Source organism: Struthio camelus, chromosome 4, assembly GCF_040807025.1.
Source record: "Struthio camelus isolate bStrCam1 chromosome 4, bStrCam1.hap1, whole genome shotgun sequence".
NCBI classification, from domain to species: Eukaryota; Metazoa; Chordata; class Aves; order Struthioniformes; family Struthionidae; genus Struthio; species Struthio camelus.
Genome location: NC_090945.1, coordinates 70308099 through 70364130, shown reverse-complemented (window position 1 = coordinate 70364130; position 56032 = coordinate 70308099). Strand labels below are relative to the sequence as shown.

General features: G+C 36.3%; 1 protein-coding gene across 4 annotated transcripts; it reads right to left on the bottom strand.

Annotated features, from left to right (window-relative positions):
• Positions 1-2866: 2866 nt before the first annotated feature.
• On the bottom strand, positions 2867-55463 carry TAPT1 (transmembrane anterior posterior transformation 1). Of its 4 annotated transcripts, none has more exons than XM_009673292.2 (15): positions 55344-55463; positions 49225-49355; positions 44371-44489; positions 39308-39331; positions 29783-29945; positions 26183-26318; positions 23798-23895; positions 23427-23496; positions 16294-16374; positions 15310-15419; positions 13622-13681; positions 12208-12276; positions 10651-10727; positions 7762-7922; positions 2867-4984 (listed from the first exon to the last, which is right to left on the bottom strand). In XM_009673292.2, exons 2-15 carry the CDS (start codon positions 49249-49251, stop codon positions 4755-4757), a joined length of 1425 nt encoding a protein of 474 aa, XP_009671587.1. In that variant the 5' UTR covers positions 49252-49355; positions 55344-55463; the 3' UTR covers positions 2867-4754. The 4 variants fall into 4 exon arrangements, with proteins under 4 accessions (XP_009671587.1, XP_068799426.1, XP_068799427.1 ...); XM_068943325.1 differs by lacking the exon at positions 55344-55463 and adding an exon at positions 54852-55194; XM_068943326.1 differs by lacking the exons at positions 39308-39331; positions 55344-55463 and adding an exon at positions 54852-55194.
• Between the last annotated feature and the right edge of the window lie 569 nt (positions 55464-56032).

Below are 56032 nucleotides of genomic sequence, written 5' to 3'. Positions count from 1 at the left end.
TAGCATCAACTCACATACCTTCCTGTTCCGATTTTGTGTATTGAGACTAAGAATGTGCTGTCCAGAGTTGGGTTCTAAGTTTCATTGTCACACTTCTCAGTGAAACAGTCACCACTTTCCAAGACTATATAAGCAACTTCTGAACTACCTATTTTAAACTGTCAGTATCAGGCAGGATCTAGCAATTCTTGAACAGCTTTGACCCTTACTCATTTTCAGCAGGAACAGAGGATACAAGCATCTGTCAGAACTGGGCATCACAGGAATACATTCTTTTATTATTTGATGTAGCCAATATATAAACAGAAATTTTATTGCTACTTTAACAAACTCAGCACGGGTAGAAAGAATTAACTTCAGCATAAAACCTGAACCTTCCTTGAACACCAAATACTGCTCTATTAAGAAAAATACACACATCTTGCAACACTGCTCTAGTATCATCAATCTCAGATTGACAAAGTAATTTTTTTCTATATAAACATACAAAGTGCAATATAAAACAGTAGTTGCGTATTCAGTAACAGGATTTATTTAGCAGAGATAGCTTACAAGAGAGGAAAACGCACCAGAGTAATCATAAAAGTGCTAGTGCCACCCAAATCTTTGTACTCACAAAGCATCAACTCCTCTCTATCCTGGATGCACAAGTTTCTAGATTTAGGCTGTAAGACAGAAGTGCCTCAAATGAAGAGTGAAAACTTATCTCTGCCTGATGGCATAACACTACTATAAAGTAGTAATGAACGGAAGAAATGACAGTGTACAGAGTCTATTACAGTTATTATTTAGTTAGGGCAAATTTTAAAATTGAGTTTATTTCACTGCAAGCATGATAACAGTATTTTGGGGAAAACTGAGCTATCAATATTTTAAAAAGCTATTACCATTTTGAGGTTTTCTGTCATTAGAACTACAAATCCAAAAGAACAGAAATGATACATCAGGTCTTTCTGAGAACCTTCGGAGTCTAAACGTGTTTTACCACTATATGCAGAAAAACTTTCCTGAGATAAAGACTGTTCTGCTGTACAGCTTTCAACAGTGTTCGTTACAGCCTTCTTCGCTAGCCGCTCAGTATTCACACACAACCATTTGCTTTCTTGGAGTCAAGAAAATAAACATAGCCAAATTATAAGCTAGAGCAATTGCTCTGAAAAAGCTATGAAAATACTCTTTGTTTAATAAGTGTGAAGAACACTTCCAAAGCCCTGGTTACACAAGACTGAAAGCTGGTAACTCCAAGTTTCCTCACAGAGGAGCGGTCTGGCTTGTAAGGCCGAAAAAAAAATTGCAATATTTCAGAAGTTTCACAGAGTTTAATTGTGTGCCATAATTAAGAAGTTTCATTCGCTCTCTTGCCTATCACCACCAAAAAGATTCAGAATTGTACCTCAACAGCTCAGCTGACATTTGAACAGCCACAACTCGGCAAATACTGCCTTACAAACAGTGACCTTAAGAGCTACTCTGACTTACAAAAAGTAACTTCTAAATAAGCATTTAAAATACAGAAAATTCCTCACCAAGAAAAACAAAGTTGAAAAGTTTCAAACTCTGAATTATGATTCATCTAAATTAACAGTGTCCTTGTGATTGTGAAGCTGCTTTTGCTTGAGGGGAAATTCTGCTTTGCTGATGAAAATCTGAAAGGCTTCAAAACCTTTCAAAGAATAATTAAATAACCCTATGGAAAAACATGGTTGTTACTAATGCTCTCATAATCCACTTCATTATGAATATACACTGAATTTAGTGCGTGCTTTTCGAATTAACTTGGCAACCGTGACTTCAGTTGAAATATCACTGCTTCCATCAGGATTGTCCAGATTTTATTTTTGAAGGGATTTACAAATTGAAGAACTTTATTTATTTACTGTTTAACCTCTGATGTTCTCCATAGTTATCTCACGGTTAAGACAGGAACTTTCTAAGAAAAGTCTACAAAAATAAAGCCACATTTACAGATTGTTAAGTTAGGTCTTGCTACCGTGCTTTTTTGCCCAACAAACCGCCTCTAGAGTTCTGAGGGGACTGCCGAGGGTTAGAGACTGAGCTGTGCCTTTCATTAAAGATGCAGAGCTAGATGTCCAAGGAGTCCCTAGTAAGGCATGAGTGAGAACATGAGAACAATTTGAGAGCTTGGAGCACATGAAAAAACAATGAAGTTTCAAGCTCACTAGAGCCTCTACCAAACTTGTACAGAGTTTAAAGGGAAATTGTTGTTTGCAAAGCCTTCTTATCAACGTCTCAAACACCTTTAAATTATTTTGATCTACTAGTGAACAAAATCAAGGTCACCTACACAGCAAATGCCATACCCAAAAGCGCAGCTACAACTACTTCAAACCTAGTTAGCACAATTAAAAAAAAACAATAAAAGCAGCAATGTAGGCTACCAGCTCTTAAAGAACAGGGTGCACCAGGATCTGGGCCAGGACACACGCTATACTTTAACTATTACTGTCACAAGCTAAGAAAAGCGTTTGCCCAAGCACACTAGAATTGCATTTGGCTCTGCTGTGGAAGGTGTAACAAGTCCAATTGTAGTAAACAACTACACAGAGTAGGCCATCCCTTAAGATAATTTTTCATTTGTATTTTTTTTTTTTTTTTTGCTTTTAACCAATAAATTATTAGTAGGTTGGCAGCAACGTGTTTTCTTCCTACAAGAGGCAATAGCCAACTGCTATTAAAAACAGAAATAAATGCAGAAGTAAAGCCAGTAATAAATCACTTCTAATGCACCTTCTTGTCCCACAAATGCAAGAGTGCAAAAATGCACATGGAAACCAGAATTTTATACAGTAAATACATTGCAGGTTTATCAACTATGAATATTAATAAAGAAATGCCAACACTGTACTTTTATTTTTTTAAACAAATATTACAAAATTGATTTATTGAGTTTCACACAAATGCACTTATAAAATTGATACAGAATGTCATTCAACAGAAAAAAAATGAAAGCAATTCCAAGCTTCCTTTAGCAACTGCTAAATAATTCAAAAATAAGATACACCAAATTGACAGATAATTTGAATTTCAATGTGTGAACCTCTCCAATTAGTATAAAATACATCAAAAATTAAATAATTATAGATTTTTCCCCAGTGCAAGTCCTCTTTCTTCTGCTCTCATCCCTGAACAGTATCCATGGATTTTGGCCACTACTCCAACAACTCTTAATGGGAAAGGAGAAGCTGAAAGATTGCAGCAAGAAGGTCCCACCAAAGCAGACCACATTAACTTGTACGGCAAAGCTATCTCATTACCAAATCTGCTCAGATACATAGAATTCTGTGCACTTATCCCACTTGCTGTATTACTGTAGTCCTACAAATTTCAGGGATTATGAATATAAAATGTGACAGTTCAGTGTAAACTAAATCTCTGGCTTTCCCGCTCTGATGAAGTATGAAATTAGTGAAAAGTAACTTTTGTCATCGTTTGTTCAGCACTAAAGCACCTGTAGAGTAAATTTTCCTTGGAAAGTGAACCTGATGCATACTTAGATATGTGAAAGGCATCTGAAGATGTTAGTACTGTGTTTTAACAGTATCTGCAAAATTTATCATTAGCTAAAGGGTGTCTTCTGATGCCGATCTCCAGCCTAAAGTGTTGAGCTGAAATTTATTTCACTCTTGGTTTGAGGATTCCAAGCCATCTTTCATGAATTCTCCCATTATTTCTGGTGTGCAGAGAATCTGAGATGCACTGTAATGCTTAAATACATTTATTAGACCATCTACTTAAGTTTGACTAAAACTCATCTGTCAAAATGGATAATTCCGATCTGATTGTCCGTTTGAGCTACACAGACATTTTCTCAGGCAAGTTAACACAGAGGTGTCATTCCTAAAGAGTTAAACCCAAAATGCAGCGTAATGATTTGTTTCTGTTGTATTAACGCCATACAGTTCCAATGCAACACTACTTTCGCTTGCTGCAATTAACATTGCCTTTCCTCAGTACAGAGAAGCGCCCTTTTATTTTTTCCACAACAACAGCTTTAAAAAATAATTTTATAAATACTTTGCTTGGCAGGACATAACAGAACACAAGAAATTATTATGCTTCATATTTGCCCAGTTAAGCAGAACCTTCACTATATTTTGTATTTATGATTTTTTTTTCCCCTTGGTGTTTAGTATTCAGATGAAATACTGAGCAGTAAATCTTTCATTTAAAGACAATTTTATTCTGAGTAGTTCAGATACATCTTGAACAGATTTTTCTGATGACAAGAATAACTGTCGACTTACTGTTTAATGTATGAGTGCTTTCTTATGTATTCATAGATAAGTACAAGTTTTGAACTCTGTTTGCAGATGTTTAATAAAAAAAACATAACTGGGAAGGCAAGCTTCCTGTAAATCTGTCATACATTTCCAGGAATATCCTTACATTGGAGGAGCCTTCATGAAAAGTAGCATGTTCTGGAAGCATGGTTTCGTAACACAAAACGGGACTACTTTTTTCCCCAGTCTATTTTCCAGAAAAGCGATACTGCAGCTCTGCCACCAGGCTAGAGACTCACGATCCACCACATTTTCCGAGAGGCAAGTTAGAGACTGCTTACTTGACCTGACACCAAGCCAAGTTACTTGTAGAAAGAAATTAATATTCGTTTGCCATTAATAATTTAAGTTTTTAAATAAATATTTGTGTGCCTTTTTTGGCAACTGTCCATTCTGGTAGCATCTGCTGTCCCAACAGCTCAGTATCCTTAGCACATTGATTAAAAAACAAACTTAGTCAATTCTGTTTCCACAGATAGTAAACCTGTCTATCTCCAACAAATCTTTCTTTGAAGACCTGTGTTTTAATTCTGAACTGTCTTGGCTTATATCTTTTTCTTCTCCATCAGGAGTCGTCAGAAATTGATCAGAATTGCTTGTTACAAGTAAAGACGGCATATTCTCTTTCTGATGCACAGGTTGGTTGGTAACTGATGTAGATCCGTTTTCATCTGTGGAAATTCCTGTTGGAAGAAGAGACACATAATTACAAAGATAATCGTTCAGTTTGACACAAGCATACTGATGCATCATCTGATACAAACTGATCTGACATCCAGATTCATCCAAAGTTGTCCGGAAAGCGAGATGCACCAAAGCAGCAGAAGCAACAGAAAATAATCTGTGGAAGCCAGGTAACTTAATAACTACCAAGTCACTACCTCTTCTTAGTTTCACCTGAAGGCAGATTTTCCTTATTAACCACTCTACTTTTCTGAATTGGTAAAAGGATAAAAAGGAACTTTACAGAAGTTCATAGAAGGAGCAAGAGCCTAAGAAGCAGATTACGTAAGATACATAAAAGGATACAATAAAACAAGCAGCCAGAAGTTGCACTCCGCCTTCTTCAGGCTTATGTACTCATTTTTTGTTGGCTCACATAAAGATTTTCTACAGTCACTGTGAAGCACATATTTGCAGCTGGAATGAATAAAAGGAGTTTTTCTAGAAGAAACTAGATGCGTCCAATCTTCTACATAAGTACAATAAACCTGACTGCTCTAGGGACAGCTAGTAAATGACCCAGACAGTGCTACATTTAAGCACTGGATCCTAAAGCAGTTCATTGAAGATGTTTATTTTTATTGCAAGATTCCTACCTTTTACTGCAATAGAATTGAATGCTGGCTCCAGTAACTTCAGATATTTGTGTAAAATCCATGTGTTGTTTCTACATTTTATTAACACACTTTAAAATACTTAAAATGCACAGGAAAGTGATAAGGAAATCACATTTTCTTATTTGCTTGCTTCTCTTAAAAATCTGAATTATTGTTTCTAAAGGAAACTGAAAAAATCTGACTTATGTTGAGAGTACTGCAGACAAGTCCGAGAGAATATTATTTGACAGGAACAGTAGTAACTGGAGCAGCTATTTTCAACAGACATGCATCCACACTATATAAATTCAGCTAGTATCAAAAAGAAACTTTCTTCTTTATAGCATCACTTCACAGTATACCATCTACTACTTCTGGACAAACGGATTATTCTGTACAATTTTATGCAAATCAAAAGGTACTGCATTTGCATCAAGAAAGGAGACATATAATGCTAACTCTAAAGCTCCATTACAGAGAAGCATTTTCTAACCAAGCAGCTTCCAGAGAAGTAACTAGTCAGCTACAAACAGTTACCAGCGATTAGAATTCCCATTCTTCAAGAAGCAGGAAACTTTATCCGTCAAAATTTTAAATTGTTTCTGCAGAAAAGGTGGAAATTCTCAAGAAAATAAATTAACTTACATTACTAGCTCCTGGAAAGTAGACTACAGATTAAATTCCCTTACGCTCCTTGTAGTGAGAGACTGGTAGAGAACTTGTACCGCACAAACCTGATAAGTGGGGCATAGGGATTAATCAATACTGCAGAACCCAGCAGTAATGGAGACACGGAAGCTGGGGAAGCTGAAATCATTTTTTTTATTTACTAGAAACCTCAATTATGTAAAAAAAGACCTATTAAAAGGTATATGTTACTGGAGTAATTGATTAAAGCTCAATTTTTAACACTGATGAAAGTTAACAGTATTCTAAATAAAGTTAGCAAAAGCTTATTGATTGCTACTTCCTAATTAAATTTTTCCATTTGAGGGAATAAAAATCTGTGCTGACTGACCTGGTAAGCTTGCTGCTGCTTCAGCTAAAAAGTGTCTTCAGGATTTATTTACTGTGAGCAGCAGGTTTTTCAAGGGTCAGTCTTTAAGCATAGCCTATTAAGTTCCATATCCAAGTGTAATATTAAACATATTTAATTAAAACATTATGATTATTAGAGTCCTCCACTGAAATGCAAAAGGCATTCAGACCAATACATATTACATTCTCTCATGAAACTAAAGCAACTATGAATTTAAGCTATCAAAAAAGTATGCACTAAGTTTCAGCCTGATGTGATTTAACACAGTTCAAATACAGGGATTTATGACTGATACACTGACAGATTCTTAACTCTGGTATTGCTGGCGAGACACTACGGCTACTAATAAACACCTTAAATTTCAAGCTGTTCAAGTCTTTGGCAAGCAATGGAGTGAACACAATAAAAGCCTTACTGTTAAGCTCTCTAGGGCTCTCACATTGAATTCTTCACAGAGAAGATACACAACCCAACTCAGTTGATTGGAACAATAAAGGTTTGTATTCCTTCTATAACGTATCACAGGAATATAATATAATACCCCACTACATTATTGACAAACAGCGTAACAGTACTTTAACAGCTAACGCTGAGGATCCAAACAAGAAAGCCACAATGCGCAACAGACTTGAAACAAGAAGAACGTTCTCAGAAATCATTTGAAGTTCCTATTCAGATTTCATAAAGCTTTTCATTCCTTCTGTAAATAATTATACCTATTGTGTGCCACACTTGACATTCATTTCCATAAGAAATGCATGGAACACTTCCTCAATCTGCCAGGTGGTGATGCTTAAATATTTACTTATTTGTGTAGTGATATTTTCAAACAAAACATGCTACTGTTCTGATATTTCCATCTCCTCCATATATCAGGGTAGGATCTTACATAGAAGAAAATCTAAATCCAAAGGATGAGACGTCAACCAGAAGTTCTAACATATTTAGAGACTTGTGTTCATAGCTACTATATTGTACAATCAAGGTTCAGCAAGGGGTCTATTGTCAAAAGCAACGTCATACACCTTATTTAATATTAAGTTTAATCTAGAAGCAATTTGTTTCATTACATTTGAAAACAAAACCAAACAGTTAAGTTTACCTTGGGCAGACTTAAATTTGCTTTGAGGTTTATTGACTGGTTTCCCTGGGGTGGCGGTCAGGACAGGATTGAACAATTTCTCCTCCATTTTTGCCTCTTTTACGTACTCACATGATTTCCCCAACAAAACAATACTATTAAGGACTTTTAGAGATATTAACCTGAAAAACAAAAGGATTTATTTGCAATACCAAGCATTCATAATAAAAATAATCGCATATGGTTACTGCCTCTTGGAAGATTTATCTAGTAATTAAATCCCTTCAATAGCAAGATCAAAAATGTAACTTCTTTTTCTCAACAATTTGTTTCAGACTTAATGCTTAAAAAAATCATTTTTTTCCCCAGAAGGCATTTAAAGGAAAATGTCAAGTTTTATACTGCTTATCATTGTTCAACAAACTGACTAAAAGGACAGTTCAGCAGCCATTTAATACATCAAGTATTTCAATATAGAACTAGAAAGGGCCCTTGAAGGAGCAAGTCCACTATTAAACATGCTACTGTTGATATTGTCTTAAGCGCTGCCCAGCCAAGGATCACTAGTAGACTTGAATCACAAGAACAAATACCTAACTTTAATAAACTGCAGGCAAGTTGTAATAAATCCTTTCTCATATTACAAAAGACTCAACAAATCCTAAGAGGCAGCACTGCATTGCCATCATAGCATGGTCCAGTTGGTAACAGATTCTTTTTCTGTTGCCACCAATTTGCATCATGAACTTTAGCAAACTACTTAAGTCCCTTAGACCCATCTTCTCATGTGAGGAGCATTAAGGTTTGTCTACCATCCAGCGCTTTAACATTTATAGCTCAAATAGGTTTTGTAAAATATAAGTTCCATTAATGTTACATGATACGCTAGGCCTGTAGCAGATCCATGTCGGCTCCAAAGGTGGAAGCGCAGAAAGCTCACTACAGAAGAACAGTGAAATAGCTACCTATCCTCTGTAGACTAAATATAAATATTCTCTACACATATCAGCCTATATAACAAAAAAAGGGATCCAAATGTAGAGTCTAAATTCATTCTCCACTCCCGGAAAGTTTTTATTTTAGACATCACTGTAATAGACTAAAAAGATGACTTGGAAATATATGAAGTTTTGCAGATTAAAATCCATGGAGTGGGTCTAACTGCTTAATCATAAAGTGACCCAAGCATACTTCAGCAGTAACTTCACTATCTCTCAGTGCATTAGTGTAGTCAGAACATGTCAAATAGAAAAATGAGGTAGCCAGCATTTCTAAGGGAATTTTATGCAACACATTTACTTTCAGAAATAAGACATTTAAAGTGGAAGAAAAGCAGAGCAGACCATTTTCAGTGTTCAAAAGAAACTGTCATTTTAGTATCCAAGCAACCATAGAGAAGAAACCATTTTATACAAGTGGAAAGTCATGGTTCTCCGCAATATTATTAGGTTATGAGGATAGATTTTGTTTCTGAGTTGACAGCAGCTCTCCTCTACTTTTAATAAGTTTAAGCAATACGTGCTTTTATTTCCCCTGTAAGAGTAGGTGTTTAGGACATGATCCTACTTTGATTTAATGAGATCAGAAGTTGAACAGGCAATAAGTCATACTTCACTGTACCAGTTCTAGGGAGTGAGTTGGTATAAATTATCTATTCACAAAAATATGTAGCGATCCCACTCTTTTGATATGGTACTGTAAAACAGCAGACTCCTCTCTTCCAGTGAGCCTGCAGAACTCTCTGCACCAGATCTGTAAGTCTTCCACTTCTGTCTCATTCCCAAGTCTTGCTGCCTTCAAGTACAAAAAACTTGTAGGGCATTGAGAGGGACAGTTTCTGCAGTTCTGGGCAGGTATGAACAGCCACTGTGAAGTGCTATGTGGATCACTACAGAATATCCTTTGTTCTTTGTGCCCCAGCAATTTGAGTCACTTAACTCTTTACAGGCAGTTTTAGGAGGACTTGACTTTGAGTACTGAGGGACAACAAACGCTCATGCAGTTCAATAAGCAGCTTTCCCAGAAACCGGTAATCACCATACAGTATACAGTCAGTTCCTCAAGACAGGCAAACTGGATTGGATTTAAAGCGCAAACACACATCTCATCTGTCATCGTAACTTCTTCCAATTAGTTTTCCATTAATTATTTGCATTACTGAAGTTATTTGTTGAGGGCTGTAATACCCAAATACTCAAATAAAGTCATGCTACTTAGGGTCCAATTTGAACTCTATTTCAATGCCCGTTTATGAGCCAGAGTGTTCTATATTTACTTGCAATCATTTCTTCCACTGAGGAATAGTTCTGGATGAAAACTTGAATGCCAAAAAACATGCATGCATGACTATCTTAAAAGCAAAGGCATGGCATGCAGATACTACAGGCAGTAGCATACAGCCTCCTGTCAATTTAGAGATTCTATTCAAATCTAGATGAAATGTATGCTAAGATGGGAACTTTCTCAAAGAAATGCCCTTCTATTCACAGTAAGGGCAGTATCTGCTGTTACCAAAATTCAACATAAATCAAGTTTGCCCTTTGCTAAACAAATTTCTACACTGAAATTTAAATAAATTCTGTATTGCACAGAATTCTGAGAGTCCTTACGACAACTATTTGGCTATAACTGCCCTCAAAACAAATTATTACAGTGCAGAATAACTCAAAATTTACCTTAAACACATTTACTAAATCTTCTATATTAAAAACGCATATATAAAATGCTTTTAAATTGAGATGTGCGTAACTGTACAAGGATGACACCTTATATTCTTGCCCACTTTTCTTAAAAGACCTAGATCTTCACCTTTTCTAGGCCACAATACTTGTTTATAGCTAGCAGTATCAACAAAAGTTCTCACATATCTGACCAAATATGGTAAATATACAACTTGTGTAATTTACTTACCCACAATAGAACAGCACCACACAAGCATAAGCTAAGACTCCTTGTACTTTTATTGAGCTTGTTACAACTCGAATGAGCTGTTTTAAAGACAAAAGTTAAACAGTTAAACATACACCACGCAACTAATACAATATTATAAGGGACTTTTCACTTTGGGCACGTTCAAGACAAAAATAGAAACACTGATCGTAATTTACTCTGTTTCCCTTGATAACACCGATTATTCAAGATTTCGGTTTGAATAAATATTATACTAGCATCTGCTATTAATTGACTTTGCAGACCAGTTGTAACTTTGCCAAAACTAGTCTATTAACGTTTACTTCAACATTTTGACCTCTATGTAAAATAAACCCAAGAAAACCCAAGAAAAATAAATAAAGCAGTAAAATGAAATATTGATTATAGTAATTTGAGTATAAAATTATTTTTTAGACGTAGCATAAATCCCAACTTGCAGCAGCAGAACATCTGAAAAATCTCAAGTTTATTGCAGTCTGTGGTGGTTAGGGTTCCAGGCTAGCAGTTAGTGTTAAATCTATTATTATCCAAGATAACATTTAAGAACACAATTAACTTGAGAAAGGCATTTCAATCCAATTCTGATCAGAGGTACTTTGGATTTTTTTTTTTTTTTAAATAAGAAATCATTATTATGATCTTAGGTTTTGTGTGTGTGTGTGTTTTTTTTTAAATCCTAGATAAAAGCTAGACAAAAACCATCAATAGTATCTTTTCCCACCTTCAAGGGAAAACACTGCACAAAAAAACCAAAAAACAAGAAAACAAAAAGCCCAATTCACATTGCTAGTCTTCCAGGAATATTATGAAATAACATCTTTGCTGGCAAAGCAAGGACACATTCCCAGTATCATGACAACTACTGCCTGTCTACATGCGTGTACAGAGAAGAGTCACAGTGGCAATATACAGAAAACATTCTGCAATAGTTAATTCAGAACAGACAGCACATGGACACCATTCCAATAATGGAGTGATTCATTTTATAATAGCATGATATGTAACAGATAGGGTCAAGTATTTCAGAATCGTTAATGCTACCACAGCTCAGAAGCTCAGTTTCCCCGTACAAAAGAAAACGGAGCCCTTGAACATAACATTGCAGGGACAACTACAAGGACCTTTATAAAGATATTAAAAAAAACAGTGCACTACTGCTAACCTTCTGGCAGCCAGCTGCTTTGACTATTCTGAGTGAATGAACAGGATGCTTGCCAAAAGGAATAAATGTTTAATAAGCACAGATGTAGTGCAATTCCACTGCAACAATCCGAGTGCTTGTAAAGTCTGTAATATCAATCTATATTCAGCCTTTTATGCCAGGTTGATAAAGTAACGCATCTATGAAATTACAATTACTATGTGATGTAGGTTATACTGATTACTAACTCAACCTTGTAGCATCCCTTCAGTTATTTAAAAAGGTGATTGTTTCATCCTTACAACATCAAAATAAGCTAGCTAACTCACAAGCTTGTGTTCTCAACAAAATAAGATATTGACAAAAATGGTGGTAGGAAAGAAGATACAACTTACTAAAACAGCCAGTGGAAGAGGAATAAAACCCATTCTTCTGGAAACCGAATCACTGTAATCTGTATATGCCTTAAAAAAAAAGGGAAAAAATCAAGAAGAATAATGAACTATTTATACAAAGGAATGAGCTTATTTTAGCTTGGCACACCCTCTAGATAGATACCAATCTCTGCTAATAAATGTGACAGTAATATAAAGTGTGCCTCTTCAAGTATTGAAATGCAAATGCAGATAACTGTACTTTCACACAAACAAATAATACTAATATGACCGGTAAGATTAGCTACAGTGCTCTCTATCAAGAGCAATTAGGAAACTGAATCCAAACACACTGTATTCCATGTCTAAATAAGCTCGTAATAATGTATAGACTTTTTGGTATGAATTCAACACTGATCCTCCAGCACTACACAAATAAACCCACAATAGGGATAAAAATGCAATTATCCATCACAGTAGTGATTTTAAAATCATTCTGCAAGCATCTATAATTATCCTCAAGATAACTGTCTTAAAAATCATTTTAAAAGTATGTCTACACTTGCACTCAAAACACCGTTGCTCTGCATACAGTATTGAGAACTTCTTGCTAGAATTAGGTAGCTTTGTAAGTGCTCATTTTCCTCAGAAGGTCATTAGAAAAAGTAATACAATTTTCAGAACTATCCAATTGATTTTTTTTTTATTAACAAATTAATTATTTTGTGTGGTAACTGAAGGTGTCAGACTTTATGAGGTATAGCAACTGCATTCCTAGGAATAACTATTGCACATGCCTAGGAAAGCTACATAAGTTATTTATAACAAAGTTCATTAGTAGTTAGAGCAATGCAAGACTCTCACCCAGGAAAAGTGCATTGTAAATAGTCTTCCAAAAACAAGTACTCAATAAAAACAAAGAAAACTCAAAACAAACACTGCTCTGTAAATACCCATACCATAGGAATAACATGTATGGTAAAAACATTTATATCCTAAACATCTGTGCATGCTATGTGTAAAGAAATAGTATAGATTCCTAATGAATACTGTATTTGGATATAATACAGTTAAACAGAAAATGGAAAGAATGGTCACTTAAAATTATCTCAAGAAAAACTTGTTGAGCCTACTTACTTTCCACACATCTCAAAAAACATCAAAGTTATTCACCCTGACTATCAGCGTATTTGCAAGTCTTCTCTCAAAATTAATCAAGTAAAGCCTATTTCAACTGACCTGAACAACAGGATAAGAATGAGAAGAATATAATCACAAGGAAATATTCATGGTATCTCTTACTAAAAAAAATCAGGCAGGGCACAATGTCAATGTTATAGGAGTAAAACAGTTCCAAAAGTATTTTTGTTCTGTTATTTCCCCCATAACAATTATGTTAGTTAATAAAAGAAAACACCTTTATTTTCAGGCTTACATTTTTCTGTCGACTGCTAACAAGGTCAAACGCAAGACTGGCTCTGTACTCACTGTAGACCTGGAAAAAATCCAGCACATCAGATGTGTGATTAATTTTTGTTGTCGCACTTCATAGAAGCAACTGAGTTTTATTAAAGAGATATTTCTGTAATAAGAGTATTACAAATGTTTATGCACTAACTGAAGGAGTTAGACCCAGTTCTCAGGAGGTGTACCTGCATCCTTCACCCACAGATGAGTCTGCATTTCTATGATAAAAATAATTCGAGTAATTTTTAGTATATACATACACCAACACACATGCAAATATAAACAACACTGCAAGGTTTTAGGATTTGAATGAGACTTTACGAAGTATTTCTTAGGGATCTGAGTATAATCAGTAACAGTAGTAATTTTCACCCTTTTCATGCAATTAATTTGTTTTAAGCGACATAAAGACAGCACTGAGATCAAATTAAACACGTGAACAAACTTACTAGTAGACTAAACAAGGGATCCCATAAAAAAAGGAAATTACAATGCGAAGACGAAAGAAGGTTTTCTTCTTTCTTTTTAAAATAGCTTTGCATATTAAGCCAGCAAAATATCTATTTTAAGGATAACTGGCAGGGCAACTTGCACTACAGGTGCTCAAAACTTCTGGGAAAAAAAAAAAGGCCTAACAACTATAAATCTTTAAAACTTCATACTACAAAATAGCAGGTTTGTTAAATAAACCTTGCAAAACCGTCACCCCCCCCACAGCTGTTTCAGCACACTGAAGCATGCTATATTTTTGGCTATCATGACTTCATTATTTCTCTTTTCTGCACTTTCTATATGAAAATAGGGCATGCATAAACACCTCTGGCGTAAGGGAGCTTATTAAGTACATCTATTAAATTTGTTTCTGCACCACACAATACAGTTACTTTAGAGATGCTAAAAATGATAGCACTTCCAAGTTTTGACCTCATTTCCTGAAGAGTGATTTCAACAGTGAAAAAACTCATTCACCTCTTCACAAATTTATCAAGTGCCTTTGAAGTCACATCTCAACATACAAGACAAATGGCCAATATATCATGCCATGTTACTACACAGTAAGTGACCTCATCTACTACCTTAAAAGGAGGACTACATAACATATGCCCTAAGAAATTCCACAAAAAGGAAACAAACAGCTAACCTAATTTTTATTAGTGCTCCAAGGACAGAGGAAAAAGGAAAATATTTGTCTCTAGATTCTACCTTTCACCTACACGCTAAACTAGATTCAGCGGCCTCACAAAATCCATAGTTTTTTTTTTTTTTAAGCCTGTATTTTAACCTACAATCCTTTTTGTTTACAAAAGGTGTAAAATTTAAAAAAAGTAAAATTCTGTAAATTTAACTAGCAATTGCTTCACAAAATGATCTGCCAGTATATCAACTGCAACTATTATGTGAATTGTGACACATCAGTTTTGACTAATTTATGGATCTAGAATTACTAATTTAGAAGAAGAAGTGTTTGTTGCACATTGAAGAACATCCTTAAAAACGTTATACATCAGGAATTATTACCAAGTTTTCCCAAAAGACAACCTATATAAGAAAGTAATAAAATTGTTACATTTTCTGCTCTGGATTCAATCTTAATATTATAAAATATATCAGCGAAACAAACAAAATAGCATTCAGCATTCCAAACAGGATACCTACATCTGCTGTGATGTCATTGAATTTTGTTATAAAGGCATGTTTCACAATATCCACTGCAATTTCTGAAGCAATCACCATGCAAACATCTGGGAATAACACCCAAAGATGATCTGAAGGTTGGAAAAAGCAAGTTACACCATTTAATTTGACACTCATACTCAAAATGACAGTTAAAGCACTTCTGCTCAGCAGATAAAAATGCTCAGAGTCTGAAGCAATATCTGCAACTTCATGCTACCACTCAGCAGTTACTGTGCAAATTCTCTTACCCCATAATTGCTCTAGCAAGTTATCAGTACTATGCAATTACGCCACAACTAGGATTAGATTCTATAGCCTTTACATTGTAAAGTTTTATCTCAACTAGGAAGACAACCCTTACACTTTCTAGATAGTAGTGTTCAGTGCATAGGAAGAATGGACAAAGCACCTGCAGTTTTAGCCTCCTGGATACTTAATGCAAGATTTAGGTTGACTGGTCACATTCAGTCAAAATACATCACACAGATATGGGCTCAAAATTACTAATATTGACCCAATATTTATTCAACACAGTATTAAAAACCAAAAGTATAATTAATATTAAAATACAAGATTCTGTAAAAATTTGTCTGTAAATTTTCATCTAAATAGCCTCACAAAATAAATTTGTCTAGGGAATCCTTCATCCTCAGTGCGCTTTCAGAAAAGAGTAGGGATGGGAGGAAATCACTCGAGATCCTGTTTGAAACATAACTATGCTTGTTTGTAGTGTAACAGCATAGTGATTCCATCCCTTCTGATAGAAGTATATTACAAGAAAGCTAAAGTTTGAAAAATGAGAATCTAAAATATTTGAGAAGACAAGATTCCTCAGTTAAGAGTCCTCATTACCCTCAATCTTTCAGATTGAGGAAGTAAGCAAGAAATATAGTTGTCTTAAAGTGTTACCTATACCACAGGAATTTGTTACTGTGAATTTCATATTTATACTGGTTTACTTACCTGGATTCCATGAGAACTGCTCCATATTTCTTAGACATACAATTAGCAGCAGAACATAATTGGTGAACCTCTCTTTTATATCTAGTTGGAAAAAAAAAAAACCCAACTGTTAACTCCAAAAAAAATTTATCCATTTATTTGCATACACTGATATGTATGCATGCTTATTCTGTATCATTTATTAAATCTTAGCTTGATAATACTTTCCACAGATTATTTGATCAGATTTGGGAGACAACACCTCTGTCTCATTTCAAGTAGTTTTCACAGCAAACACTTTCTGCAGATTTCAGGTATCAAAATTGTTATATACTGGGCCCAGTGGTGGGGAAAAACGTGTCTCAAGTGACCTATTACACCTTATCTACCATATTCCTACTGTTTTTTCCCCACAGCAGCTTTAACAGAGAACAGCAGGATACATCAGTTATCAAAACCATAAAAAAAAGATTTTGCTAAGGCACACGGACTTGAGATGAACTCCTGTGACTTGCCCTCACAAACCAGACAGCTTTGTCCTCTACTTATTTCCAGCAACAATCCATACACAGTGCTTCAGGAATCAGTAAAGTTCTCCACATATCAAAAATACTCCCTGAAATTGTACTACTGAAAAAAAAAAGCTTAACCCAAAATGTAACAGCACAACCAAGTAGAAAGTCTGACCAAATCTTTTTAGAATACAGTTATAATGAGAATCTGTGAAGATACTGTTGTTGTTTGTGACATACGTTAACGTGACAGTATTTCTCTGTGGGTACATCATCTCTGAATCCAAAGATCTCCATGAGCAGCTCAAACAGACTATAACGCTCTACCTACTGATTTTAGCCAAAAATGTAAGAAAAAAAAGGAGAGAAGAAAGAAGTGTTCAAAAGAACACATGAGCACCAAGCCGGACAAAACTCTTCTTGGCATATGCTTAGTAATCATTAAGAGCTTCCATCTTTAATGGATTAGAGGCCAAAAGAACACGCTGACAACAGTAGCTACTATGTTCTAGTAAAATAATAAAATATTAAATATTTTATTTAATATTTAAATATTTAATAAAGGAAACTACTGTTATAAGTCCTCCATAGGAAGTTTTGAAATATTAGCAACCCAGAAGGAAAGAAGCAAAAAAAAGAAAATAAATAAAAATCAATAAAATATGCAATAAAAATCAACACTAGGAAAAAAAAAAAGTACATGTGAAGCACTGACCCTAATTTCCTGGTTTCCTGCAGACAACACCAAAGGTTAAGCAAGGAATGCTCTATTCTGTGCTGCTGAGTTCACCAATACTACCCCAAATTACCAAAAGAACAGAGTACCTTGTGATAAATCTAGTTATGAGGTATCACTAGACACTGTACATTCTATATTGCAATCATTAGCAACATAAGAGTAGTCCCTGAGTTTTCGGCCTTTTGCCCCAAATCCGTACAAAATGTCATCCTGTTTCCCATATTGCATACTTCCACACTGTTATGAAACATAACTGATCAGTATTCCTTAAGACAACACACAGATCCCATCTACAGTTCTTCAGATCACATGGAAGCCGCTACAGGCGTAAACTCCAAAGTATGAAGGAAGGATCTTAATTCAGACCTACACTAGAAGCATGCTTAAGCCAATCTTTCAGACCTTTATTACCTGTTCAGTATATGTTGGCTCACAAGCCCCCAGGATTGACAAGAGAAGGCACAAATCTGAGGGCTTCATTTTCTCTTTATGCCGTAACAATAAGCACTTTTTCCCCCCTCAACTAGTTTCAAGGACTGGATGGCAGGCTGATACCCATTTTCTTCCTCTCCTCATTTTCCTTGCTCCCACTGCCTTCTCTTCTTATCCATTTTATTTCCCAACACAGCTGTTCAAGGCTACTCAAAATGAGAGGAACAAGTGAGGCTGCTCTTCTTTGTCTTAGCATTTCTCATCAGCTAGGTAATCAGAGTAGCAAGGAAGGGAGAAAGGGCATTTTACAGCAGCTTCAACAGTAACCACAAATAATTTATAAATTCATTTCATTTTCATCCTCAAAGATAAGGGCAGAAGAGGCTCTAGGATATCTGGAACAGCCACGGGTGATCACTCCTAAAACCCAATTTAAATTTCCAAACAAGATATACTCCAATGATGTTTCGTTATGAACTTTGCTAGGGTGTGTTTGTTTTTTGCTTATTTTTTAATAGGGAAGGGAAGTACTATATACTGCAACTTTTCAGGTCATGTAATGAATTATGGAGCAAGTGAGGCTAGATCTCTAAATTTATACTTAGAAATTTTACATTACCAGGAAGGAAAAAAAGGAAAGGGAAAGCAAATTACTCCAAGAAACTTGAAAATGTATGGGGGAATCTAAGGCAGTGGCTTGTTAGTGTTGCTGTTGGTACAGTTGCGAAGGTTGTAAGGCAAAAGGAGATGGCAAAAGGAGATACTTTTTTTTTTGCTTTAGCATGAAGAAGATTTGGCGGGGGGGAGGGGGGGGGAGGAGAAGAGGAAAGGATCTCCAGGCCTCATTCTCCATCATTACGATCCTTACTAACATATTGATATAAGATATTGCAATTCAGTTTCTAACATTGCATAAAGAGTTTGTGATAAACATGTTGGAAATTGATTTTCAGTTGGAACATAGTGTAGCTTTAATATCCCTTTCCATTATGAGACAAGGTTAAATGACAGCTAAAACAATTGGTTGAGGACATTTTAAACTTCACAAGCACACGATTAAGAAATTTAATTTCTTACTGTTCCTGTTCCCTAGTTTTGAAGAAATGGCATCTACCACTAATTCAGATATGCTTATTCATTTCCCTGATTGATCTCTCAATAGCACATACCACGCATAGTCTATGTGTTAAATACATTACTTAAACTCTGCTCTTAAAAGCACAGGCCCTGGAGTCTGGCCACACATCATACAATATACACCCCATTAAAACACACTTTAGACTGTTTCAAAACATGACAATTTTGCTCCTGAACCTGCTTGTGATTCTATGCATCTGACAGTGGTGCAAGTGACTACATATGCTTGTATCATTTCAGTTTTCTTCAGAACATGTACTTCAGTATACTGACAAGGCAAAGGAAGAATTAGACCTTCCGAGACTCACTGTATCAGATTAGCGATCGCGTGTCACAATTTAACTATTATATTCATTTCTCCATGAGGCTAACTCATATGTGCCTATTAAGGCTCTCATATAAGCACACTTACTTCAAAGCTAATAAGGGGCATACTACTAAAAATGCAATAAGAAAAGCAACAAGAAATAAGTTTTGCCATTAGTTCTGTGAAGTAAAGCCCAAAGAAGGAGGATTGGGCAATATATCCAAACTAGATTTTTAATATTTTCCTTCTGCTTTCATCATCCCTCCTCCCATTTCAATTGGAATGGAAATCTGTGCCCATATCAATAATATATTCTCACCTCCTATAAATCCTTCAAGAAAATAGAGAAACGTAGCTTAAAAGACTCTCATAGTAGAGACCCCAAATTTAATTGTCAGTGTGTCACAGGAAATCATCACTTAAAAAAAAAATAACATGTAAAAGACTTTACAAAAAGAAGCGACAGGGAATAAAGGATGTTCCTAGAAGAGCACTGAATCTATTGCGGACAAATGTTATTAATTAGCCAAAATCCCAGTCAACTAATTACTGGAACTCAGTCACGAAAGAACCGCACTCTGAAGAAATGAAGTACTTTCCAGTGATAATCAGAATGGCAGGGAGACCCACAATAAGAACAGAGATCCAGAAGTGGCAGTTCTACACATTTGCATAGGAAACAGCCTTTAGCACATCCAATTATTTCTTTCAAAATTCTGACGCATCATCCTGAAATCCTGCATCAGGAAGGAAAAAATAATTTTGATCTAAACATACAGACAGTGAGATTAACATCATCAAAAGCTGGTAAGTCACGGTGTGTAAGAAGTGAAACAATACCTTTCAGTTCGTAATCAGCACTAATGAAAGCTGCCTTATAACAAGTGACTAGAACACCAAAGAGCCGAGAAAGATCAAAGGCAGAACAAGGAATGAAGCAAAGAGGCACTGGACAAACTATCATTAAACCTATCCCCGCCTCTAAAACTCGTATCCTCAAAACAAAAAACTAGATTAGAAAATTAATAGCCACATGAGAAAACAGCTCCAAAGATTAAAGGTAAACTAAGACTTGTGTACTTTGACCAAAAGTAAATGGAGGCTGAAAGAGCAGAAACAAAGAAGAAAGAACAAAAGAAAAAAGTATATAAGAATTAAGATGATAAAAGAAAGAAATGAAATAACTGGCAAAGCAGCTGAAGAAAACTATTAAATATGGAAAAAGAACAAACTGAATTTCCAGAAACACAGTAAATAACGTTAAGCTTTTAAGAGATGTAAGATTTAAGAGATTTAAAAACATGGAATAATCTAGCCAGTTAATCAACTGAGGAAAATAACGTAGTGTGTCACCTAAACACTTTGTCATAAGAGATACAACTGTGCTTTAAAAAAATAAAAAGTTTGGAGCACAGCTTGAAATTAAAATAAGGCAGATTTAAAGGCATAAAGGAAGCCAGCATGCTGGGCTTTCAACAGCAATTAAAGAGCTTCCCTTCGTAATTATGGTCTCCTCATTCACTAATTCTCAACTCTAAAAACAACAGCTTGCAGGTATCTATTTCCAAAAGAGACTACACTATTTAGATTTAGTGAAATATTTTTTCTACTACAACAAAAATTAAAGTCTCCTGCATTATAGTTTTCTCCTGTGGTTACAGGGCTTAGATTGCCTGAGTGCATATAAATTTCCTAATAAGTCGAGGTGATAATGCAGAAGTAGTTCTGCTGCGGTGGACAAGTCAGAGCTGCAGAAGCTGATATGGTTGAAATCACAGATTCTTTAGCTGCTGTCTCAAACAACTGTTCAAGTCACAAGATCTCTGTTAACTTCCAGCACTGAAAATAAATCTTGCATTTCTTAGATAAATAGATAACCAAGTTAAATCTTATGGTCTGCTCAATTAGTCTTCACGGACATGATTCCTAGATCCTTCTTGAAGGTATCCTTTTAGTTCTTAAATTGTGTTGGAATTAGGTGACAAAAGAGAACTGTAAATAGTGTCAGAACGCACATAGTATTCCAACACAAAATGCACTACTGTTTCAGTTGCAAAAAGTGAAATGCTTAGAAGATAACAAAGTTACCACAAAAATGAACAGACTTACTGCATCATAACTTTAGTAAGAACTGATCAATATGACTTCAGTTCAAGTTCAAAAGATATGAAAAGCTTTCCTAAAAACCTGTCTACATCTTCTATCTCTGAAGAGAAAAAAACACTACCTGCGAGCTTTCTAAGGAGTGTTCCAGGAAAAGTTAGTTATCAATTTGAAGGAAATCTTGTTCTGTGCATTCTTGTATGTGCTCACCTACCTCCATGTCCATCTGGCCTAATGAACGGCATCACTTTTTCCACTGACTGATAAACAAAGACCTGATATTGCCATTATGGGTCACCAACAATAGTGCTGAGCAATAAAACATTGATACACACCTCTTCCAGCATACTATCACCAGTATTTTTTCTACAGTGGAAAATACTAGCCATCTAGCCATTTCTACTACAGTCCCTCCTTTATTTCAAGATTTGAATCAACCAAAGAAAGAGGACTCATCTTTACAACAGGAACTGGACACATACATATAAGATGTTTTCTGTGAGTACTCTCACTGATGAGAGGGAACTTAAGAGAAAATCTATTTGTTTTCTGTGAATATTTCAGCAATGAATATCACTTTCAGATGTTCTCACTGTAGAGTTATGCTTCAGTTTTAAATGTTTAAATCTTGGCCTCAACAATACACGCTATTAGAAAGTGATGAACATCAACCATACTGGGAAGATGATTCATTTTTTAGTTTTTAACAGCTTATGAGGAAGAGTTAAGTGCTAGTTTTTCTGTTACATTAAATATTTAAGTATTTACATAAATAAGAACTGTTACAGGATGAAAGCCTTAATATTTGCATGTAGTATCATTCCAGTTCACAGATTAGGGGGGAAAAAAACACCACCCACAACACACACAAAAAACAAGATCCATACATCAAGAGTCAGATTTCAAAATCCGAGGTAAGTCTACGAAAGACTTAACTTGAAAAACAACTACATTGACCATTTTAAAAAATAAATAGCAACATGAATTTTTCCTGTTCAGTGTTTAAGTTTTCTGTTTTAAAAAAAGTAGGAGTTGGAATGAAAGATGACATTCTATTTCATCTGCATATTTGTATAAATACTTTTGATCCCCCCCCCCCAAAAAGAGCAAAAAATAATAGAAATAAATGCATTCAAAGATCAGAAAAAAGTGAAAAGCTCCAGCACAACCAACACATGCTATTATTACTATTGTTTCTTTAAACCAAGAATACCATCAGGTGGCTAATATCACTAATAAAAAGAATTTCTATTAAATGATACTTAAAATATATTTTCCTGATGAGACACTCAGGATAAAAGTTCCTGAATTTTATCCTAAGCAGCAGTAACACAGTTCAAACTGCCAGAAGCATACGTAACATTCATCTCCTAAGCACTGTCTGCTATTATCTTACTAGCACATCGACTGAAAACCGTCTCTAATTTGTCTTAAGAAACATTGTATCATACTTTTCTTCACAAGCCAGTTATTTCATTTTACCTTGTTACATTATTCTTTGTAAAACATGGTATTTCAACATGCATCCTCAAAATTGCCTAACAGTATGGATTCTGGGACCGCTGTAAACATAGTACACTACAATTAAACTTTATGAAGAGATTAAACTCTTCAGAATGTCTGTATTCTGAGACTGTAAATACTGTCACTTATATTTGAAATTACTATTTAATAAATACATTGAGCATAGACCTGACAAGTTTCTTTTTAGTGCCTTAAAAATAAAAACTAGCAATTTAACCAAAAATAGTGTTCCTAGAAGTGGAATCTCATTTTCATGCTACTGAATTAAGTAGTAAGAGAGATCTGGAATTTGAGTTAGAACGCTCATTAACATGAAGGTAAAATTATTTTAACAACAAACGGAAAAAAAAAAAATCAGTTTCTTATTTCATTTTCCTCTGATTAGGATAGTTATACATACCGCTATTTGACATTTGAAAAAGATTGTTCTTCTCAAACTTCTTGAAAACACTTCCTTTTATTTCAACAAACTGCAATTTTTAAAAACAGTTAATTAGTTCTTATCGATAAGAAAACCACTACCAACAAATGGACAAAGATTATGAAAATATGCAACATGATACAATGAGATGAGTGATGCTGAAAAAAATTTAGGGTGACTATAAAATAAAGCTCATCCACACTATATGCAAAATTGTCCATCAGAACAAAGCGATGCTGAAGCGTGGCATATAGACATTTCAACTCTTGCATTTAGGTATGCAGTGGAATAGTATTCAGAGCTGTTAAACTCATGCTACACTTACATTATTGGACTCATGCTATACTTACATTATTGGACATCATGATGGTAAGCAATGATTTATTGTGGGAGTTGAAGGCCACATTAAGGGTTGTTGCTTGAACCATTATAAGAATTGCGTGCAGGACTGTAGATAGCAAGGTTAAGGAAGCACATTTGGAAGTGATTTTTCTGCACAACAGTATTAGTTAAACAGTATCAAATCCCAGATTTCCTATTTTGTTTCCAAAGTTTCTAATAAGAAAAAAAAAAAATGTTTCTTCTCTCCACATCAACCTAGATTTGCCACAAGACAGTACTTAAATCTTTGGGTAAAATTCTGCATTATTTCAGTAAGTTTGAAACTTCATCCAGTATCTGATATAAAACTAGCTCAACACAAGAATATTCCTGTTCTAACATTCATATGTGCATACTATATTTCTTCCATATCTGCAGCATGCATAGCGTACCCACCGTGCTTTATAACATGTAATTATGTTAAGTTTTCCTGTTCTAAAAAGAGTTCAATGGCATCAGAAAGGAGATAGAGCAATATACATTGAAGAAAAAAATCTGAGATAAAGGAATAGCATAGGGATTTCACAGGAAACGGAGGAAGGTACAGGAATTCTAGATTTATCACCATGTCTATCAGACTATGTTTTCCTTTATAGGTCATCTTTATCATTTAACCAGTTAGAGTTCCTTATTAGTATATGTTTGTTCCTTTACGCACTTCACTGTAGTAAGCACATGCTCTAGCTGCTGAAGCCCGGCTATCTCCAAGTAGCATGTATTTGGTCTTCACATATCTACCCTTACCTTCCAACTTAAATGAGTTAAATGACCTGTTGAAGGTAATATTCCAATTGTCTGTGTTTACCATCCTTTGGTTCACATCATGAAGTGGTCCCGAGTCTAAAAAAGTCATATTCCTTGCAGAGGAAACTAAATCAAAATGTGTGCTCCAACCATTAATAGTCTATGGGACTGACCACATTAGAACGAGTCTGAAGAAAATTCTGTCTCTTGAACACACACATATAGTGTGGACATTAAGGCCTCACCATCAACAGCTTCTCTCTACCAATCAATTTTATTTTATTAGCACCACTCAATAATGTGGACACAGTCCAAGAGAGCATGCTTAATGGAACAAGTCTCATGGTGCTATCAAATTAATCTCTCACCTTCTTTTCCTTAAGGACTCCATATCTCTACAGGCAAAATTTTAGCCAACCCGACCACTGAATTCTAAGAGGAGCTCTTTACAGAGTCCTGATTCCAAATGCTCCAGGATCAAACTCAGTATATTTTATCATGTTTGCTGCAAACAGACATACAGATGGGTTAGCCCAATCACTGAAATATCAGCTATCAGAGAATCAAGGAAGTAGCCGTTTGCACTATCACAGTAAAGTAGTTAAAGTTCTGTGCATCTAAGTAAATGAACTGCTGTTAAGATTATCTGAAGATATCAAAGCACTGCACTATTTTATTGCTTCATTCAGTGCAAATTAGGAGTAACGAACTTCCCCTTGCTTGTTTGTTTAATGCACTTTGCCTTGTTTGTTTGATGAACCATGATCACCTTGTGTCACATAACTCAGACTAGTTCTGAGCAAGTGGAAAGAAGTGCTGACAAGCCTGAGCACTGCTAAGAGCAGATGCAATACAGACTTTTAAAGTTCAAATACCTCATAACTCATTCTCTATTGCCTGTGCTGAACTCCAGCCCTACAACCGCTGGTTATGGTTGCTTTGGCCATTATTAAAGATGAAAACAAGATTGACCTATATTTATACTAAATATGAGGCCCATTAGTCCCCTTTCTGCTGAAAGGACAGAAGTAACCAAACTGCACCAAAAAAAAAAAAAAAAGATAAAAAAAGATAAAAAAAAGATAAAAAAAAAAAGATAGCTTTGTCCTCACACTGAGAATTAGATAGTTCTGCGCTTGCTTCCCATTATAATCACTTTAGACAAATTAGAAGCTAACATGAAGAAAGTATGCAAGCATTAACGTTGCTACACTTTCAAGAAAACGTTTTCAAGCTAGATGGTTATAAAATTCCACTACATAACAAACGCACTGACTTCAATACCTCCTGTGACCCAAAAACATCTAGCACAGAACAGAATTAAGTTTCTAAAAATAGCCAGCTACTCCCTTCTATTTATTACACTTCTGCTACACTTCAGCTGTCTACTACTGTAGTAGAATATCATTATGAAGGGTTTTCTTTTTTTTTTAAAGCAGGTAAAAGTTTTAAAATACAGCATTGGCAATTTACTTTATTTTGAAAAGTAAACAAATATTAATTCAGGAATATAATGAAATTCTCAAATATATTTAAAGAAAATAATTCAGAACAATTACTGTATAATTTCTTTAATCTAGAAAGTTTTGCAGTTTAAGAAAAAAGGATACAGACATAAAGCACTGCCATGAAGAAGTGAGGAATCACACCGATATGCGCTCTTTTTCTCTCCTTTGGTTCTGTAGCTGTCCAATACAAAGCATCCAAAATATCTTGTCCAAATGAAGAAAAGAGACGATCAGCCACCTAAACAAGAGGATATTTTTTTACTTCCTGAAAGCGATGTTTTTCTCTTTAAGACATTGAATATTCCACCATAATACAGCCCTACCTAAAATAAAGAAATAAATTTCACATCTTTTTCATCTCTTGCTGCCAAAAGGGAAAACTAGTTTGGAAAATTACAAACATCTGAAGCATAACCTAAAGAATATATGCAGCAAGTAGAAAAAAACCTAGACAGCAGTAATGCTAAAGATAGGAAAAACATGGACAGCGGACCAAATCGGCAATTCAATACCACAGCAAAAGAGGTCAAATGGAATTCTACCAGGGCTCCACATTTCATAATCAGCCATCATGTAAAGCTGAAGATCATTAAGAGGAAAGGCTGTGAAACACCTTTTTTCTTCCTACATGTCCAAGTTTAGCAATTCTAAATTAAAGTTGCATAAGACAACAGGAAAAAAAAATCATAAAAATTAACTCTGCATTACAAAGCACATGTCCAGCTAAAATAAGAGCCATCTTTATCTCCTTATAAAACCAATCAAACTGAAATAGTTAAGTGTGACAAACTGATCACCCCTACTTAATGAACATGTATAATCTATGTTTCCTCTTACTGTCCTTTTTACAGGAGAAAAACAGTTTTGGACATGTTAACACTACAAACAGCAATACAGAACCAAGTACAAGAGGTACCTGCAAATACTGAACCATATCATATTATCTAGAAAATAAATTCACAGGACAACGTAAGAAAACATAGATTTAATTATTTCCTCGCTTTGCTAATTAACAGTTTTAAATGCAAGGATATTGAAGACAGAAATCATATGCTTCAACCTTTTCAAGTCAACATTCATTGAGATTTCATAAGATATGAAAAAACTGAATAAAAATAATTTTACTGAATGCCTCAACCTGCACTACAGCTACAACATGCTACTCTAAACATAATGTATAAATTAAAATGAACTAAGCCATGAGCTGATGAATTATCATATATCTCAAGTTCAAAAAAATTATTCCACATGATATTTACAATGGTCTTGTTTTCGGCTTTTATATTTTGGAAGTTACAGTAGTCTACATTCTTTGGTTCCTGCTCATTGTGATGGACCACCAAGCAATCATAGCTGCTGTAGTAACACCCACTACAGAATGCTTAGAGAGTTTGGTAAGTTTTTGTCCACAATATTGTGAGGGTTTTAACAGGGAAAAATGGTGGTTCTGTTTTCCTTTTTATTTTAGCAATCCTGTTTCTTATCCAATGGGATAGATAATATTAAAACCCACTACACAATATTGTTGTTTGCTTTTCCAAACGTGACTTACCTAAACCCTATATGCCGGCTCCAGGCTCCAGCAGAATTCCATGGTGAGTGCTGTCACCAGCATAACGCACGCACACTGGGGCTTCACAAGGAGCAGGAGCCGGTGGGTCTGAATCTAAAAAAAGAGAAGTGCCATTTAAGCCAATTGTGCTGAATGCTCCCCTTAACCTGGCTATCTGGAGCATTCAGCACATAATTTGAAGATTTTGCCTTCCTTTAAATCTGTCCAGGACACTACTCTCTGGACTTAACAGCCGAAAACATCAGGACATTGTAAACATCTCTGCCAGTCAGTAATTTAACTAAATTACAAAACAAAATCTTCCTATTTTGACAATTCGTGAAAGTGTAAAGTTTATGATTTTAAGAAAATGCATATTTAACACGTTCTAACAAAGTTTATTTCTTGCATTAGTAATAAACATTTATAACAAAATTCACTGCAGTAGTCCCAACAAGGCAATATTCAAACTGTTGAAAGCAGCCTTTTAACCAAATTTTTCTGTGGGACACCACGCCATTTTCTGCAATATCATGGCTGCAACCTACCCTTTCAAGAAAGCCTCAAAAAAAAATATGGCCTCTGGTTTGGTATGCAGGGTTTCACAACAGACCAGGGAAACTGAGTACTGTTTCCAGCTTTGAACTTTAACGTAGATCTTCTAATAACTACAGTAACTATGAGCAGTAAGAGACTTCTTTCTTTCCTGCTCCCAAATTAAGAAAGGAAACTCAGATAGTTCTTTAGTTGAGAAACACCTCTAGTTTTGCTAAACATAGCAAAGAAATTCAACTTTTCAGAAGGGAACAGTGCATGCCTTCCAATTCACTGCAAACACCGCAGTCTCTTTTAAAATTACGGAGTAAGTATATAGTGCTGTACTTAGCATTAAGAGAAATGACTTGAAGTCCTCTTGAAATAAACAAAAATGACTGTTTTGAGCACTTGATTTATAAAGTGACAATCTTTTAGGTTAAGAAAGTATTTATTTTACATATATATGTATAAAAATATATATAAACACATATGTATAGATAAGTGTTCCCTACAGAACTACAATCCACACAATAACTCAGTATCCTTTTAATATTTTTAATTTTACATTCGCTGAAAAACACGCAAAAGAAATAAAATTACTACGATTAAAAAAACCGAGGTGGCTTGTATGACATTTACTTCACTCAAGGCATAAAGTGTGTTCCTTATTCAATACTCTGCTATCTTATAGGGAAAAGAGAAGCCTCTTCAGATAAAATATTTAGATTACGCACAAAGCATAGCCCAGTTTTAGTAATCTTCAAGCAAAAGGACAACAGATATTCCAGCACAGATTAATATATTATTCAGCGACCCTGGATTCCTGGTGGAGTAGCTCTTGTACACAGCTGTGATTGAGTTCTTTTAGAAGGCTGTGTCACTAACATGTTCTGTGTTCGCAGGTTGAGATAAGACTGTAGCCATAAAAAGCCTACTAAAGATACTATTTACTTTGTGAATCACTGATCATAAGAGTGCAATTAAAGTTTAATATTTTACAATAACAACAAGGTAGAAGTAGTTAAGTTTTTCCCAGGACTTCTCCTTATCTTATCTCCCAAAACACACATTTCCTTTTCTTTTTTCTCTACATTCATCTAACTTATTACCTATGTACTCAGGCTTCTGTCTGCCAGCCAGGACTGAGAGAAGTTAGAGCAGTAATTTTTGCGTTCCTGTTTATATGGAAAAGTATAATTCCATAATGAAGAATTTTAAAAAAGCAAATTCCATGTCTTCTACCATCTTCCTTCTCTATTCTCTCTCAAGATCTCCTCACTGTTTTCAAAAACTCATTGAGATAAACAAACTATTGATTTGACTCACACATTCTATTTCTTGCACTTCAGTTGAAGATATTTCTTCTTCCCATTTCTCAGTTCTTTCAACTGAGCTGATATATTTCCTGTAGTTCATTAGTAATATAAAACAAGATCTACAGAATTTCTTTCCCCGTTAACTTGTCTGTTACGTTTACATTTAATATAATATAATGGGGCTGTGTGAGCATTTGTGAGAATGAGAGACGGGTCAAGTTTTAAATACAAACATTCTAACACAGCAATATTTTAGATATCCTGAAAAAAGCTTGACACTGATGCCAACATTCTTACCTCAAGCATGTTATAGATGATGTAGAGCTTTATGACAGACTGTCCCCTTATCAGATGATACATCATAGAGTAGTCAACATAGTGCATCATGAAGTAGCAGATGACCAGTATAACTCCTTTGAGAATGTCGCATACCTGAGCAGGTTGCAGCAAACGTCTATCACTGAAATACAAAGCGCAGAAAGCTCCACTAAGTGTCACATACTCACAAAACAGAAGTGTAATCAAACAAATGTGAATTTATAGAAGTTGTTGATCAAGAATATTATGCAGTTTATTACCGATCCTCCCCTTCCCCTCCCCGTCACTCCCCAAAATATATAAAACACCCTACACTGAGACAAATTTATAGATCATACTTGCGAATGGAATCATCTTCTCTCAACTGCCAAAGCCACATCCATTTAGTTAAAATTTTGTATCTGTTGGGCAAGAGCTCCGACCTGGTAAGAACTTTCTGCATGAATGCTCTTTGGCTTTTAAATCATCTCTCCTCTTCCAGCCTATTCTACTTATCATTTTGACTTTCTCAGTTACAGAAATGTCTGCCTTATCCAAAAGAAGAGAAAATGAAGCAGGCATCTTCAGTTTCAGTATAATGAATCAGATGCTGAGGAACGGGTTATAAACAATGCAGTTCCATATCTCTTTTCAGCCTGCAGCAGCCTCAACAAAAACAGTTCTACAGAGCTTGAGGTTGATCCAGAACCAATGAAGTTTTCTATCCGTAGTCATGTGGGTAACCCAAAAGACTACTGAATCATTATGCAATTTCATCATATAAACTAAAAACTATGGAAAGCACGTGGCTTTACCTCAACTGCCACAATACCAGCCATGACATCAGGCATAATGTAACTGTAAACAATATTTACTTGTCAATGCTCACTCTCAGTTATTTAGTATCAGTAGCATGCTAAGCATTTTAAAAGTCTTCAAATTAAACCAAAAGGTTTTTTCAGAATTAAATATCAAAATAGGGAAATAATTTCTATAACATGTATTTTTTTTAAATATACACTGAAAGGCTTTCACTGAAGTTGCCTTTCACAGAAGTTGCAACCGATTAGCAGAATTTAAGTATACAGAAAAAATTAAAGTTCACAATTAAAGTGCAGAGAGGAGACAATGCTCCCATAACCTGATAGTATGTTTGGAGAAAAAGTTTAGAATGGCCTCCAAGAATTAGGGCATTTTAGAGGCCTTGTGGACATAAGTCAAAAATCCCATCTGTGTCATCCACATTCTATTTTAGTACAGCATTATTTGCACTAGCAAGGAAGTTGTACTTCAGGTTTCTTTGGTGCCTGCCACCCAAAAGCAGATGAGCTCAAACCACACAACTGAATCACACATCACGTCACAGTACCCAGGGGACCACACTGAGTTTAATTCTACAATGGGCAAATACATTATGTTTATTCTGGAAGTACAAGAGTAAGAAAGATTCCATGACTCCCAGGTCTACAGTTATATATTTTGACCAGAGTATAACCAGTCCATTTGATACAGACTTCTGTATATTTTCCGTATTAAAACTAATCATATTCTGAATAATAGAATTCAACCTGATCCAGCACACCAGAACCATGCAAGGTGGCTTTCTCATCCTCTCATTTTTTAAGTTATCAAGTAATGGTAAACCGTGCTACAATAATTTTTCAGATAGGTCTTGACATTAAGTTTCAGTGAAGTTGCTTCCATTTTTTTCCCCCAAAATTGTGTTTTTAACTGAAACATCTTGATTTCAAGATAAGAAAAGCTGACAGTTCTCATTTTCCAGCACTTCCAATATTCGCCTATTATCTAAAGAACCTATGACTATTCTCTTGCAGCATGAAAAAATGCATCTTCTCCCCTCAAAAAATTACATTTTAAGCTTTATTACACTAAACTACATTTATTTTAGTGTTTATTCTTCTCTATGTATATTAACATGTTAAAACATGCACAGATTTAAGCAAACACATGATGATGGTAACTATTCACAAGCTGAGAGCGCAGCATGTTCCTTTTTCTCCGGTCTACTTTACTTTTGGAAGTGTACTCAAAGAGTCGTTTCAGTATAAGCCCTCTAGCCAGCACTCATTCTGCAGCGTGGATTGAGCTAAATTGTAAAAACCTATTTTTACTCCACAGCAGTAATGCCAGGGCTTAGAACTTCATAGAAAAATATCCCAATTTGAAATTGTTGTTCAGGAACTTGGCATCTTCATTCTTCCAGCCAACACCGCAGCATCAGAGAAATACTTGGTAGAGAGAAACTGATTAGCAGGGACACCTCCACTCAGAAAGTCTCCCGTAAAGTGATACAACATACCAGAGAAACAAACTAATAGATAGAAACAAACAAACTAACAAACTACCTCAGCAAGAAAACCTCTCTATTTTGTTGTGTCCCCGAAGGAAAATCCACGGTATTTAAATATAAGGGAATTCTTTTATGAGGTTTATTTAGAGTAAGAAATTTATACGGTTGCCACTGCTGCAGAACACTGCAGCTAACAATTTATCCTGCCCCCCACTGCAGCCAAACCATAAAACCCTCCACTGTTCTCATATGTCCACAGCAAAACTATTAGATTGGATAATCAGCAACTATAATCAGGTTTCACTAGTAAATTAAATTATACAACTAATATATTTGAAAAGATTGCAAAATACTAGTTTGAGCAGAATAAAATCTTATGTTTTCAACAATAATTGGTGTTAAGGAGCTTTTAATCTGTAAATGGAATATGCACTGTGTTATCAGCTTAATTTATACTAAAAGAGTTAAGAACAGTTTGACTGAGTTCAGGAAGAGGCATACACAGCCCAGTAGTCTATCTCCTACCACGGCCGTAAAGAGATGCCTAGGGAAGAGTTATAAGAACAAGTTAGGCAAATAGTTTCCCCGATTAAGGTTATTTAGTATTCATTGCTTATTGTTAACATTATTTAAGATGCAACCAAAGCATATGACAAGCCTCCCAACCATGCCCTGGCACTACAGTGTTATAACTGGTCCAATTTTAGTCTATTAAAAAGGATTCTAAAGTTACCATTAAAAAACAAACAGGACTGCTGTTAAGAGTTGAGCAGTCATACACATCAACATTCCTGAAGACTGACTTTCTTATAGCTGCTGTTTATCAGTGTCCTCTACCTTGCTCTCTGAATACTTAGAGTCACAAACTCAGTACTTTTAAAAATCGTCCCTAAGGGCTACTAGGAGGCTCTAGGATTCTTCTAAAGACAACCACAAAAAGGGACTAAGATTACCTTATGCCATATAAGGTCTTTCTTGTCTATCAGTACTCTTGACTAGCGTGGCCACACGCTAGCACATGGCAAAGGAAGCACAGCTAATAGTATTTATGAAAGAAAGAAAATGGATAAAGTCGAGCAACACAAATGCTCAGTTAGGTCCCAGTTTTAAAAGTATGGCAAGGTATCAATTTTTATGACAGAACGGCACCTTACTGAAATGCCCTAGTAAGCACAGCACGCTTACGAAGTTTCTGCAGCAGTCTTTCAGGAGCATTTTCCTAGGAAAAATGTTGCAAGTTCCACAATTAATACAGACTGAAATCTTCTCTGTAATCTAGAAAGCCTTTAACATAATACTGTTCAAAGATGTAAAAAAGCTTAAGTACAGCTCTTGTTTAAAACAAAACAAAACAAAGTTCTTGTATAGCAAGTGTTCTTTCTTTTCCATGTGACTCCCCCCACATGGGATATTAAGCAACTGCAGTTCCTCTCCGAAGGCCTTTCACACTGCTACGTCCATCATTCAACACACAGGAATCTTGTTCTTGAGTTAGTGCTTTACATTCGAGCTAGCTGGCCGCTCTGCATGCACAGGATAAAACTCAAGGTCTCCTGTTGTTCAAAACCACAGTGCAGCAGGGACACAGTTATTCTGTGCTGTTAACCCTACCACTCTCTTCTGCTTCAGTAGTATGGCTCCTCTCTTGAGGAAAGCTAACACAGGAAAAGTAAATAATAACCACCGCAGCTGAAGACAATTAAAGAGATAAGATTACAAATGATTAAGGGCAGAACTGCTCTTCTGAATGTGGTATCAATTCAGAAATTTAACTCAGGAGAACACTACCATATAAAGTTTCCACATACTGCAAAGAAAGGTATTTTGAAAACACACTGGGTACAGAACAAGCTGAATAGCTATTATTATGGTTTGATTCAAAGACTGCCCAAAAGGGTCAAACCACATGCACTCGATTGCTGTGCCTTGCAGAAATTAAGCTTTTGAGGCACAGAATACATCCAAATAAAATATTCAGTGAATTTTACTTTTCAGTCTTCAAAGGTACTTTTTATTAGTTTCTTGTAAGTCTTGTAATAGGGAAGGATCTATAAAAACTTAAGTAAATATCCTATCGATCCTTTTCAAAGTTTAACTAAAAAAAGTTAGTTTTCCGTTCAAAATTGTGCAGTAAGCCACCCACATGAGAAGTGGAACGAACAGTTACGTCGTGACAACTTTCAAAACACATTAAGAGAACTCTCCAAAACGTCCTTAGAGTTTTAACTTTCTCAGTTTGATGACAGAAGAGCCTAAGCTCTCAGTATCTCTAACCCACAATTGGTCTAAGGGATTATTGCAAGGGCAGACTACAGGAAATTGCTTTCTTGAAAGTGAAAAAGAACAAGATCCCTCCTGCCATTTAAAAATCTATTTCAGTGATCTTCTGCAAGACACACTTAAGAAAACCCTTTATATTGACCAGGCAAGTAATCTGGAGTCTACAACTAACATGCTTCTGATTAAGAGATACTAACTACAACTACTCCATAAACCTATAAAAGCATTTCTTGTTCCTTTCTACTGCAGCAGGATCCTTTTCTGCTTTAAGAAAATTAATAACATTTACAAAAGGTTTTTCAGGTGTAGCTCCGAATATAATACAGCATAGGGATAATTATTTCCCACAGAGACAAGGAAATCAAGTAAATGGATTAAGCCTAACAGATTTGTCACCTTTTTGGCAAATATACAGAAATAGCTGCAAAGCCTGCAGTTATGAACTGATGTAGCCACTGTTCAGTGAGCACTGAACATTACTGTTTTAGTATATAATCAGGCTCCATATACCTACTAATTACACTGGTTCAACCTATATTTGTCACAAATTGGTCCCATCCTTCCCATGAAACTGTTTAGTACATTTATACACATACGCAGGCCAACGTGATTTCATGCCTCACTGCCAGAAAAAGTCTCAGCGAACTCATTTGGCACAATATTTTCTGCATCCATTTTTTCCTCAATACACATTTCCATGCATTGTCATCACTAATACAGTTAACTATGCTTGCACTTAGTGCCACCACTGAAAAGTACTTTCAGAACAATCTTGAACACTAAGTAGCTTCTTGATTAGTATCACATACAATTTGGTAATGCTGTATTCATCAGTGATGTCTATGGAATCTTAAAAATTGAGGAGAAAAGTCAGTATTGTCCAAAGCTATGATAACCATACAAAGATCCAGGCACAGACAAGAAACAGAGAGCATACGTTCTGATGTTACTTTCAAAATCATGCTTGAAAGAAGGGAACGAAGAGGTAAAAACTGGACAGTCCTGAACTACTGCAGAAATTCAGAAATCACTGAACAGATATGAGCAGTTGTGCATGAAGGATGACAGAATAAGAAGGGGAGTTTTCACATGAAAGTTATTGTTTTCGTCTTCTGAGCGGAAAAGGAGAACAAGGAATAAAGAAAATAATGACAGCCTTTTTATTTTATATTGAACTGTTCCTATTATGAAAGATAAAACTATAAAAATCTATCGTCCTATGACAAGCAGCTGGTCTTTTCCTTCAAAGCTATCCCAGAGACACAGTGAGGATACAGAAGTGAAATAATACTGTGAACTAAGTTTTACTGTGACTTAGCTCTTGAAAGATGATATCTAAAGAGCCTCGTGTCCAAGACGCATTTCTTCTAATATCTTACTGGATTCTAGAAATGAGTTAAGTGAGTTGTTTCACAATTGGGCTGTTTATTCAGCTAAGTATCTTTCCAATCATGACTTCCACACATCGCAAGCCAATAAATAAGTGGATTCAGTGTACTTGCATTGTCCTTCAGAAGCTCTTTATTAAGATAAAAGATTTCTCTTTTCACCTAATTATTTTGTCCCATTATTATTTTTAACATTTTTGATCTAAGTCATACTAAGATGCTCTTCTCAAAACAACAAAAAAAAAATCTACAAGTGATTTCATTATGCTAAGCCTCAAATTATCACATTTAGCTGTACTAGACTACCAAGGAATTAACTTTAATTAAACTTCTTCAAACAAAGTCTGTTTATAGGAAAGAAAAGCAAGACTCATCCACTCTTTACATTATCTGCTATATAAATGTCTTGTCTTGCTTTATTACCACCGCTAAATAAACTGAGCTGTTTAAACATAAGATAGCCCAACCATTCCTCCATGAAGCAGCCTACAAATAAACTTTCTGTCACTGTTTAATACTAATTAGTAAATTAAGACAATACAGAAAAACATAAGGAAGGATTTCAGTGCTCTACAGCACACACTTAATAAGATGTTCAAATTACTTGGCCTTTGGGTACCTTTAGAGTTACGCATGCTAATTGTCAAAAAATGTCCACTGGAACAAATCCTTACGTCTCCAAATAATATAATTATACAACTGCAAGCTTAAGGAATATACAAACTCATTACTACTTTTCACACAAGAAAGCAAGGTGCAAGTCTTCTGGTTATACTTCCCCATTACACCATCACAGGCTCCTGCTTCAGCCTGGCCAGTTAACAAACGGAAAGGACAGTGCGCAGTCCAACGCTTTGTCGTGCTGTGTCTGAGGCAGCCAACTCCACAGACTTGCACAGCAAACTTGTACAGTACGCTGACTGGCATCAGTCAGGAATTCAGAAAACAGCTGCCTATTCTAGCAAAAGTGGTTTTTCTGAACACTATAAGCTTGAGGTTTAATATTCATTCTTTATTAAACTTCCCAGTTTATGGTCTCTCCACCTTGAAATGCATTTTGAAAAATGTATGAATCTTAAGTTTTTTCTCCATTTATAAAATCATGCGATCTGTAACGAGTCCTTACTAAAAATAAGTATATTAAGTGAAAAGAAAGCAACTTCCCATATAAAAAATTAGAGAAAGTTATTTTGTCATTCTACAGACAACCTCAGTATACCCCTACAATTAAAATACCAAATAGTCTTGCTACCCACAGATTTGTTCTATATATTTATGAACAAACAACATTTTAATTTTTAGCATGATCACGTGACATTTGTAATAAAATTCACTCCAAATCTCACAAAGGTGCCAGGTTAATATATTATTTCAATATACACATAGAACAGCTACCCAGTGAAGAAAAAGTTTCAAAACACAAAAGTGTTTGTTATGAGCAGCCTCCATGGACAAGTCAAAGCTTAAGGAAGTAGTTACTTGACTGTCATTGTCAAGGTATGCCTGTCTGACACGCTCAAGTTCCTACATGGCATTTCATACGCTACTGAAAGAGTTCTATCTCCATCTACTGGCTGGAAAAAGTTAGGTTTCAACATTCATAAGGGATATGATCATACAAATGGTGCTCTGAAGACAGTTACAAATACATAATGTTTGCGTTTCAACTGAAGAGAATGTTTGGTTTCACAATATTTTCCCTCTATCGTTATTAAAGCAGCACAAAAGGCCAAGGCTTTCAGTGTACGGCATCTGCCCGGCCAAAGCCTGTTTTGTTCCAACAGCTGTATGATTCAGTTACTTAGCATTCAGTGAAGTATTTTAATAACATTCTACTTAAACGTAGCTTGATTAAGTTACAAGTCACAAGCAATTCCAAGGTGAGAGTTACATAATCAACTCGCTTCTGAAAAACCCAAGATCAGGTGTAAATAATTTAAATTCAATAAGCAAGACTTTGATAAAAGTGGTTAAACAATCTAGAACATAAGATACACTCCAGGATATACCTGAAGCTGTTCTTCTACAAAGCCTCATATCAGACTAAAATCTTATCACAGTTGCCTACTGTATGTTTTCCAGCAACTATCACTGCAGTGAACCAGATGTTTTCATGATATTGCCTACAGCGAAATAAGGAACCGTTTGAGTACTCAGTTACTTTAGCATCTGATGTATAAGCAGTCTGCATATATTGCTGTACACTTAATTCTGCACAGACTGTCCTTTGCTATCATATAACTGACTGACTGTTGCTTTTTCAGGCCTTCTGCCACTCAGTTCTTTGCCAGTTTGATTATATATAGTTTTCCAGCCGCAATGTAAAATGAATTGTTATCAACAGGAAATCAATATATTTTCTCGTTTAATTTTACAGTTTAAGAACATCAAGAGGATGTCTTCATTTTTAATTGGTTCCTTTAATATAGCCACACCTAAATTCAGATTACTCTAAATAATTACTCCTTCATAGTTATCACAGATAAAATTTCCAATATGAATGCCATAGAGAAGAGTTTACAGATTTGAATAAACCATAATTGCGATAATGATTTAGATTGATACTTTAATCAAAATCATGAACTTGACATTTTACAAAAAACATATATATGCATACAGGGGGTTAAGTGTTATTTCTAGAAATCTTGCTGTACTTCACCCTACTTAAAAAAAAATCTTTAAACAGGCTTGTCTAGCTAATAACACAAAGTGTTTTAGCACCAAGGTTACAAATTTGAGCAAGTATTTCAGTGCAAATTTTTTCTAATCTTATTTGATATTCAATATCAAACACTGTTTTTAGAAGTTAGACAACGACAAACGGAGGATTATACTTATCAACATACTTAAATCCAATCATGGATAAAAGAACCAGCTATTCAAACAGCTATGCTTAGATGTTTGTTTCTTCATTTAAGTGGTATTTGCATGAAAATCAAAAACTGTCCATGATTTTTTGTTTTACATATATAGTCAGTCTTGATCAGAGCCTCAATCCTTCAATGTACACCTTCGTTACTGAGCTGTGGTATCACAAGTTCCTAATCTTATATGAGGCATTATCAAGAATGAACAGATTAACACAAAAGAGGATATTATTTTTCAGTTTGTACACCAAGTAGAGATGTCAGGGAAAGCAAAACCCAAGCAAGTTTGCTTGAAAGGCATGCTTGCACATATAGTTATATTCCAAGAATTTTTAAAATGAACAAAATGATCTATTTCCTCCAATTATGTTCAAATTTGGAATTAAGTTTGACTTCAGGAAAAAAAGCTATTGTGATCAAATCTAATCCTTAGGCTGAGACTTACATTACTTTAAAAACAACAACAAAAAAAAACCCACCACAGTATGCAGAACTTCACCATCACAAAATTTTTGGAAATACAGACTTAGTGCTGATAAAAGTGTCCCAAATGAAGACTAAGAAACGGAGAACCAAATTTGCCAATATTAAACGGCAATTCATTTTTTAAACAATAAGGAACCTCGACATGCACACAACACAGCACAAGACCATGCTAAGAATGAAACAAAAAACTAACCTTGCTGTTAGGCCCCCATGAGAGCTGTCTCAAAACAAATAAAAAAAATGAGGTTTCAAATAAGTGACAACTCGAATCAGCTTTCATTAAGCATTTATTTTTATAAATGAAGAATCAGCTATAACTGCAGTCCGCAATGAACATAGGATAGTTTAAAGTGCTGTATTTATTGTGCAGAGAATCAATTTAGAGTCTTACATTAAGATACCTGGCAAAGAATTTTTAGAAAGCTCCCCAAAATTTTCCAGTTTAAGCGCTATAAAAAAATGCTTAAAAATGAAGCATACATAAAACATAGCTATGAACCTCACTGAAATATTACTTAGAATAAATGTAAGAAAGTCTAACAAGGCACTATAAACCATTTACAGCAGGGGCTATGATCTTTCCAAGATTTCCTGTTTTTAACTGGGCTGAACAGGTACACATGCACTCTATGTAAACAATATTTTAAATCTGTTTGTTTTAAAAGATCACAAGCTATTTCCACAGTGAAGCTAAGCCATATAAGAAAGTATGCCAATCTCACGTTGTCTTGTAAAGGGCTACAAACATCCTGGGCATCGAATATCAAGTGCCGGTTTCTCTTTTAAAGTATGTTGGTTAATCTACTATGCTACTCATTTGTAATCAGTCTGCTTACTGATTACAAGTAGATGTGAATTTGGCTGATAGCCTGGGGATGGAAGGGGACAGGAAAAAAAAAACTAAAAAAAAAAAAAATCAGGATTTACTCACCAAGGAGGAATCCCTGTGACACCACATTCCATCCTATAAAGGAAGTGAAAGTGCTCTTCCCTTCGGTCTGATTTACAAGAAAAAAAGAAAGAAAAGGTTGTAATGTTGCTACACTATGCACTAGCATGGAGAGGAAAGAGGAACACCTGATCCGAGATTACTACAGAAAATGCTGAATGCACTACTGAATGCACCTGCCTTTTTCCGTTTGGTGGAATGGTGAATTCATTTTGGTGAATAAGTGCATTATTTTTTCCGCCAAACTTTACCAGACAATAGGAAATGTACATCTTCAACAGTAAAAATAGCCCCCAACAAAGAATAAGGCTTGGGACTAAGTGTGCAACATAGGTTCCAACTTTTTTAATGTGATTATTTATATATAATGTCCATAATAAGAATACCAGTATTTTTTTCTTAAGGGGTCTTCTTTCTAAAGTTTCCTTCTTCAAGTAATGCTGCTTTATATGTTTCCTATTGGAAAAGGTAAATCTGTAGCTTCACAGGAGGGCAATGGGAAATCTAACAGATGCATATAATACAACTAAAATTTACTAAATTATTGCCACCGGGACGTGGATCCACTTATTTCAGGGAGAAGAAAGAGTAATGACAACATAAAACACATGTATTTTTTTATATATATATATATATACATAAAAAATTCCGCACAGACTAAAGGCAAGGGTCTTGTGAATCATTCTAAGAATGTTTCTTCACATATAATATGTTTCTTCACATATTCAGATTCATAATTCAAGATTCATAATCTACTTGTGTGTTTTCTGGAGGAAGTCAGAATTGTTTAAAAAAATCTCACTTTCCGAAGCGTAAGTCTTTAGTCATTTTATGGATAAGCTGAAAAGTGTCTACAAATTTAATTAAATGGGAATGCCTTTCAGTCTTCACTAACAATTTTTAGCCTTCACATCATGGTGTTCGCTTTTTTTTTTTTTTAAATATAGAAGCTTTTCTACATTCTTATAAGAGCTTTTATTGGTGTAGGGGGAAAAAAAAGAGCAAGATTTTGACTATATTAAAGTTCTTCAAAAAAAAGCAGACAATCTCCCCAGAATCTCTCACTCTGACTTACTAAAGCTATCCTAAATGTATAAATGAGCCACTAGGTGGCTAAGGGGTAAGTTTTAGGAACCTCTCAGCAATGACTAAATCTGAAGAGAATTCCAGCAAGTCCACATCTCTCTACCTTAGATTTGTTTTTCCAAAGTACATGCTTTGAGTTGTCAAAGAATATCTTAACTTAATGAGGATTGATATGATAAGATTTGCAGAGGACAATCAAATTTAGGAGAGTTCTTTCCATTACTTGGGGGAACAGATAGCAGAGCTGTTTGAATTGTTGTTGTTATTTTGGAATATTATTTTCCTGATATCATTCAATTTTCTGGATTTTTTTAAAGTTAAATTAAAGAGAGCACCCTGCTATTTATAGAGCATAGCAGTAATGATGTTTCACCTGCCGAAAGCACCACAGTAGGATGATTCAGCCACTAAGTCCTGCCAGTCTGATCATGACAAATTTGACCAGCAGGGTACAGTTTGCTTCACAATAGACTCTAGGCATCCTCACATTGAGGCTCAGTTGTTTTAAGCCTCTGTAAAATAGCTACGTTAAGCAGTAGAGCTCCAGTAAGCAAATAGAACTCTATTTACTCAAAAAGATGAGATCAAGTGATGAGGAATTTTAGCAGTCAAATCACTGAAGCACTTATACTGCCTATCCAGAAAAAGGAGACATATCAAGATATATTATTCCTTGTCCTCTGTCAGAGAGCTCTCTGAAACGGAATATTAAAACACAGGTAGGAGAGGCTATCCATTGCCCACCTGCCTTTAAATGCCGCCCACAATACCATAAACAGGGATTAGCCCAGTTTACACAGAATGTGCTTTTACTCTTTAAAGAAATCAAGGGTAATATTAACCTTCTTCTAGGATGAAGAGAGCAGGAAAGTGATGTGAGGAAAAGAAAAATGAAGAACAAAGCGGAAAGGAGATAGCACCCTGCTCAGTCACTTCACTGAGATGTTGAGAAAAAAGGCAGGATGAAGGGAGGAGCACTTTTATTTACTACACAGAATGGAATATGATGTGGCAGGTTTGAAGAACAACCAGTCATCTCTCTCACTCACTTGACATTTGTGAGGCAGGGCAAGTTCAGAGATAATCAGCCACCTGCATTTGTCAGTACCTTTTATAATTATAGATGTTTTACCTGTTGAATTGTATTTAGTTAAAAATACACAAAAAATTATTTTCTGAAAATAAAAAAGCTCAAATCTTTTTTTTGCCCCCTCCCCCCACCCCCCCAAAAAAATCAAATAAACATAACTAGGAAAAAAAGGAAAAAGCAAAGTACAGACTCTAAACGTTTGGAAAAATGAATCATTACACCTGAAAGAGTTTCTTTACATACAATAAACATGAATTGCAAACACTTTATATCATCAGCTCTAAAACATTAATAAACTAGACAGAGACCCAAGTAGTAAGTTAAAAGGTTCTAGGGAAAGAGACTTCACGAACATTTCAGGAAACTGCGACACAAGAGGAATTTATTTCAAGAGCTGTCACCAAACCAAAACTTTCTTCACTCAAGAAGGTCTTAGTTTCTCTGACTCTTACCTGTAACATTTAAAGTTAGCACAGTAAAGTTGAATAAATTAAAGAGAAGTCTATCCTGCCTTACAATCTCAGCAACACCATCAAGTAAGCCAACTAGGTTGTAACTCTGTGAGTGGATATGTATATGCGCATATATATTTATATATAAACATACAGATATATTTTATACACACACACACACATAACATATAATCTTTTCAGTGTTGCTCTCTTCAGTTAATTCAACAGTGCCCCCAACCAGTAATCATGATTAAAAAAAATCTGAGACCCCAATATGAGCAAGAACAGAAAACTTTTCAAAAGCAAAGCTGAGTCTGTAAATCTGGTAAGCGAGGAAGAACACAGTTTGTATGTAAACTATAAAACGTTACAAAACAAATCCCAAATGATATTTTAAAATCCAGTTTACCTGAATTTTAAAATTTTAGCAATATCATTCATACACACATTTGCAAGCAGGCACATAATTTGGCTGGTCGAGTCAGAACTGAATAGCCATCATATTGTTCCATACTATAGGACACAGTAAGGAAATACCTCTTCACATGCTGAAAACCTTGTAAATTCAGCTGAAAATTAACAGCATAATAAATGTCATAGACTGCCATCTAGTGTCTATTTTAAGCAGCACCCAAGTACAAACACATTTGAATTTAAGACAATACTTTAAAAATAGCCTTTGTCACACAACTGGATTATCTTTTCCTCTAATCAGAAGATACGTTCTAAAATATGCATTTAAAAAATTTCACATATAAGAGAGATCATATTCATAATGCTAATGCAAGCAACTCAATAAAAAGACTCCACACATCAGCAACCACATATTAACTTAAAGTCTGTGGAAGTCCAGAATGAAAGCCTCAAAGTCCTTATTTATTCAAGGAAAAATTACATCAATATAAGGATTGCAGTTCTTTCAGGTTACACAAAAATGTGCATAATCAGGTTTCAGGTGAAGTGCTGGCTTCTATCAAGGAAATTAATTCTACTGTTCGATTCCTGTGCCACAAAGCCAAGACAAGAACACTACAGGTTAACAAGTTTCTCAGTTTTTTCAGCTGAGCTAATAAGCAACGGGTTATGACCTCTAAAAATCTGTTAAAATTATCTTACTTAGTAATTCCATCCTACTATTTTCCAAGCTTCTTTGAAGGGGAAAAAAACAAAAACAACAAAAATAAAAAATACACATTTTTATAGGGCTATGCTTCAGGCAAAGGTTATTGTGGGAGGAAGAAAAACCCTTTTTGGTAAAGGGAAAAAAACTCTTCTGTTTCGACATTGTACGTCAAAGTCTCCTTTGAAAGGGCTGTAAGAAGGCATCAACAAAAGCCTAAGAAAACCTAAAATACTGTTGAAATAAAGGTTAGTTATAAGTATAAAACTACAGGACAAGGTTACATTGTGTCCTTAACTAACCTCAATGTGCCTAAGGGCCACTGTTATCAAACTGCTGCATGTGAAGGAAACAACGATTAGAGTTGGTGACCAGTGGCAAAGCATAAGGTACCACCCCACCACCTTTGCTTTGGCTGGTTTAGACCAAAACTTCCGTTCTACAGTGGTAGAAGTCATTAGTTCAAACAGCACTTAACAGCCATAAAATTAAGCATACAGATAACAAGCAGAGAAACATTATTTAAGGATATAAACACTTTCCTCTTAAATCAACTTACCGTAAGCCATAGCAAGGTAGAGTGAGGAACCGGAACATGGCCAGAAAAACTCTCAGAGGAAGCAGGGTGAACACATACAGAAAAGCATCCAGGCACAAAAAGATTCCAAAAAACATCAGCTAGATTACAAAAATAAAACAGAAGTACATTAGTAGTTTATAAAGAGCTTTTCATACAACAACACATTTACATAAGACTTCAATTAATCAGATAAGCACAATACTCTCACTTATCTAATCAGCTAAACTGTAAAGAGACACAGTGCACTTGGAAGACTACTCAGCAAGAATTCTGCTCCACAAGGTCCAAACAGAAGAGGCATGTGCAGACTTCTATGGCTCAAAGTCTATTCAGTAGTTGAACTGATGACCGCAGCTCAATCACCAACTGTAACTTTCCTCTAAGGTTATAAAAGTTAGTGTTTTTAACCTAAAACGTGTAGAGCTGTTTGCATATGTGCATAGCCATCTTAGGCATACATCCCTTCTAATACACTTTTTTTTCAAAGATTTTGCTTTTAGTTTTCTACTGCACACCTAATTGCAGCTGTGGTGGTTTCCCTTCAGTGACTACCCACCTTTCTTTCACACAGAGAGGAATCTAAAATATTGAGGTAAACTTACGCAGAGAATATTGCTTATAAAAATTAAGGATAAAGTATTTAAATTAAGAGTGAGCTCCCAAAACAGTTAAAGCCATTTCATTACCAGCCACAAACCAAACAACTCTATGATAATTAATCTAGACCTAAGTTCTGTAATCAGAAGTCACACCTAACTATCCTCAGAAAACATTGCTTCTTTTTCTACTCTTTGGGAAAAAAAAAAAAAAAAAAAAAATCAAAAATTTACCTGAATGGGACTCTGGGCATAAGCTTTTGTGTTTCTGTCAGAACAGAAGCTAAGGGGTTTTTTTGTTTTGTTTTTTAAACGCAAAGAAAACTGCATAAGCAGGCATGCTTGGCTGGCTACACAGTTAAGACTAGCAACTTCTAAGGTGGCCTAGATACCCATGAGAGATTTGCATTTTCACGTTGTAAGAAATACTGATGGTAGACACTGGGCTGGGGGGGGGGGGGGGGGGGGGCAGAGCGACACATACTACCACATACCAGTAACCCAAAACACAAGTAAATTAAATTACTTTTGTTTCTATAAATATCTGCCACAATATATTTGACTTCTAAAACATCTTCTTCCCCCACTTGCCCATTTGCCAGCTGAACATTCGGTGGGCTAATAAATCACTAACACCTGCTTTTCACTCTTCTCCCTCACACATCCTTGTAATTTTAAAAGGAATCCTACAGAATTACTCCAATATATCTGCAAACCACACGAGATGATGGGCTTTCAGGTACAAGAAAACAGTCAGAGCTGTTGCTTTCCTTTATAACACTACATCTACCAAACAGGCATCTACTCCGATAACAGAACTGCATTACGTTGTCCCCCCTGATCTTCACTCCTTCAGCACTGGCAGTATTCTTTGATGGCATTTTTAAAACCCAGAAAATGACTCTGCATTTTCTTTTTGATTTAGATGCAGACTTATTCTTTGCCCGAGTATAATGACTATTTTTTCCACATTCTACAAGCTTACGTTAGTATCTGCAGTTATCACTTGTCCTCATTTTCCCAATTTTCAGCATATAGCACTTGGCTTGCACTCTAATACCTGCCTGTTGGAATATTAGCAATGTTGAATTCTTCACTCGCTTCTATAAACTACATTGAGTAGCTAATAGCAACTTCTACAGAGCCTTTAGATTTTATATCATCACAACCGTATTTTAGTAAAAGCACACGAAGACTAATTTTTCAAGATCAATTGCCCAAAGTTCCCCATGACAGCAGGATAAGAAACAGCTTTTCATTTAGTGTAAATAGCCTGACACAACAAAGAGCTTCTACTGTAAGCACAGAAGAAGCTGCAGCAGAGGTACTGCGTAATATTGCAAAACGTCTAGCTTCTCTACATAAAAAGGGATTAAGAATGCAAAAACACAAATAGAAATAGTATCCTTTTTACTATCAGCCCCTGAGACATGCTTACAAGGAAGGAGTTCATAATCACTGGTTGTTCAGCACCAAATCAAAAGTTATCCACGTGCTTTATTCTAAAGCCCTCATGCCTCTTTGGGAAGATGTTAAAAGTGCAATTGTAAAAAGTAGTAAATTGGGAAGATGAGGGAAAAAATTCATACCTAAAACTTTGCTATAAATGAAGAACTTTAACTCATGACATTTCTTTAAATATGTATTAACAGTAAGAAACTCAACTTTCCTATCTCAGTAAGAATTAGTAGTTCCATCTTTGTGTCCTCTAAATAACCTTTTTTCACTTGTTTAAACATACCTTTAAAAAACAATTACAAAAGAGCAAGAGAAGATAAACACTACAGACTTTCTCTTTTAGAATTCCCAGCTTAAAACACTTCCACTCAAGCTAATCAGCATAGAGAAAATCTAGGAAAAGTCTTATGTCTATTCACCGTGTTTGGAAAGGAAGATGCACTAACATGGTTAAATTTCCAATTTCAGATATTTTGCACAGCACTGTACTGCTATATACACAGAGCCACAGTCCAGAAAGAACACTTACTCCGTTACTCACCGTTACCAGTGAAGCATGGACTTATAATAAGCAGGCACCACTGGTTAATTTGATTAGAGACAAACCGACAGCTTAACATGGCTGATTTGTTCGGCGTTAAGTTTATTCTTTGGTTTTTAAATCTCTAAGGCATCTCTGGTTAAGACTTCCACAAGTTGCAGTGCAAGTCAGAAAAGTTATAATCAATTTAAGGCTACCAACAAAAACAAAGCAACAAAAAGAGCATTTACTGAACCGCTCCCTTTGGAAAATACACCAAATACATGATCAACTTGCAAAACATCACTGTGCCAATGCCAAATGTAATGATCAAGACTGGAGCACCAGATTTTAATTGCAACTTTAAGTATAGCTCAATGCATTTGTAACAAATCTATATTTAATCTATTGCCAGTGTATCCCAGATAATGATTTGGTTGAAAAACAGACTATTTCAAATTAATAGAGAACTAGCAATGAGTCACATGCATACATATCATAAAGACAGTTGCTTTCAACGCATCTCTTAGCATCTAGCACCTGCAGTTTGTTTGGTGTGTGTGGGGGGGGTGTTTTTAACTTAACCAGTCACTAAAATAAGATCAAAAATAAGTATCTCAGGAAACTGGAGGTTTTACAGCAAACCCTACGTATTTTTAGCTGTCCGAATATATTCTGGGATGTATGTTCTCAAATGATGAGAAACCCAGGAAAAAAACCATCCATCTAAAGGAAGAACGATTCAGATCATTTCACTTGTTCCCTTTAAGCCCAGAATTGTCACTTCTATTTCTACCTTTCAATTCAATCTATCACTTGAATTGTTTTTTCCATCTGTAGTTCTCTGCCACTATTTTATTATGGCCTCCCCCTCAATATTTGGGAGAAGCTTTAGAGTAAGATCCAAGATAATCGCTCATGACGTTTTTACTGTAATACAGGAAGTTGCACATAAAATGGACTAATAGACAACATTTTTAAAATAACATTTGCCATTTCTGATCCTCTTTCAGAAAACCAAGAACTTGTGTGTACGTACATATTAAGTCCTGGTGCGTATGTATTTTTAAGCATTGAAATAGTGGCAAGTGCTTTGCCACTCCTCTTTCAAACTCAAGTCTTGCCACTGCTTCATTCAGAATAAATGGCCTTGTTGCTTAAGTTACCCTAAGAAGTTACTACAGACAGTAATCCAAAGTAGTACTTCTCTGCATATGCAGTTTTTTCTATAGCTACACAGCTTAGGGGGCAGAGGAGGGAACGATAATGTTTGTTCCCACACAAGCTTTGGTTATTACATCAGCCTGTTTCTTCCATTCTGTCTGCTGTTATTATTCTCTCCAACAGCAAATATTTTTGCCTATTCTCTAAACCGCACTCTTAAAAAAAAAAAAAAAAAAAAAAAAAGATGGTAGTGGAAACACTTGCGTGAAGTTTCTAGAATGAATACCATTTATTCTCGAGTAATTACTACACCCTGCAAGAAATAGACACTTTAGAATCCCTAAAGCAAATAGACTTCCACCATCTCTAAGGATATGTATATGCAATAAGCGCGTGTTAAGGCATGTCTTCTGATATTAGGCTCCGATCACTTTTATTCAGTGTATTCTCACTCCAATTATAATTTACATTCTTACTCTGTAATTATACTACTAGGTAGTAAACAATACAACTCATTAAGAAAGTTCTCCCCTTCCTTTCCTAGGATCTTATATGCCTCATTTCAATCAGGCAGCCTTTCGAATCACACAGTCAAGTGATCCCTCCAATAGGTGGACATACGCAAGGAAAGGCAATTGTACCCTCCTCCCTCCTCCACTGCATTTTCATCTTTACTTGTAAAGAACTGAAATCTTCAGTTTTAAGATCAGAAAAGACTTTAAAATAATGTTTTTTTAATGTAAAATTACATTTTACATTTAGATGCTTTCCTCTGATCATTCCTTACAGGCTCAAACAGTTATAAACAATATAGGAAGTGGTGTCTTTGAATTTATTTATCATCCTCTGGACCTGAAAGTTAGTAATGTTTGTCTCTGCCAATACCATCAACAAGCGTCCATCAGCTGCCAGCAGCAACAAGCAAACATAGGCAAAACAACCAAGAACAAAAAAAAACGTTTAAGTCACTAACACTGAAGAACAATCACTGTAGGTGATGTTTGTAGTAGAAGTGTTTGAAAAGTAAATATTCATTTAACTTCATATACTAGATTTAACCTGCAATCAAAACGTAAGTCTTACAGAATACTTCACCTTTTCCAGTTCTCTTGGTATTCGCATGCATGTGTACACTCTCTCCCTCCGCTCTGTGTATTTTGCTTCATTGTGTTCAAGGAAGTAGCCTCTCGTTAGCTCAGCACTGATGAACCTCAGCAATGAAAGATCTATATTTGGGAACATAAGTAGAAGATATTTCAGGCATTAATTCCAGAGAGAAAGACGACTGCCATGCTTTTGCTACTTGCTACGTGTTTCGGTTACACCACATCCACCCCACAGGTTTTCACTGGTAACAACTAGAATGGCAAATAACTTGATAAGGAACCACCTATATGAGAATCCTGTCCTCTCCCATTCCCCCAGCCTTCCCAACAAGGAAAATAAGCTAATTTTGTCAGCCAATCATTTTCATCAGACAATTTATTACTCCAAGACATTAGCCAAAAAAGCTATACTGAATAGCGATGTGCTAAGTGGCTCTGGCCCTTACATTGGCAGTATTTCTAAATTTACTGAGCTCTTATTTTTGACTTTTTTAAACCTATTTTCTCTCAGGAACGTCAGCAACTTGTTCTTTATTAAAAAAGCTTTCTGCAAGATTATAATGTTCACGGATACGCAACTTCGAGTCACTCAGTGCATAAACTGTAAAAGCATTCTGATTGATGAAAACACGGCCTTTCAGGTCTTGAAAGGCCGTATCAAGCACGTATGGATGGATGTTTTCCTCAGAAAGTGTTGCAGAAACTTAAAATACCTTCAGTTTGCGTAGCTTACAGAAATACTTGACACTTTCAAAGCACTCCCTTTCCAGTTAGGAGTACTCCTTACGAAATCCACACACATATTTAGACAGTGATTAGCACTCTGTATTCTTGCTAGAGGCTCTTAAAACAATGCCCAAGCTAGTAAGTTATTCAACATAACTGACTTTGTTGCTCAAGGAATTTGTTATATAAATAACTTTTCAGAAGCTTTGCTTGCACCACTGCCACTCACAGATTATACTCGGGTCTTTTGTGAGTTTCAACATCTCAAGTAGATCCACTTAAGAAAACTGAAGTAGCTTATTGTGGCTCAGTAAGTCCACTAGCATAGTTACTTCGTGTTTACGCTCACTGAAGTCAACTCAAGCTTTCAACTGGGCATTACAATTCCTTTCTTGCCCATACAGGTATCTCTAGTAAGGGTGCTCTCAAACAAGCTAAGCCACTTCGGAACTACAGGCCCAGATGCTGATTTTACTTAGGATCATCAGTCTCCTTTACAGTGAGGGTATGTTAAACCACCCAAGGGATGACAGTTTTCCAAATCAATTTCTCAGGGTTTCTCTAGAAAAATGGGAAGACTTAAAAAGAGTTCTTCCATAAAAGTCCATAGAAAAGAATTATAACATCATTTAGTTCAGAATAATGAAAGATTCCCTAGCATTTGTGAGACACACCTGAGAACTACCACTGAGAACAGTCACATAACCCAACATAGCTACTCAGCCACAGCAAAAAATGTAACATAGTAACAAGATACAAACCTTTTTTTCTAACAAGAGGCAGATCTCTAACAACTGGGAGGGGGAGGTGGAAGGAGGAGGAAAAAAGAAAGAAATCACACAACACCTGAACACATCACTTCAGGCATCCAAAGTCATACACCTATCTCATCTACTTTTCAAAAGCAACCATCTCCCATCTCTCCCTGTCACATTAGGAAACAGGGTTACTTTTATTTTAATGGCTGCAGGTGAATAATCTGAAGGCTGACTTAAGTTTTTAAATCAACCCATATGGCTGTTGGGGGCGGGGGGGGGCCAGGGGTGCAAACAGTGCAGAATAGTCTTTTTAAAGGAAATAAGGAAAAAAAGCATAAGCTACGAAAATTCAGTACAAGGAGGTTGTGCTTAAGGTTCAACACTTAGCAACATGGTCCGACATCACCACCACCTCCTGGCCATAACATTTTAGGAGTGACAATACAATACTAATGTTTAACATTTCTAGTTATTACTAGCATTTTAAAAAAGAAAGTGTTAGTGTTTACACAGCATCCAAAAGATGAAAATCATTTGCCAAGAGAGATAGGTGGTAAACTACAGTGCATTTATCATGGGACAAGACCATGCCTCCCAGCAGTTACTACGTGGAAGCAGATAAATTGTAAATTCAGATTTTAGCCAAAGCTTTAGTAACCTTCAGGGTGGATTACAACTGTTGTTAAGACATGGATGCAAGCGTAGACGGTGTGTCTGAGCAGTGCACCCAAAACTGCCAACTTCAAAAGACATATAAAAGAAGCAGGAGAGACAAGGTGTGCTTATAACCTAGACTGCCTATGGTGGAGAGCGCACAGAACTGTCTCGGTGTGATTAGAACTTTCGGGGATTACAGAAGGGCATTCAGAAATCTGCAGTTGCATTTTTACATTCCAAGAGCGTCTAGTATTGCGGTTTATCTGTTCTTCTGCCAATATTGACCATACTTCTAAATTCACTAATCAGTGGTTAGTTATGCATCGTTGGTAAGTTCCACCGTGATTTGGTTTGAAACTATGTGAATTGGGTAGTTTTCCCCAAGATAATTTGCTTGGGTAGCAGTTTCTACATTTTATTATCACTGATCCACTTCCATTAGGTTAAGGCTACTGTGAGTCTTAAAGGTACTTAAAGAAACAGAAGTAGACACGTAGTTTAGCGAGTAGTAAAAAAGTAACCAATATTGACATTTAAAGTTTCAATCAAAGTTCATTCCAGTGAAATAAACATAGAAGTTCACAGCACTAAACTATTTTTCAGACCTCTTGTAAATTTATTTTTGGAAGTCTTCCTTTATAACATTCTCACCTGGAACTTGTTTTTCCTATATCCTTTCTTGTAAAAAGAAAAAAAAAAAAGAAAGAAACAAAAAAACCAAAACAAAAAGAAAAACACACTACCATGAGATAAACTTAGGTGTGGAACAATAAATTAGCTACTCTAACTCCTCGGAGGCATTTTCTTACACCACTGGTAGACAACCTTCTCTAAGTTAAAGAGAAGGCATCTCAAACAACTCATGTTTCCTGCAGAATAAATATATGTATAGGGCCAACCATCAAGGAGTAACTAATGAACTATTTGTTCCCACTCCACCTTACCTCAAACAAATTCATTCATATGCCTACTGCTGAGGAAAAAACAAAATGATCTTTAAGTTTCCTTCACCTGGCTTTCAGCTTTTTTTTCCACCTGGCCTCCACCTTTTCTTTCACACCCTGGACTTACGAGCTTAAATTGATCAGCTCTCATGACTGAGGTTGATTAATACATGAGCCTCAGACTGCAATTGTAAATAATTTTTTCCAGTCACAGGGGAAGTATTGGAGTACACAGTCCCTCAGTCACCTTCTGCTGAAGCACTTATTCCCGCTCAGCATCAGCCCTAGAGCTATGCCAGCAAAGCTGTTTATGAAGCAAATCGAGTACTCATCCTGTAGAAAGGAAAAAAACTGTACACAAAGGAACAGGATGGGAGACCAAGGGAGGACAAAGACATAAATCGTCTGAAAAGTGCTGCTTTATTCAGCTATCAAAGCTATTTTTAGTAAGAAAACACTGTAATAGCTACTTAAATTTCCCCTCCCTTGCAGTCAGAAAGTTTTAGACCTTGGCCTAAGATTAAACTGTTCAGATAGCACATTCAAATTATTCTCACCCATCTCCCCACCTCAGCACAAAAAAAAGCACAGGCTTCTTCAAATACAAGAGGCCACAGTCATTGCTTCAATCATCTCTTGATAATGATTTACCTAAGTCATATTTCAGCATATAGATAACCATTAACCAGAAATGGAGAGCAACACTTGCCTAAGGTAACATCCACTGTGCCTCAAGTTTGTATCGTTACCTTATCATTATGTTAATCCTAAATGCTACAGTTTCAGGTGCTCACTTCACTTCTACCAATCCCAAACATACACTTCTTCCATAAACAACTAGATAAGTTAATACAACAATAGCATAGTATTAAACACACGTACAACAGTTATTTTCTCCTCTGGACAACTTGCCTAAACAATACTGAAGTCTTGCTTACACCATCCTGGGGAAAAAAAAAAGCGAACCACCTCACCACCACCACTTTTACGTAGTATAAGACATATTGCTACAGTTAAAGATGAGGAATTTTTAGTTGCTATTTAAGAAGTGTATTGTTTTTGTGTTTTCTTCTTTTGAAGAATCAGAGAGAGCCAATGATTTTAAACTATTCTTTAAATTTAAAAATAAGTTGCTGGAAGTTAGTTAGGAGCATTTTCCACTTATCAATTTTTGTTTAAGGTTATCTGTTCAGCTACCTTTCAGGCACCTCAGCTCGCATCTTGACCATTTTTCCCCCCTGCAAAGCAATTCATAACGCTGTAATCAAGCTAATTCATTACAATCATGGGAATTACAGCAGTTTCATCAATACCACAGAAATGCAGTCAGTGACGCTCCAAGCCCTGTGATACAATACATTTATCAGAACCTGAGACTGACACTGCACCTGTCAAGCTTAAAGGGAAAGCTTTCAGTTGTGGCAGACAATTTAAGCTAAATTATATATTTTTTTTGTGTAGCCCGATACAGCCTGTGGTGTTAGATCCAAGCCCATGCTGAAGCAGAAAGAACGTCTAGAAACTCGAACAGCTCTTTGGGTACTTTTCACATTTTCGGCAAACCGTTCTACTAAGAATATGCTGCTAATAAAGTTATTTACAACTTAGTCAAAAACCGCTTTCGTGTGGTGGGGTTGATTTATTTTTGTGAAAAAGGTAGGGCTAGTTTTTAAAAGTTACATTGTAGATACTAGGAACAATCAGTTCAAGCATAAGTCTTTACTGAAAACTGAAGACTGACGGAAACGGCCACTATGTTTTCTCTTCTTGTTTCCCCCGCCACAAAATCCTTAGTTAGTAAACAACACTAAGATAAAAAGACTTCCATTAACCTGCACATCCTTTGGAGACTTTAACAGCACTATTGTTTTCTGCAGTAAAGGCGAGAACCGTTGTATTTATAATTATGTGTACTTAACAAAAGATATTAACCCACAAGTGTTTCTCGTACTTCAGCAAGAACGAAAGTGAAAAGGGACTGCGTAGGACCGCAACAGTGGAGTTAAGGAAACACACCACCTATTTAGGTCTGAACTGCTATGCTTTCACACTGGAAAACACTGCACTGTTTGCTCTGTGGAGGCATTCTTTGCCAAACCCCACGGCTATAAACCCGATTTTCACTCTCAGGGTACAGCAGCTCAGTGGCGGGCAGCCTCGTTACTTACAAACACCCTGACAGCTACCGTCTGACACGCCGCCTGACAGCACGCACACACTCCACTGCTGTCATTCCCCTTCATTAACGTGCTCGTACGAGAAGTGAGAGCGCAACTACTCAAGCTCGGGAGCGTTACCTCACCGGGAGGGGTGAATTCACTTACTAAATTTAAGCAGGCGGGGAAGAGAAGCGAGGCAGGCCCGCGGGCAGCCCCGAGGCCCCGCGCACTTCCCCGAGGCCCCGGCTGAAGCGAGCCGGGGCGGGCGGCCCCCCGCCCTCCGCCGCCCCGGCCCCGGCCCCGGCCCCGGCGCGACGGCTGCCCCCGCGGAGGGCGCGGGCCGCCCCCCGCCCTCCCGCCGCCTCCCCTCACCCGAGAGGCTCCGCTTCTTCTTCCTGCCCCGGTCGCTCTCGTAGAAACCCAACGTCTCGGTTCGCTGCTGCGGCGACGGCTGCCCCGCGCCGGCCGGAGGTGGCCGGGACTCGCTGCTCGCCCAGAGAGTCTTCGGCTCCCCCTTGCTGCTGCCGCCGCCGCCGCCTTCCTGCTGCTGCTCCGCGGCACCGCCGCGCCGCCCGTCCCCGCTGCTGCCCGGCGCGGCGGCGTCGGCAACACCGGCCATGTTCGCCGCCAGCCGCGCGGCCCGCTCCGCGCCCGTCGCCCCCGAGCCGCGCGCCGCGCCGCGCCCCTGGCGCTGAGTCATCACCGCGCGACAGTGACGCGCCCCGGCCGCCGCTCAAGTGCCGGCCCGTCGCCATCTTGTCTCGGCGCAGGCGCCATTAAGCCCTGGCCCCCCGCCCTGGGCTCTCCAACTTGCTAGGCGCCGGTGGGCGCGGAGGGGCACATAAAGATACTTGCGTTACAGACCTGATCTAGCGGGTCCTCTGCTGTTTTCGTAAAGTTCTGCGTAATTGTCACAGTTCACTGGGGCAAAGGTTCAGTTGCCAGTAACATGATTAACGTACACAGTGCCATGCAAATAAAAACATGGTTTGAAAAGGAGTGAGAGGTGAATTATTAACTATAACGTCATCAGGATTTCACTAAAGTGTAATACGTGTTGGACCCAAGCGTGAGGCTGGCCACATCATTAATTACTTGCAGCATGCTAAGAGCAGTAGTAGGACTAATCGGAGATCATATTAATGAAAAAAGTTGTTGCAGCCTCAAAGTGCTTATGCGTTTTTAGAAGAGGAAAGAGATGAACGTGAAAATCAGGGAGCTCAAGGTAGCAGTGAAGCAGTTGCTTAAAGAGGGAATTCACATGGGCGTTAAAACAAAATACCCAGCCTGAATTTCTAGTACAAGAGCTACTTCTCATTCACTTCCCATAGTCTTATCACACGCTCAGAGGCCAGTTTCATTCAGCTTAATATTTAGTCACTCATCATGAGAAAACAAGAGTGCTTTAGTCTTCTTCTGTAAGGCTACAGTGCATATAGTGTTCCTCTATAACTCAGCCTCTAAGTTAGTTGAAAAGAGCTGTATCTCAAGGAACTTTTCAGACCTTGGATAGTTTTAAGGTTTCCATTTCCACTGCCATTAATGGTTCTAAA

What these genes read in the sequence shown, in the direction of transcription:
- TAPT1 (XM_068943325.1), bottom strand. Translation starts at nt 55,179, where the DNA reads ATGACTCAGCGCCAGGGGCGCGGCGCGGCGCGCGGCTCGGGGGCGACG. An exon ending in CTACCTTGCTATGGCTTACG is followed by an intron (nt 39,332 to 44,370) that starts GTAAGTTGATTT and finishes GTTTTGAGACAG; the next exon opens with CTCTCATGGGGGCCTAACAG. An exon ending in TTTTCAAATGTCAAATAGCG is followed by an intron (nt 16,375 to 23,426) that starts GTATGTATAACT and finishes TTTTCCAACTAG; the next exon opens with ATATAAAAGAGAGGTTCACC.